Raw genomic sequence first — 58,910 nt, 5'->3', positions numbered from 1 at the left:
TAAACAACAACTCTTACATTAACATGACAATGAATTGAATTAAATAATATATATTTGAATTAATTAAACTAAATAATTTATAAAATAAATTAATTATAATTATTTAGCTCAATAAAATAAGTTAAATAAATAAAAATATATTATAAATATGTCATGTAAAAATTATAACACTTTTAAAAACCATTAATCAAAATACATAAAACAAAAAAATTAATACAAGTAAAAAAAATAATTCATTTATTTCCGTCAAATCAAATAATTAACTAGTTATAATTAATGTGGTCAAATATAATATTAAATAATTTTATATTTATCTTAATCAAATCAAATAAATAATTAATTATAACACTTTTAAAAATTATTAATCAAAATACATAAAATGAAAAAGTTAATATAAATCAAAATAAAATTAATTCATTTATTTTAGTCAAATCAAATAATTAATATAATTGATTAATTATAGTTAACGTGGTCGAGAAAATTATTTAATAATTTTATATTGATTTCAATCAAATTAAATAAATTAAAAAAACCTTCAAAATATGTCATGTCAATTATGCTATTAATTAAAAAAAATTGATTTTAATAATATATAATAAATAATTTATAGATAGATAATAAATTATATTCAGCTGATATCTACAAGAGAAATGGAATTTAGTGGCGGTTTTTATAGGGATTAGCGGCGGTTTTAAACCGCCGCAAAACGAATTACCAAGGCTTCGAGAAACAGGACAAGGGGGAAGGCTGTCAACGACGACACCGGGATAGATGGTTGGAGAGGCCACCGACGACGTCACGGACGTGCACGGAGGAAGGAGAAGACTTGGATGACCGCTTTCACTTTACCTTTGTGCGCGAGAGCTACACGGCGGAGGGAGGAGACTAGTGACGGGGAAGAACGACGACACAGACGTGGCGGCTAGAACTAACGGAGGAAATAGTCACAAGGGCGGGAGAAAGAGACTAGTGATTAGCGCCTTTGCTCTGCTGGGGTTTGTACGAAAAGGATGAAGGTCAATGGCGCCGAAATATTTTGGTTAGGATATTTTAATGAAACAAACCCTACCGCTCCCCGCTCCTTGCTCCCCCATCCCCCCAAGGTTATTTGCTATTGTTGGGGCCAAAAACAGCTACCAAATCAGATCAATTGAAATAGAGCCTAATTATGCAACAAAAACCTAGCAACTCAGTCGATTTGCAGCGTTTTAAAAAAATGTCGGCAATTTTTCGCTGCTAAATCCCATTTCTCTTGAAATAGATCAACATTATATACATATATTGTCAAATCAATTTGTTTAATAAGTTGTTTTTAGAAGTAATATATTAAGTAAAGAGATTGAAATTTAAATATTTAAATCGAAAGAAGAAACATTTATATTTTTTCAAAGATAAGACTATTTTAACTTTATTTTATAATATTAGGTAAAAGAAATTTGGCAATAATATAAAATACCAACATTTAATTACCTTAACAAGACCCAAATTATTATTGTCATCATAATAAAAATATCATATTAGGTTTATTATATATATATATAAGAGAGAGAGAAGTCAATTTATTTAATTGTTTGATAAAAAATTTAATACATTCATCAAATCAACAAAATATTTATGAGTAGATAATGAAAGGATCTATCAATCGCAAGAATGACAAAAAAATTCATCCACAATAAAAAATTATTGAATTTGTAAAAATTAAGACAGAATTTTTAACAGAAGAATTTGTCCATAGTAAAAGCAACCAATTTTATAAAATTTAAAGATAAAATTGTAAAAGAATCATTATAATATGAGTAGTACTTCTTCTTTTTAACTAATTCAATTTATTTAATAAGTTGTTTTTAGAAATAATATGTTTAATTAAAAAAATTGCTGTCTAAATATTTAAATCAAAATAAAAAAATTAATTTTTTTCAAAAATAAGAATTATTTAATTTTATTTATACATATTATGTAAGAAACCTGCCGGTAATAATGTGAGACAGCGACATTTAATTATCTTAACAAGACCCAATTTATTATTGTCATTATAATAAAAATATTATATTGGGTTTAATTTTTTTTTCAAGAGCCTATAAATAGACTGATCAATAAGCTTGATTATTCATATTCTTTCAAGAAAACAAGAAAACACAAATTGATTTTGACAAAATGGCACCTAATAGTGCGTCAAAGTTTTTCTTTTGCATTCTTTTCGTGGCTTTATTTTTTATTTCAGGTAGCAAAATTATTTTACCTTTCTTTATAATTCATTTTATAATGAGTAAAAAAAATTGGAAGCAAGATTTTAATTATAAAAGTTACGATATTATATTATTATAAAATTTTTTATTTTAAGTATTTAAACAATTAAATACAGATACATAAATGATTATACTTAACTAAATGAATATAATAAATATATTTAAATATTATATCAATCTATCAATTTTGTTAATTGTTGCAGATGCAAACAGTGTCAATAGGAGGTTGGAAATTTGCGATAAAAGAATATCATGTGATACTGGATTTTGTCACGTTGTATGCATCATATTTAATCATTATCAACGTTGGGACTGTAATCCTACAAGTGGTTGCTGCTGCCATAGTAGTTAACTCCACTGCTCTTCCCCTTAAGTTTGTTCATATATATATATATATATATATATATATATATATATATATATATATATATATATATATATATATATATATATATATATATATATTGAATGAAGACATCTTTTTATATACTTCATGATAAAAATAAACAAGTGGAGGATTAATAAAGTTTTTTATTTTAATATGATATATGATTAATTATTATAAAATTAAATTTTATTACTCTTTTTGTCCAAAATAAAGTTTTATTTTTAAATTTAACTTTATCTAAAATAATTAGTTCACTCTTTTATTAGAGATTTTATTAAATGAAAAAACAGAATATAATTTGAATACAAAATTACTTGAATAAAATAAATAAGATAAAACTCTATTTAGTTATTTGAGTGAATTTATATTTGATAATTAGTTTAATTTTTAAATCCTTAAGATAATCTCTAACATTGAATCTGTACATTAAAATAGTCATAAGTTTTAATTGTATTATATTATGATGTATTGGTCTCCAAAATTGAATTTTAAGCACTATACTAAACTCTAGACTTTAATTTTAATTTTGAACTTACCCGTCAGCAATCAAATGTGAAAGAATTTGCATTTTTGTAAAATTTTATATTTTATATATTTTCGTAAATAAAAAAACAAAGATAAAAAATACTAAAAACACTTGTTATAAAACAAAGAAAAAGAAAACATATTTTCTAACACACACAGCATTATAATAGCAAATAAAGGTAAAATTTTAAGGATATTTTCAGATAAGTGAACGTCTTTTCTTTTGTTATTATTATCTTTTTGATAAACAATATAAGTATCTTTTATTTAAATAAATAAATAAATATATATAAATCAATACTAAATAATATACCAAAATTTAGTTGATGATGGTTTTTGAATTCTCCTTTTTTTATGAATTTTTTTATTTGTTCTCTTTTTCTTGAATTCAAATTTATAGGTCTCTTTTTTATTTTCATGCATTAAAATTTTAAAATATCATTTTTTAAATTTTTACTAAATGATTTCTCTAGATTGTTTTTTAGCTTTTTTTTATATAAGTTTTCTCAGCCTCCTCTCTTTTTAGTTTTTTCTTTTGTTTTTTTGTACTTTTCTAATTTTCTAAGAACTCTTTTTGCATTATTAATTTTTTCAAGTTCTTTTCTCTTATCACTTTTTTAATACAAATTTATTTTGATATTTAAAGAGAAATTAAAATATAGTTCAATCAACACAAACTAAAAAATCTTTTGTACATACTTCAATTAACATTTTTAAAGTAATAGCAAATGCTACCATATTTTTAATATCTGTCTGGGTCCGCTTCTTCTTAAAAAAAATCTTATCTCTAATGTTGCTTATGTTTTTCTTTTCTTATTTTTTTATCAGATATTGATGTAAAAAAATATAAAATTACTTTTGTGATTTTTATGATTTTATTTTTTGATAATAATAATAATAATAATAATAATAATAATAATAATAATAATATGTAATTATCCGGATATTTTAAGTTTTAATAGATTCCCTCTTTTACATTTTTATTTATAAAAAATAAAAAGACAAAGAAGTTTATCTAAATTTGAAGAACGTATTGAGTACTATTAAAAATACATGATTGATACTATCCTGGTGCAGTTTGAAAGAAATATAAATATATAACAGATGACTGAAAATTTTTAAAAGTGAAATATAATGGGTATCGAATTGGTACAGTTATCCCATGATATATAAAATTAATATAATAATATGTATGATTAGATAATAAAATGCAATGGGTATCGATTTAATGCGATTGCCCCACATAATAGTACTTTCTAAATATAGTTGTCTCGTAATGAAGATAAAACGTGATGTGATAAAAACTATTAAACAAAATGGGTAGTAAGATAACCTTCGAATAAAAAAACAATAGATACTATTTGAATTCCGTTGTCCCAAAACGATAGTAGATACCAATTGGGTATGGTCACTCCACAAGGGTAGAAAAATAAGATGTGTACGAATCGGGTATGGTTGTCCCACAAGAAATTAAACAAATAAGATGGTTGGGTTTGGTTGCCAATAAAAATTGAAAAACAAGATGGGTACCAATCGATTATGGGTACATGACAGAATAGGCTATTTACGGGTACCAGTTGAATATGATTGTCCCATAAAAAAACATGTATGGTACCAGTCGAGAATGGTCTACAAAAATAAAAAATTGATGATTAATGAGTTAGTATCAATGCAATGGTTGCGTGATAGAATAGGTTGTTCATGTTTAAAATAAATTATTTTTGAGTATTGATTAGATATGATTACCGAACAAAATCAAAATTATATGGTTAAAATCAATAACATGCCTAAGACAATATGTGATGATGGTGTGATGATGAGTTTTGAAAATATAACTCAATATTTTTAACAGATTTTTTTTTTTAAATATCATGTATGATTGTTGTTATTACTGTTTTTTTTTTACACATTTTTATTGTCGCATTCAAAGAAAAATGAACTTAGAACATTTCTTTTCTTTTTCTCCTGCAGCTTATTTTGTGAAAGAAACATATAATCTTTATTGTCTTTTCTTTTAAAGAAGTGCAAATCTTATGACATATGGTGATTATCCTTTTTTTCGTAAAATTAGCAGATATTTCATATTTCAATATCAAAATAAATACATTGAAGCAAAAAATGTGGTATTAATGAGATAAATGATAAAAAAATCGTAGAAGTAAAGATTAAAAAAAAAGAACATTCGAATCATTTATAACAAAATCTTAAAAATGTTGATTGACATTGCGGTTTAAATTCCATAAAAAAGGTACAATCCTCCCTTACTGCTTTATATATTGTAAATTCACTTTTTTTTAATAAATTTTCTATCAACTTAGCAAGGAGAAAATGCACTTTATTGAAAAAGGTAAGGTTGGTTTTTTCTTCGACTAAATTCCTAAAGTGGTCATGAGCTTGATGTCGTGTACCAAAATCGTTTCTGAAATTTTAATTGCATCAATTACGTCTCTAAGATTGAAAAATTGTACCATATTAGTCCCTGACCCGTTTTCTGTTAATGCCGCGCTGACATGACTTGATGACGTAAAACCTTTGATGACACGTATCACCTCATGGTTTGGCCACGTATAACGGTATAATGACGTGTTGGTCAACGACACGTGGCATATTGATGTGGATAGTTATGCCACATGTCACAATGTTATTTGTCCACGTGTCATCCACTATGTCATTATTACATATGCACCAAATTGATCCTTTATTTTACATCAAATGACTCATTTTAGTCCCTGAAATTGAATGTTGTGCATCAAATTAGTCCCTTCATCAGTTTGTTATTTTTTTATAAATTCAAATTTTTTAATATCTTTGAATACACTAATTTTATTTTTATTTTTTCACAAGTTATTTAAATACAAGTGCTTTTATAAAATGTTTAAAAATTTTAGTTTTAATTATATAGTTTTTTTTCTTCGATGTTTTATTAAAAGGATTATATGAGATATTGATATTGATTTAGTAAAGAGTGTAAGTTAAAAGTATAATAATATTTCTTAATACAAATTTTTTAATATTTAACACCTTAATAAATATTTTAAGAATACTTGATAAGGCATTTGTTAACTGATATAAAATCATTATTCCCATCCATTTTAGGAATGTTTGATTCCCCATATAATTGACTTCTCACTAAATTAATAAGATAGATTCATACTGACGATTATAATAATTCATTTTATTTATAACTTAGCTTGGCCTTTTCATATATTACACTATTAATTAATATAAGCATTTATTGTAACTATGGCTTGAACAGTATTAAAATAGATACAAATAAACACAAGAGTCAATAATAAACTTTTGGATTTAGTTAACATGTGCTCTAATGATACAGGTTAAAATTGTTAATTAAAAACTTTATTAGAAAAAATTGTATAATAAAAAATATAATTATAATTAGTGTATAAAAAAATATTGAGAATTTTAAATTTACAAAAAAAATGACAACAAAATGATAAAATGACTAATTTAGTGCAGGGCATTCAATTTTAGGAACTAAAATGAGTCATTTGATGCAAAGTAATGGACCAATTTAGTACATATGTAATAATGACATAGTAAATGACACACGAACAAATAATATTATGACATGTGGCATAATCCAACACGTGGCAAATAGCATTGTGACACGTGGCATAACCAGTCACGTCAGCATGCCACGTGTCACTGACCAACACGTTATCATACCGTTACATGTGGCCAAATCATGAGGTGCCATGTGTCATCAAAGATCCACGTCATTGAACCATGTCAGTGTATCATTAACGAAAAATGGGTCAGAAACTCTTATATGGTACAATTTTTTCAATCTCAGAAACGTAATTAGTGCAATTGAAATCTCAGAGACAATTTTAGTGCAACGCGCAATCTCACGGATCACTTTGGAAAATTAGTCTTTCTACCTCTCTAATAAAGCAAGAGACGATGACATCACCAGCAACATCAGGATCACTTTGAAAAATTAGTCTTTCTACCTCTCTAATAAAGCAAGAGACGATGACATCACCAGCAACATCAGCATAAAAGAAAAGGGCTCGCATTACACGTTTTACATAGTATTCTGATCATTGACTTGAAGCCTTGAATTTATAGATTTGAAGGTATAGTACAAAAGAGCATTGACTCTAGATTACTTATTTGACATTTAACTATTGACAACTGATTTTTATGTCTTGTATAAACCTAATTCCACTTTCTTAGACTTGTTTATTAAGGTTGCGTAAAGCACTATTACAAAGCAAAGAGGGCTGAATGCTATTACACAAAACAATAAAAAATATCAAAGATGGACGAATACTTAATTACTGCTGAATAGAACATGTTTCCAAAGCATAAATGACAACAAATAAAAAATCAAACCGTGAAAAAAACTTCTAATCATAGAAATTCATAACGCCTTTGATAAAGAGAACGTGTAGTCGTGTAGGTGACAAACGAAAGTAAAGCACAATAAAAGAGGTTGATCTTTTGGAAAATTTCCTTCAGGAAAATACATATGTTATGGGAACAATTGGAAACCATGATTAATAGGAGCATCATTAAAGTTATAATCATCTGAAAGTGCATGCAAGCTACTATAATAACTTAATAAAGTTATATTAGAGCAAAAATCTACACATGCCAAAATAATCATGTCATCTGATATTAAACAAATATACCAATAAGGTTTTATATGTTTTTTCCAATTACGAAAAAATAAAGAAAGAAAGTAAAAGTTGTTATAAAGATAGTCCTTTCCACCTTCAAGAATGATTACTCGGCTAAAGTTATGACTGTAAAACAGCTGATCTAGATCCCACTCGTAATGACCTGCTAAAGGCACAATGTAAAAAATGAGATGTAGAATTCTTCTGGAATACTCTCAGTAAATAGAGAACACAAAACAAAAGAGAGGAAAAGCATGGAAAATTTTCTTACGTGCAATCTTGTAGAAAGCAATTAACTCTCATGGTCTTTCAGTTTGAACTGGTTTAAAATCTAAGTGCCAAATCAAATTATTGTTAGTAACCAAAGCTTGGTTCCTTATCATCAATGTTTTATGTAGCTCAGTAATCACAAATAATTGAGATTCAAGTAATTTCATCCTTGTCAAGTCTTTATAGCAACCTGTCTTTTTCTCACAATAAAAAATCTTTACAAAGACATAATTCCAGTAGTTACTTATAATATCCCTTGAAGGCATATCTCAAGATTCACAATGAACCATTAATATTCCAAATCAAGTATTAAATTTTTCATAATTCTTCCTAGTACCATCATCATTCATAAAGACAAAGAAATAGTTTTCTATCACATCATGCAAAGGAAAATTTCTCCTTAAGGACATGAGTTCTTTGGTAACATTATTTAGTTAAGCACTCCCTTTTTACTTTTCTTTCTTTCTAAGTAAAGATTCATAATTACTAAAATAATGATCACAAATATCACAAATAATCAATAAGTAACAATAGTTGACTATTTATCCATATAGGAAATATTTTCCAGGAATCTATTGAGTCATGGGTTTTTATAATTATGCACAATTTTATGTTTAACTATTGGAAAAGATTAATAAGGTCAAATAATTAAGTGTATGTGAGGCTAAGTAAAATAGTTAAATCGCAAATGAATATAGTAAAACACACATATTAAGCATCTTATTCTTCAGTTCTTTCCAAAAATTTATTGTTTCCTTTTGACAAGATATCAAACAAAATAAGATTATCAAATCAGGGGAAAAACCATATATTAAGAAGTCAAACTTATTCTGAGTTAAAAAAGTACAAATGGAACTCATTTATGAAAATTTTGATCCTATACTTTACTCTCTAACCAAGTATATGCAAGCATATTTTATGCAACATATTGGATTCTATTTGCGCTTAATCTTTACCACAAGATGGCTTATGATCAATAAAACCCAACAAAGAGTTATATACAAAATTATAAGAAATTTTTACATGAGAGAATATGATATAGTCCAACATAGAGAAACAAATACACATTAATGACCAAAAAATAATGCTAAAAATGGATGTTTCTAGGAAAAAATGCATGAAAGGTTGAATACCTGATAGCCTCTAAGAGCTCCTTAGCAATTATAGCTGATTATTTTCCAATAATCCTTGTTCAACACCCTTTTTGCAAAATCTGTTGCAACAACCGTTAAAGAAAGCCAAGGAGCTTTATCAAAACCTGGATCTTCCTTCAAGACATCTCGATTGTTTTACTCATTCAACCTCTAATATGCAAAAACTTCCAACATTTAGCACTGATAGTTTTATCTTTTGTCAATAAATTCGAGTACATGGATGGTAGCCAACATCACTACTTTGCATTATCATGTTACTGACTTAAAAAAATATCCAAACCCATTTCTGTTGTATACTCAAAAATACAGACAACACTTGATCTACTCCAAAGGCAGCACCAACCACATATCTATCATCTTCTAATAGATGGTAATTTCAGGTAATTTGAGCTTCACAGACTAGAGCACATAAGTTGGAAATTTAGGGTTTTGAAGATAAGCTTGTTAGAAACAAGAGACTAAACTAAAGAAAGGATTTGTGTATTATTCAATATGATAAAAAGTACAATGTACAAGGGGTATATATAGGTGCCAGAAGAATCAAAGTAATAAAAGTATAGAATCCTACAATTAATATACAGATATGCTATATAAATATAAATGATACTAACTGATATAAAATGATTCTAATAATTCTCTAATGATTCTTTAACATCCACCCCTCAAAGATTAGGCTCAAGAGGAGTAGGCTCAATGCGACTATCTGTAATTCCGGCTCGAGCAAGAAGATCTGAAGCATATTTAGCTTGAGAGAGATAAATGCCATCGTCGGTGGATATGAATTCTAGACCAAGAAAATAGCTGAAAGAACCAAGATCTTTCTTCTCAAAAGTATGCTGAAGGGACGCCTGAAGATTAAAAATACCATCAGTGTCATCTCAGTAATGATCATGTCATCAACATACAGAAGTAGAAGAACAACTCCACGTTCACTTTTATGAATAAAGAGAGAATTCTCATTAGGACTGCAAGTGAAACCAAGAATGCATATGGTAGTGCTGAACTTGTCAAACCATTCATGAGGAGCTTGCTTAAGCCCATAGAGTGCCTTGCGAAGGAGACAAACTTTGCCAGAAGGACAAGGATAACCCGAAGGGGGTTTCATATAGACCTGCTGTTTCAAATCTCCATTAAGAAATGCATTCTTCACATCCATCTGACTGAGATACCATTTTCTGACCGCAGTAATGGCAAGAAGAGCTCGAACAGATGTGAGACGAGCAACATGAGCAAAAGTCTCTTCATAGTCAATACCATATTCTTACGTACAACCCTGAGCAACCAATCATGCCTTATAACGGTCAATAGAACCATCAGAGCGAGTCTTGATCTTATATACCCATCTGCTTTTCACAACTTCTTGATTAGAAGGAGAATTAACTAAGTCCCAAGTGTGTGCTTTTTCAAGTGCCTGTATTTCTTCTTGCATTGCTTGTTGCCAATTTGGATTTGTGGAGGCTTCTCTGAATGACTTAGGTTCATATTGATGAAGAATAGTAGAAAAAAATGATAATCAAGAAGATGAGGAGGTGAATTTCTCACCATGGAGCAGCGAGTGAAAGGAGGAGGTATGACGGTAGGAGTAAGAGCGTCGTCCGGTCTAGAATCATCAGGAGTTGGAGAAGGAGGAAGAACAGGAGGTTGTGGAGGGTGACTCGAGATAGAACCTGCAAAATCATCACTAGGAAAAAGGTCAACATTGGGGTTAGTGAAAAAAGGTGACTGAGTAGGAGGAATAGACTCAAAGGAGGAGAACCGAGAAAACATGTGATGCTCCCAAAAGACAACATGACAAGATATACGAATACGTTTAGAGAGAGGATCCCAACAATGATAACCCTTGTGTTCAGTGCCATAACTAAGAAAACAACACATATGAGCCTGAGGTTCAAGTTTACTATGTTCATGAGGCTAAAGAAGAACAAGACAAACACAACCAAAAACTTGAAGAGAACTATAATCTGGAGAGGTACGATAAAGACGCTTAAAAGGAGTAACATTACCAAGAATAGAATAAGGGAGCCTATTGATAACATGAACGACAGTAAGAACAGCTTCACCCCAAGTACGCTCAGGACACGAAGAAGAAAGAAGCATTGCATGAACAGAGTCAAGAATGTGACGGTGTTTGCGTTCAGTTTGGCCATTTTGTTAAGACGCACCAGGGCAAGAAAACTCAGACAAGGTACCCTGTTCTGCAAGAAAGTTTAAGAGTTTGGAATCACGGTATTCCATAGCATTATCACGGTGAAAAACCTTAATGACCTTGGAAAACTGAGTTTTAATCATAGTGGCAAAGTTAATATAAATCTGAGGTAACTCATGGCTATTGGTCATCAAATAAACCCAAGTAAAGCATGAATAATCATCAATGAAAACAACAAAGTATCGAGCTCCTCCCATAGAAGCAGTGGGAGCGAGACCCCAGACAACAGAGTGAATGAGATCAAAAGGAAAGCAAGCAAGAGAGGAATTATTGTGAAAAGATAAAGTAAGTTGTTTGGCAGTTTGACAAGAAATGCAATCAAAAAATTCATTAGGAACCTGACCCAAAACACCTTGAGACACAAGAGGACGCAATTTTCCTAAGGAGCTGTGGGCAAGACGTTGATGCCATAAGTGAAGGGTATATGGAGAAGAAGCAACGCATAGATTTGGTACAGGAGGAATATGAAGATTCTCAACTTCAAACAACCTTCCAACCTTACGTCTAGTCCCGATGACTTGTCCCGTTCGACGATCCTGTACACGACAACCAGAGATAGAGAAAGTAACATCAAAACCCAGATCAACAAGATGACCAACAGAAATAAGATTAAAGTTTAAGTTGGGAATGAAATAAGTATCAGGGAGATTAAGAGTCTTCTAGGAGATAGAACCCTTGTGTGTTGTGTGCAAGAGGGAACCATTAGCAGTATTGACAGAAGGGCCATTTGTAGTTGTAGACAGAGACAAGAAGAGATTACGCAATGGAGACATGTAATTAAAGCATCCCGAGTCAAAATACCATTTAGAATTATCTGGAGGAGTCGAAAGAGCAGCAGAGGTATTACCAGAAAGGGAGAGAAGACGCTGAAGAAGAGATGCAATATCCGATAGAGAGACAGGAGACGGGTTGAGAGGAGCAAAAGTAGTAGATTCAGGAGTAGCATCAACCGCAGAAGCAGGCACAGGACGTGGTGGGCGAGTAGGACAGGTAGTAATCAAATGTCCCGAGAGCTTGCAATAATGGCAGAACAATTGTGAACAATGGTAGCTAATATGACCTTTCTGGTGGCATGTGCGACATTCAACAGAGGGACAGACGAAGAAGAGGTGCCCAAAACGGTTATAATTTCAACAGAATTTATCATTTCTGTGTGTGGTAGTAAAAATAACTAACTTGTCCATAATAACAGATACAAAGATCACAGAGAGGAGAGAAAAACTGCAACATGGGAGCCGAAAACAAGAAAAAGGAGAGCAAAATCGAAAAGAGCTCACCAAAAAACCTAAGGGAGGGTCCCACTATATGCTACGTCAGCAAAAAGGAAGACATGTGGTGGCTTCGGAATGGAGGAAGGAGACACGCTGGCGCTGAGATGGAGGTGCGGGTCAACGGTGTGGGTCGGACCGGGTTGCACACGGGCAAGTTTCTACGGAGCAACACGTGGAGGCTTGCGGAGCGTTCGATCTGTACCAAAGATCTAACGGTTGCTAAAACTTTTGGGTAGAGAACAATGGGTGTGGCCAGGGATGTTCTGGCGGCGCTGGCGGCGCGTTCTGCTGTCTCAGATAGTGTGGCAGAGCTCTTTGTAAACTTGAGAAAGAGACGAAGACAATGAGATAGTGTAGGGCAAAAATAGAGGTCGGAAAGGAGAGCAAAAAGAGGACGAAAGAGGCTGCCTGGAGAAGGAAAAGAACCCAGAACTTTATGAACAAAAATTCATTGAAGCGGTGACCGGCTTTGTGGTGGAGTGTGAGGGAGCGTCCGGCGGAGATAGGCGACGAGTGGGGCGGCATTGGAAAGGCTGCAACGAGGAGAAGGCAAGGGTAGTAGCGGTGACGAACCAAAGCGTCAGGAAGGAGCCGAAAATGGATGACAAAGTACTACCAATGAAACAAGATAAAGCTAATGAGCTAGAAACCAATTGTTTTTGAAAAAAAATAACCTAAACTCTTGATACCATGTTAGAAAGAAGAAACTAAACTAGAGAAAGGATTTGTGTATTATTCAGTATGATAAAAAGTACAATGTACAAGGGGTATATATAGATGCCAGAAGAATCAAAGTAATAAAAGAATAAAATCCTACAATTAATATACAGATATGCTATATAAATATACGATACTAATTGATCTAAAATGATTCTAATAATTCTCTAATGATTCTCTAACAAAACCAAACTATAAAAACTTGGAGTTATTTTTTGAAAGATTTGAGCATATTGCGGACAGAGCAAATTGGACTTGTTTGAAGTTCTCTAATTAGATATCCAAAATACTAAACAGAGAAAGAGAATAACTTCAATTACCTTTAAAGGCAGGCGAAGAGAGGTGGAGCAGAATGGAGCATAAAAGAGGAGGTCATAGCAGCAACAAAACACAGGGACGAGTGCGGCGTTCTTCCTCATCGACGAGCAAAAGAACAAGCATAAGCAGAGACGACCACGGAACACCAAAGCAGCTGAAATACAGCTGTACAAGCAGAGAGAGAGTTACAGGAAGAAGCTTGAGGATGGCAGCAATAGCCACTTGCGAGTGAAGTAAAAAATTGAGAAGATCCATTCTCTTTAGATTGAGGGTAGTAAGAAAGTAAATTTGCGTGATGGCAGTAGCTCGAAGGATGGGTAGTAATGGATACATAGAATATCTCAACTCTAATTCTACTCATTTTTAATATGCTACTCATTTTTAATATGCTGGTATTTGATTTTATTCGTAATTATTAAAAAAATATAATATTATTATATAACTTAATAATAATTTAAAATAAAATTAATTTTTATATAAAAAATATTAAATTATTATCAATAATATTAAAAAATAAAAAATAATTAAAATATTTTTTATTTAATATTTATTAATTATTATAATAATTCATAAATATTATACAAAATAAGTTATAATATTTTTAATTAATTTTCTTTGATTATTAAATATTTTCGATTATTAACGGAGCGCAGCCAAACATTTCTTTTAAATGATAATGCATGATTGAATGGAGGTACAAAAATCTTTGACCGATAATAAAATAAAATTAAATCATCTTAATAAATGGTAGATAATATTAAGGTTCGTTTGAATATGTTCATAAATTATTTTTTTTAATTTATGAAAAGGTATAGTATTAATATGTGGTATAATTTTTAAAATTAAATTTCAGCTTTTTAAAAAGTTATTTTAGTGTTTATAAAGAAATTTAAAAAAATAGCTTCTCTTAAGATAAAAAGCTTTTTATTACTTTTTTCTTAAAATAACCACTTTTAGAACTAAAAAACCAAATACAAAATAACTTATTTATAAATTACTTTTAATATAAATATTTATTATTTAAACTATTTTTTTAAAATAAATTTAATTAAACTGTTTATCCAAATTAAACCTAAATCACTACACCAGAATCAAAGTACTTCCAAGTAACTCTTTCTATATACAAATGAAACAAATGCATTTAAAATGAGGAATAAACAAATGACATCAAGATTTTAAATTTACAAATAAAATAGTTTTTAAAAAATCACTAGTGCAGCATCAAATTTATTGGATTATAACAGCTTTAGGATTGTTTTTTCCATAAGACTAAACTCAAGAAATTGATTAATTAATAGAATAAATGCATATTGACGTTTTATAGGCGTCATCATAACTAAATGCTAATTAAAGTGAAACAACACTTCTAATTTATTTATTTCTGTCTAAAAGACTATATATATATATATATATATATATATATATATATATATATATATATATATATAATTAAACTAAATAATATATATAATAAATTAACTATAATTATTTAGCTCAATAAAATAAGTTAAATAAATAAAAATATCTTATAAATATGTCATATAAAAATTATAATACTTTTAAAAATCATTAATTAAAATATATAAAAAAATTAATGTAAATTAAAAAAAATTAATTAATTTGTTTCAGCCAATTCAAATAATTAATTAACTATAATTAATGTGGTCAAATATAATATTAAATAATTTTATATTTATCTTAATCAAATCAAACAAATAATTAATTGTAACACTTTTAAAAATTATTAATCAAAATACATAAGATGAAAAAATGAATACAAACTAAAATAAAATCAATTAATTTATTTAATTCAAATCAAATAATTAATATAATTAATTAATTATAGTTAATATGGTCAAATAAAATATTTAATAATTTCATATTTATTTCAATAAAATTAAATAAATTAAAAACACCTTCAAAATATGTCATGTCAATTATGTTATTAATTAAAAAAATTAATTTTAATAATATATAATAAATAATTTATAGATAGATAATAAATTATATTCATCTTATCAACAATATATATATATATATATATATATATATATATATATATATTGTTAAATCAATTTATTTAACAAGTTGTTTGTAGAAGTAACGTATTATTATATTAATTAAAGGAATTAAAATTTAAATATTTAAATAAAAAAAGAAACATTTATATTTTTTCAAAGATAAGAACTATTTTAACTTTATTTTATAATATTAGGTGAAAAAAATCTGCCAATAATATAAATTAAAATACCAACATTTAATTACCTTAACAAGACCCAAACTGTTATTTTCATCATAATAAAAATATTATATTATATTATATATATATATATATATATATATATATATAAACCTAATATAATATTTTTATTGTTTGATAAAAAATTTAATATATTCATCAAATCAACAAAATATTTATGAGTAAATAACAAAAGGATCTATCAATTGTAAGAGTAACAGAAAAACTCACCCACAGTTAAAAATGATTGAATTTGTAAAAACCAAGGCAGAAAAGAATTTATTCATAATAAAAACAACCATATTTATAAAAATTAAGAATAAAATTGTAAGAGAATCATTATAATGTGAGTAGTATTTCTTTTTTTTAATTAAATCAATTTATTTAATAAGTTGTTTTTAGAAATAATATATTTAATTAAAAAAATGAAGTCTAAATATTTAAATCAAAATAAAAAAATTAATTTTTCTCCAAAAATAAGAATTATTAAATTTTATTTTATACATATTAAGTAAGAAATCTGCCGATAATAATGTGAGATAGCGGGAATTAATTATCTTAACAAGGCCCAATTTATTATTGTCATTATAATAACAAAATCATATTGGGCTTAATTTTTTTTTTCCAAAAGCCTATAAATAGACTGATCAATAGGCTTGATTATTCATATTCTTTCTAGATGGCTACTAATAGTGCATCAAACTTTTTCTTTTGTATTTTTTTCATGGCTTTATTTTTTGTTTCAGGTAACGAAATTTATCTTACTTTTTTTTCATAATTCATTTTGTAATGAGTAAAAATGCTTGGAAGCAACTTTTTAATTATAAAAGTGATGATATTATATTATAAAATTTTTTATTTTAAGTATTTAAACAATTAAATAAAAATACATAAATGATTATACTTAACTAAATGAATATAAAATATATTTAAATATTATATTAATCTATCGGTTTTGTTAATTATTGCAGACGCAAGCAGCAGTGTTAATAGGAGGTTGGATCATTGCAATAAAGATATATCATGTGATAGTGGACATTGTCGAATTGTATGTATCATACTTGATCACTTTCAACGTTGGGAGTGTAATTCCACAAGTGGTTGCTGCTGCCATAGTGATGGTTAATTCAAGTGCTCTTCTTCTTATGTTTGTTCACATATATTTATGTTGAATGAACACATCTTTTTATGTATTTCCTGATAAAAATAAACAAGTGGAGGATCATCAAATCTAAAAAAAAAAGTGAAATATAAAATAATAAAAACAAACACAATAAAAATTTATCCAATATTCAAATGCATTACCTTCAAACTCTTCCAAAATGTTAATTTTTACCTAATTTTTTAATTATTTTCTTTATCTTATTCTAAGGCGTCAGCTATTGTAATGAGCATATAATTAAATTTATCCATTCTTTAACTAAGAAGGATTACAACATTTTAAATATCTTTTGTTAAAATATTTGAGATCAACACAAATTTAAGATAATATTTGACTAAAAAAACTAATATATTAGACTAAATAATGTATCCATTTAATAATTATATTTTCTTTCAAAATATTACAGTTGCCTACAATGATGACAAATTTATTAGTCCAAAGTAATGTACAATATTTTTTTCTATTTTAAGATAAATAATAAAATTTTTACTAAAAGAAAATATGATACAATTTATACTTATTCTTTATGCATAAGCATTATTGTATATAATTACTCATGATCTCTATAAAAGGAAGGTAAGCCAAAAAGATGAAGAAAAAGACACACAACAATTTTCGTCGATGAAATTTCATCACTCAATTTTCTAAATTAAAAATAAAATTAAGCACATAAGAAATATAATTTAAACATTGAAAAACTTAACATATGAAAAGTTATGATAAATTAACTTTTATGAGATAAAAATGATAAAATTTAAGATAAAAATTGTAAAAGCTTAAATAAATAAGAACAAAATAAAGAAATAGAAGATATAGAGTGGAATAACGAATAATAATAGTTTATAGTTTATAGAAAAATCATAGAGTAGAAATGATCCATCATAGAAAAAAAAATTTTATCAAAGAGAAGAGCAACTAGTGAAAAAAAATGAGATTCTCTTTTACCATATATGACTTTTTACAATGAATAAATTATGAAATAAAGAAATAGCTAAAATAAAAAAAAGAATAAAATTATATTTTTTTTAATAAACTAAAAAATATTCACGACCATATAATTGATGGTAGACATATAACTATTAGACAATGAATTTTAAAAAAAAATATTAATAAAAATATTAGATTTGATATTAAAATAATAGAAGAAATATAAAACATGAATAAAAATCTAAAATTTAAAATCAAAATGCTTAATATAAAAGAAGAAAATAAAGAGAAACTTTTAGTAAATAACGACTCTAACTTTAACATAACAATGAATTGAATTAAATAATATATATATTTAATTAATTAAACTAAATAATTTATATAATAAATTAATTATAATCATTTAGCTCAATAAAATAAGTTAAATAAATAAAAATATCTTATAAATGTGTCATGTAATTAAAAATTATAACACTTTTAGAAATTATTAATTAAAATACATAAAACAAAAAAATTAATACAAATTAAAAAAATTAATTCATTTATTTCAGTCAAATCAAATAATTAATTAGTTATAATTAATATAGTCAAATATAATATTAAATAATTTTATATTATCTTAATCAAATCAAACAACTGATTAATTATAAAATTTTTAAAAATCATTAATCAAAACACATAAGACGAAAAAATTAATACAAATTAAATAAAATTAATTCATTTATTTCAGTCAAATCAAATAATTAATGCAATTGATTAATTATAGTTAATGTGGTCGAAATTTTTTTTAATAATTTTATCTTTATTATAATCAAATTAAATAAATTAAAAAACACCTTCAAAATATGTCATGTCAATTATGCTATTAATTAAAAAAGATTTTAATAATATATAATACATAATTTATAGATAGATAATAAATTATATTCATATGATATTTACAAGAAAAACGGGATTCAGCGGCGGTTTTAAATCGCCGCAAAACGAATTATTGGCGCTTCGAGAAACAGGGCAAGGGGAAAAGCTGTCGAGGACGACACCGAGACAGATGGTTGGGGCGGGAGCCGTCGACGTCATGGAAGTACACGGAGGAAGGAGAAAACTTGGACGACCCCTTTCACTTTATCTTCGCGTGCCGGAGCTACATGGTGGAGGGAGGAGACCAGTGACGCGGAAGAATGACGACACAGACGTGGCGACTAGAATTGACCAAGGGAAGAGTCATGACGGCAGGAAAGAAGACCAGTGATTGACCCTTTACTCTGCTGAGGTACGCGCGAAAAGGGTGAAAATTAATGACGTCGAAATATTTTGGTTGGGGTATTTTAATGCAACAAATCCCGTCCCCTCCTCAAGGTTATTTGCTATGATTGGGGTCCAAAATAGCCACAAAATTGGATCAATTGGAACGGAGCCTGATTATGCAACAAAAATCGCAGTAACTTGGTCGATTTGCAGCGTTTTGAAAAAACGCCGACAATTTTCCGCTGCTAAATCCCATTTCTCTTGTAGTGGATCAACAATATATACATATATTGTCAAATCAATTTGTTTAATAAGTTGATTTTAGAAGTAATATATTAATTAAAGATATTAAAATTTAAATATTTAAATCAAAAGAAGAAACATTTATATTTTTCAAAGATAAAAACTTTTTTAATTTTATTTTATAATAATAGGTAAAAAAATATGCTAATAATATAAAATACCAACATTTAATTACCTTAACAAAGACCCAAATTATTATTGTCATCATAATAAAAATATCATATTAGGTTTATTATATATATATATATATATATATATATATATATATAAAAGAGAGAGGGAGAAGGTCAATTAATTTAATTGTTTGGTAAAAAATTTAATACATTCATTAAATCAACAAAATATTTATGATTAGATAACAAAAGGATCTATCAACCGTAAGAGTGACAGAAAAATTCATTCACAGTAAAAAATTATTGAATTCATAAAAACTAAGACAGTTTTTAGCAGAAGATTTTGCTCATAGTAAAAGGAATCAGTTTTATAAAATTTAAGAATAAAATTGTAAAAGAATCATTATAATGTGAGTAGTCTAAATCAATTTATTTAATAAGTTATTTTTAGAAATAATATGTTTAATTAAAAAAATTGTAGTCTAAATATTCAAATCAAAATAAAAAAAATTATTTTTTTCCAAAAATAAGAATTATTTAATTTTATTTTATACATTTTAAAGTAAAAAATTACCAATAATAATGTGAGATAGGGGCATTATTTAATTATCTAAACAAGATCCAATTTATTATCGTCATTATAATAACAATATCATATTGGGTTTAAATTTTTTTTCAAGAGCCTATAAATAGACTTGATCAATAGGCTTGATTATTCATATTCTTTCAAGAAAACAAGTAAACACAAATTGATTTTGACAAAATGACTACTAACAATGCGTCAAAAATTTTTTTTGGCATTCTTTTCGTGGCTTTATTTTTTATTTTAGGTAGCAAAATTTATCTTACTTTTTTTATAATTCATTTTATAATGAGTAAAAATACTTGGAAGCAACTTTTTAATTATAAAAGTTACGATATTATATTATAAAATTTTTTATTTTAAATATTTAAACAATTAAATACAGATACATAAATGATTATACTTAACTAAATGAATATAAAATATATTTAAATATTATATTAATCTTTCAATTTTGTTAATTATTGTATACGCAAGCAGTGTCATCAATAGAAGGTTGGATGTTTGCGATAAAACAATATCATGTGATACTGAATTTTGTCACGTTGTATGTATTGTACTTAATCACTTTCAATGTTGGGAGTGTAATCCCCACAAGTGATTGCTGCGGCCATAGTGATGGTTAACTCAAGTGCTCTTCCTCTTATATTTGTTTATATATATTTATTTTGAATGAACACATCTTCTTATATACTTCCTGATAAAAATAAACAAGTGGAGGCTCAATAAAATAAAAAATTATTAAAGTTTTTTACTTTAACATGATATATGATTAATTATTAAAAAATTAAATTCTATTACTCCTTTGTCTAAAATAAATTTTTATTTTTAAATTTAATTTTATCTAAAATAATTATTAATTCACTCTTTTATTAGAGATTTTATTAAATGGAAAGACAGAATATAATTTGAATAAAAAATTACTCGAATAAAATAAATAAAATAAGACTCTATTTGATTGTTTGAATGAATTTGTATTTGATAATTAGTTTAATTTTTAAATCCTTAAGATAATCTCTAAAATTGAATCTATCCACTAAAATAGTCATAAGTTTTAATTGTATTATATTATGATCTATTGGTCTCCAAAATTGAATTTTAAACACTATACTAAACTCTAGACTTTAATTTCAATTTTGAACTTACCCGACCCGTCAGCATTCAAAATGTGAAAGAATTTGCATTTTTGTAAAATTTTATATTTTATATATTTTCATAAATAAAAAAGAAAAAAATAAAAAATATTAAGAACACTTATTATAGAATAAAGAAAAAGAAAACACATCTTTTAACACACACAGTATTATAATAGCAAATAGAGACAGAATTTTAAGGATATTTTTAGATAAGTGAACGTTTTCTCTTTTGTTATTATTATCTTTTTAATAAACAATATAAATATCTTTTATTTAAATAAATAAATAAATATAAGTTAATACTAAATAATATACCAAAATTTAGTTGATGATGGTTTTTGAATTCTCCTTTTTTTTATGAATTTTTTCGTCTGTTCTCTTTTTCTTGGATTCAAATTTATAGGTCTCTTTTTTTTATTTCCATGTATTAAAATTTTAAAATATCATTTTTAAAATTTTTACTAAATAATTTCTCTAGATTTTTTTTAACTTTTTTTATATAAATTTTCTCAGCTTCCTCTCTTTTTTCTTTTGTTTTTTTGTACTTTTCTAATTTTTTAAGAACTCTTTTTGCATTATTATTTTTTTAAAGTTGTTTTCTCTTATCACTTTTTTTTAATACAGGCTTATTTTGATATTTATAGAGAAATTAAAATATAGTTCAATCAACACAAACTAAAAAATCTTTTGTACATATTTCAGTTAACATTTTTAAAGTAACAGCATACGCTACTATATTTTTAAGATTTGTCTGCGTCCGCTTCTTCTTAAAAAAGATCTTATCTCTAATGTTGCTTATGTTTTTCTTTTCTTATTTTTTTATTAGATATTGATGTAAAAGATATAAAATTACTTTTGTGATTTTTATGATTTTTTATTTTTTGAGATAATAATAATAATAATAATAATAATAATAATGTGTAATTATCTGGACCATTTTAAGTTTTAATAGATTCCCTCTTTTACATTTTTATTTATAAAAAATAAAAAGGCAAAGAAGTTTATCTAAATTTGTTCTTGAAGAACGTATTGAGTACTATTAAAAATACAAGATTGATACTGTCCTAGTGCAGTTTGAAAGAAATATAAATATATAACAGATGATTGAAAATTTTTAAAAGTGAAATATAATGGGTACCGGATCAGTACAGTTATCCCATGATATATAAAATTAATATGTATGATTAGATAATAAAATGCCATGGGTATCGATTTAATGTGATTGCCCCACGTAATAGTACTTTCTAAATATAGTTGCCTCATAATGAAGATAAAATGTGATATGATAAAAACTGTTAAGCAAGATGGGTAGCAAGATAACTTTCGAATTAAAAAATAATAGGTATTGTTTGAATTCAGTTGTCCCAAAATGACAGTAGATACCAATCGGATATGATCACTCCACAAGGAAAGAAAAAACAAGATGTGTACCAATCGGGTATGGTTGTCCCACAAGAAATTGAACAAATAAGATGGGTACTAGTTGGGTTTGGTTGCCCATAAAAAATTGAAAAACAAGATGGGTACCAGTCGATTATGGGTACCTGAGAGAATAGCCTATTTGCGGGTACCAGTTGGATATGATTGTCTCATAAAAAACAAATCCGATACCAGTCGAGAATGGTTATTCTACAAAAGTAAAAATTTGATGACTGATGAGTTAGTATCAATATAATGGTTGCGTGATAGAATAGGCTGTTCATGTTTAAAATGAATTATTTTTGAGTATCAATTAGATATGATTACCTAACAAAATCAAAATTATATGGATAAAATCAATAACATGCCTAAGGCAAGATGTGATGATGGTGTGATGATGAGTTTTGAAAATATAACTCAATATTTTTAACAGATTTTTTTTAAAAAAAAAACATATCATGTATGATTGTTGTTATTACTATTTTTTTTACACATTTTTATTATCGCATTCAAAGAAAAATGAACTTAGTCTTTTCTTTTTCTCTTACAGCGTTGGTGGACAAAATTGTGATCACATCAATGTAGTACTCTTTGTTATTGTATGGAATCATTATTATGGCTCTTGGCTATGTGTGGACACAACTCCGTTCAACTTAACCAGCAAGTGTACTGGGTCATCCAAGTATTACCTTACGTGAGTAAGGGTCGATCCCACAGAGATTGTTGGTATGAAGCAAGCTATGGTCACCTTGTAAATCTCAGTTAGGCAGATTAAATGGTTATGTGTTTCGAAAATTAATAATAAATAGAAAATAAAAAGGGATAGAAATACTTATGTAAATCAATAGTGGAAATTTCAGATAGGCGTGTGGAGATGCTAGAATCCTTTCGAATTTCTACTTTCTTATTGCTTTCATCCAATCCTTCTTACTCCTTTCCATGGCAAGCTGTATGTAGGGCATCACCATCATCAATGGCTACTTTTAATCCTCTCGGGAAAATGGTCCTATGCGCTGTCACTGCAAGGCTAGTCGTCTGGAGGCATCACCCTTGTTGATAGCTACATCTCATCCTCTCAGTGAAAATGGTCCAAATGCTCTGTCACAGCACGGCTAATCATCTGTCGGTTCTCAATCAGGTTGGAGTAGAATCCCTTGATTCTTTTACGTTTGTCATCACGCCCAGCCTTCAGGAGTTTGAAGTTCGTCACAGTCATTCAATACCGGAATCCTAGCTACTAGGGTTTACATGAGTAAGTAATTGATGCATAAATCCACTTCCGGGGCCCACTTGGTGTATGCTTGGGCTGAGCTTGATCTATCCACGAGCTGAGGCGTCTTTTGGAGTTGAACTCCAAGTTATAACGTGTTTTGGGCGTTCAACTCCGGATCATGACGTGTTTCTGACGTTTAACTCCAGACAGCAGCATGTACTTGGCGTTCAACGCCAAGTTACATCATCAATTTCCGAATAAAGTATGGACTATTATATATTGCTGGAAAGTTCTGGATGTCTACTTTCCAACGCCGTTAAAAGCGCGCCATTTGGAGTTCTGTAGCTCCAAAAAATCCATTTTGAGTGCAGGGAGGTCAGATTCCAACAGCATCAGCAGTCCTTTTGTCAGCCTTTTTCAGAGTTTTGCTCAAGTCCCTCAATTTCAGCCAAAAATTACCTGAAATTACAAAAAAACACACAAACTCATAGTAAAGTCCAGAAATGTGAATTTAACATAAAAACTAATGAAAACATCCCTAAAAGTAGCTTGAACTTACTAAAAACTACCTAAAAATAATGCCAAAAAGCATATAAATTATCCGCTCATCAAGCGTATTTTGTGAAAGAAACATATAATCTTTATTGTCTTTTCTTTTAAAGAAGTGCAAAATCTTATGACATATGGTGATTATCCATTTTTTTGTAAAATTAGCAGATGTTTCATATTTCAGTATCAAAATAAATACATTGAAGCAAACAAATGTGGTATTAATGAGATAAATGATAAAAAAGAATTGTAGAGGTAAAGATTTAAAAAAAATGAACATTTGAATCATTTATAACCAAATCTTAAAAATGTTGATTGACATTGCGGTTTAAATTCCATAAAAAAGTACAATCCTTCTTTACTGCTATATGTATTGTAAGTCCACTTTTTTTAATTTTTAATTTAATTTTCTGTCAACTTAGCAAGGGAAAAATGCACTTTATTGAAAAAGGTAAGGTTGGTTTCTTCCTTGACTAAATTCCTAAAGTGGTCTCTTGAGTTTGATGCTGTGTATCAAAATCGTTCCTAAAATTCTAATTCCATCAATTACGTTTCTGGGATTGAAAAAATTGCACCATATTAGTCCCTGACCCATTTTTCGTTAATGATGCGCTGACATGACTTGATGACGTAAAACCTTTGGTGACATGTATCATCTCATGGTTTGGCCACATATAACGGTATAATGACGTATTGGTCAACGACATGTGGCATGCTATTATAAATTCAAAATTTTTAATATCTTTGAATACACTAATTTTAATTTTATTTTTTCACAAGTTATTTAAATACAAGTGCTTTTATAAAATATTTTGAAAATTTTAGTTTTAATTATATAATTTTTTTTCTTCGATGTTTTATTAAAAGGATTATATGAGATATTGATATTGATTTAGTAAAGAGTGTAAGTTAAGAGTATAATAATATTTTTTAATACAAACTTTTTAATATTTAACACCTTAATAAATATTTTAAGAATACTTGATAAGGCATTTGTTATAAATAAGGCAAGTTATGGCTATTTTTGACTTATTTTCTTTGGTTACCAAACATTTTCGTATAAATTCATTATTCCCATCCGTTTTAAGAATGTTTGATTCCCCATATAGTTGACTTCTCATTAAATTAATAAGATAGATTTATACTGTCGATTATAATAATTCATTTTATTTATAACTTAGCTTGGCCTTTTCATATATTACACTATTAATTAATATAAGCATTTATTGTAAATATGACTTGAACAGTATTAAAATAGATACAAATAAACACAAGAGTCAATAATAAACTTTTGGATTTAGCTAACATGTGCTCTAATGATACAAGTTAAAATTATTAATTAAAAAATTTATTATAAAAAATTGTATAATAAAAAATATAATTATAATTAGTGTAATCAAAAAATATTGAGAATTTTAAATTTACAAAAGAAAATGACAACAAAATGATGAAATTGACTAATTTGGTGCACGACATTCAATTTTAGGGACTAAAATGAGTCATTTGATGCAAAGTAAAGGGACCAATTTAGTGCATATGTAATAATGACATAGTAAATGACACATGGACAAATAACATTGTAACACGTGGCATAATTCGACACGTGGCAAACAGCATTGTGACACGTGACATAACCATTCACGTCAGCATGCCACGTGTCGCTGACCGACACGTTATCATACCGTTACACGTGGCAAAATCATGAGTTGACATGTGTTACCAAAGATCCACGTTATCGAGTCATGTCAGCATGTCATTAACGAAAAATGGACCAGAAACTCTCATATGGTGTAATTTTTCCAATCTCAAAAACGTAATTAGGACAATTGAAATCTCAGAGACAATTTTAGTGTAGAGCGCAATCTCACTATCTTTTTGGAGAATTAGTCTTTCTACCTCTCTAATAAAGCAAGAGACGATGACATCACCAGCAACATCAGTATAAAAGAAAAGGGCTCGCATTACACGTTTTACATAGTATTTTGATCATTGACTTGAAGTCTTGAATCTATAAATTTAAAGGTATAGTACAAAAGAATCATTGACTTGAAGTCTTGAATCTATAGATTTAAAGGTATAGTACAAAAGAACATTGACTCTAGATTACTTATTTGACATTTAACTGTTGACAACTGATTCTTATGTCTTGTATAAACCTAATTCCACTTTTTTAGACTTGCTTATTAAGGTTGCGTAAAGCACTATTACAAAGCAAAGAGGGCTGAATGCTACTACACAAAACAATAAAAAATATCAAAGATGGACGAATACTTAATTACTGCTGAACAGAACATGTTTCCAAAGTATAAATGACAACAAATGAAAAATCAAACCTTGAAAAAAGTTTCTAATCATAGAAATTCATAACCCCTTTGATAAAGAGAACGTGTAGGTGTCAAAGGAAAGTAAAGCACAATAAAAGAGGTTGATCTTTTGAAAAATTTCCTTCAGGAAAATACATATGTTAAGGGGAACAATTGGAAAACCATGATATAGGAGCATTATTAAAGTTATAATCATCTGAAAGTGTAGGCAAGCTACACTAATATCTTAATAAAGTTATATTAGAGCAAAAATTTACAGGTGCCAAAATAATCATGTCATCTGATATTAAACAAATATACCCAATAAGGTTTCATATGTTTTTTCCAATTATGAAAAAATAAAGAAAGTAAAAGTGGTTATAAAGATAGTCCTTTCCGCCTTCAAGAATGATTACTCAGCTAAAGTTATTATTGTAAAACAGCTGATCTAGATTCCACTTGCAATGACCTGCTAAAGACACAATGTAAAAAATGAGATGTAGAATTCTTCTGAAATACTCTCAATAAATAGAGAACACAAAACAAAAGAGAGGAAAAGCATGCAAAATTTCCTTACGTGCAATCTTGTAGTAAGTAATTAACTCTCCTGGTCTTTCAGTTTGAACTGGTTTAAAATCTAAGTGCCAAATCAAATTATTGTTAGTAACCAAAGCCTGGTTCACTACTAGAAAACTAGTTATTACAGACGGATATTTCCGACAGATTTTATCCCACTGAAATACAGAGGGAATTTCAGGGGAATTTTTTGTCGGAAAACAAAAAAATGGATTAGCATAAATTATAGATGGAAAAGAGAATCCGTCGATAAATTCATCGGAAAAATTAATTTTTTTTAGTGAGAAATGGTTACAGACAGAAAATCCGTTTGTAATTTAAATTTTCCGTCAGAAACATTGAGAACCCTAATCCCTTAAACTCTTGGAACACCATTCACACTCCATTCATACTCTGCATAACCATTCGCCCTCATCCCTTAAACTCTTCGCCGCTGCAGCCACCGCAGTCTCTGTCGCTGCTGCAGCCACGCAGCCCCGCATCAGCCATCGCAGCTCCCCGCAACCCCACAGCCTTCTCCTCTGTTCGAGCGCTCTCCTTCTCTCTTGGTGTCGCCGTTGTGTTTCTGCCACTGCCCTTCCTCCTCGCTTTCATTCACGAGTCATGACCGTTCCTTCACTCCTCCATTGGAAGTAGATCTGAAGAGCCACGAACCGAGGTGTGGCATGTTCCTCCATCATTGAGTTCCTTGCTGTCGTCGACAATCACATTGTGCCCCTCCTTCCACACCTCCTCCACATGCCATTTTCCCTTTATTTCTGAGGTAAGATTTGAGATTTTTTTCCTATTTCTTAGTTTTTATTTTTTATTTTTGTTCTTGGTGTTTCTTCTGATGAGTTTTCTTATTGTGTTGTTATTGTTATGTTCAACATTTTTTTTGAGGGATTTTGCTCAATGTTAAGGTTCATTTAGTGTTGTAACATTTATGATTAGTGAAAAAATAGATTAAAAACTGAATAAAGTGTTGGTGAGACATCTCCAGACAAGAAATTAAAAGAATTAAAGCTTACTGAAGATCAATCATATGTTTAACTGTTAGTTGTTTATGAAACTACCATAAGCTATTAAGTTTTTTAGGCCAATTGAGATGCTATAATATTTTTTATCATGCATCTGTTATAAATAAAGTGGAATTCTTCTGTTGAAAAACTGCATGCTTTGAATTTTAGAGACTCTTTTTTCTTCAATTGATTTATATTTCTTTCCTTTACTGATTCGTTTTGTTTCTCAATTGGATTGAGGAGTTATGTAACAAAAAAATAATCTAAGGTGGTTGTTGATGATGTTGAAATTTAGTAGTCCTATATATATTTTTCAGCTTTTGATTTTTGTAATTCTCAATGTAGGGGACCAATGTGGTTCTGATTTGATGTAAATGTGAGTCTATGTTTTTGTTCTTTTATTTCTCAAATCACAGTCAATGATTTTGATAAACTAATTCTGTGTAATCTCTGGTATGTAAGTAGAAGACTGATACATTGATACCTAAATATACTTTTCATTTTTCATTAATATGTTGCGTGCAAGAGAGTCAGGCAAAGGAGTCTTAACTGCTCCCTTCAGGCCGCTCAAAACAAATCGTCTAGGCGTTATCCTCACATTTGCTGTATACAAGAAAGAACTTCCATGTTATAGTATGGCAAATAATTACTTGAAGAACATATTAGGAAATGAAGGACTCATTTAGGATCATTTTTTATTGTTTGGATTTCTAGTTTTCTTCTAAACCAAAAAGGAAAAAGAATTTACATCCAAGGTTTATCATAGAAGTATTTAGTTTTCTAAACTGAAACAATAACCTTTCACAATTTGGATATGGCTATGCAGTTTGACTCTCCCCTGAACATTAAACATGCAAGTATTCTAATCTCTGGCCATTTCATTTTGGTTACTTGAATATTTCAATCTTTTCTTGTTTCATGAATTATCTAATCATACTAATCTATAGGCTGATATTTGATTATTGGCAATCGCAGTCATGGTAGCTAAATCTATACTAGTATTCTAATCTCTGGCCATTTCATTTTGGTTGGTTGAATATTTCAATCTTTTCTTGTTTCATAACTTATCTAATCACACTATTCTATAGGCTGATATTTGATATTTGGGAATCACAGTTATGGTAGCTAAATCTATACTAGACTGATTTGCTGTGTTTTTGTAGCTATATTTATTTGAACTAAGAACAACATACTTACTAAGTTAATATTATTGTCATGAAAGCCAATGAAACTTTGTTTTGTCTTCTTTTTTCCATGTGATTTCATACGTCTCGCTCTAATGTTTGCAGGAGAAGTCAAGGTTTCGCTTTAAAGGCTTCTATGGGGTCTTAAACACTTGTTAGCTTATTCCCAAAACTATTTATGTTCCAACATTGATACTTTTTCAATTCTCTTTCTCTCCCTATTCTTTCATCTGCATGAGTTGATACCTTATGGAGTATAGAGAATTAAATAGTATAACTTTGTGGACATCAGAATGCTTAACTGTTAGTGATTGTTCACGTTTGATGTTTTCGATATATGGCTACCAAATTTGAAGTTATTCACTTGTTCATCTACAGGAAGACCGGGAAAACATGTTGCGTGCAAGAGAGTCAGGCAAAGGAGTCTTAACTGCTCTCTTCAGGCTGCTCAAAACAAATTGTCTAGGCGTTATCCTCACATTTGCTGTATACAAGAAAGAACTTCCATAAAATGCAACCCCAGATGAAAGGATTCAAGCAACTGATGGGTGTGTACTTAAATTTTTTGTACATTCAATGTGTTTGAACACTTACAAGTCTTATTCTTTTTCAATGAAACAATTCCAGTTTTATAAAACTTGAAGGGGTTCCCTTGGATTAGTGAAACACTTAACATAGTTTACCTCATTCGAGTTCGGTAATTAAGAGTTTCGAAGCAACTTTTTCACTGGGGACTGGATCATGAATTTGAGAGCACAATTCATACTGCATTTGACTTGCTAGAGAAGCTTTCTAATGTTTTCTATTAATTCCTGTGAAGGTATGTTGGAGGGGTCTTTGACATTGAGTCATTAGTGGAAAAATTACTTCAGCAACTTGCTAGCAAGCAGTCAGTCATTGTTAATGTTTATGATACTACAAATCATACCGATCCTATCGCCATGTATGGTTCAGATGTATTAGGTGATGAATTCTACCATGTCAGCACTCTCAACTTTGGAGATCCCTTCAGGAAGCATGAGATGCACTGCAGGTAACATATGTTGCCAAATGCCAAATGAGTTTTATATGTTATATCTTATACGACGTGGTTTAATGCCATTTGGTTTAAAATATTAGACAAATTATTCTTTATTTAAAATATTAGTTTTTGATTTGATTTGGCTTGGTTTGACCATAGAAGATTCAGTTTGACTAGGAGAGATTCACATTGTTTTTGGTTATCCATTTGTGTTTTTTCTCGAATTCTTTTTGCTGGAAACTTGGATCGAGGACTGGAATTTGTTAGACCTATTTAATTAATGGAATTTGTTCTGAACTTTTGATTGAGGGATCTATCCAATATATTGGTGCATTTTTGAAGATTACAGAAATTTTAACTGTGGATTTGTTTAGTGTCGAACAATGTTATTTGAAGGATATCAAGTGCTTTGGAAGAACTAATTATTCCTGTAATTAGTAGATGATAAAAGAAGCCTAAGCTTGAACTTCATCCATTCACTGATTGTTGATTTTAATTGTTTGAATTCAATTTTTATGTTTTCTTTTTTAAAGAAAAATTTGTTTCCAAACTACTGCTTTTGCATTGGTGATTTCATTTTGTACCTAGTTTTTTTTTATCAGACTATATAAATAATAAATAAATTAATTGGTACCATTCTACATGTAATGTTCATGATGAATTAGTAGCTACTAGCTAGAAACGTGTTAAACATGCTTTTTAACAGTGACTTGATTTTGCTAAACCTTGACATTGTCTTTTTGGATGTCCTGATTATCTGATTTTAATTTCTTTTTCCATTGAAATACTGTCATAAGATCAAAGATCAAGGTGTTATCACTTGGTTTATGCTAGGGAGTATAAACTACTAATTTATGTGCCTTTCGGGGTTAAAAAAACTTCCGTTGTGCCATTTCTGGAATTGAGCATTTCATTTGAGATAATCTGGAGAGATCTTGTGTGTTGGAGAGTATCGAAAAAAATCAACTCATTGAAAAGTTTTAGCATGATTGAAGGAAAGCTTAGTAATTGAGATAAGACTAATAATTCCATACAATCTACCTCCTGGAATGTGTATGAAAGATCCTTATTTGTTCTTGACTTGCTTAATACCTGGTCCTAATAACCCTAAAGCTAACATTGATGTATTCTTGGGACCCTTGATTGACGAATTAAATGAGTTGTGGAATCCTGGTGTTTTGACGTATGATATTGTAGAAAAGAAGAATTTCGTCTTAAAGGCAGCATTGATGTGGACTATCAATGATTTCCCAGCTTATGGGATGTTGTCTGGGTGGATGACACAAGGAAGATTGTCATGTCCTATTTGCATGGAGGATACCAAGTCTTTTACACTATCACATGGAGGCAAGGCATCATGGTTTGATTGTCATCGGAGGTTTTTGCCGACAAACCACCCTTATAGGCGCAATAAGAATGACTTCAGGAAGAATAAAATAGAAAGTGAAGAGGCTCCTACCAGATTAAGTGGTTTGGAGATTTGGCAAAGGGTTAAAGGACTTGGGAAGATATCAGATAATGGAAAGTGGATCAAATCGCGAGAGTATGGTATTACTCACAATTGGACTAAGCAAAGTGTGTTTTGGGAGTTACCTTATTGGAAGGATAACCTGGTTCGTCACTGTCTTGAGGTAATGCACATAGAGAAGAATGTGCTTGATAACATAATGAATACTGTTATGGACACTGATAGAACTAAAGACAATGAAAAGGCTAGGTTAGACCTGGCTGAACTGTGCAAGCGTCCAGATTTACATTTGTGGCATGTCGGTGATAATTGTTGGTCCAAACCTAAGGCAGCTTATACTTTAACTTCTGAACAACAACAAGACATGTATAGGTGGGTGCAACAACTTAGATTTCCAGATGGTTATGCATCTAACCTTGCTAGATGTGTAAGTCTTTCCCAGGGGAGGTTTATTGGTATGAAGAGCCATGATTGTCACATTTTTATGTAGTGCTTGCTTCCAACTGCATTCAGAGAACTACTGATGAGCGGATAATTTATACGCTTTTTGGCATTGTTTTTATATAGTTTTTAGTAAGTTTAAGCTACTTTTAGGGATGTTTTCACTAGTTTTTATGATAAATTCATATTTCTGGACTTTACTATGAGTTTGTGTGTTTTTCTATGATTTCAGGTAAATTCTGACTGAAATTGAGGGATTTGAGCAAAACTCTGAAGAAGGCTGACAAAAGGACTACTGATGCTGTTGGAATCTGACCTCCCTGCACTCGAAATGGATTTTCTGGAGCTACAGAACTCCAATTGGCGCGCTCTCAACGGCGTTGGAAAGTAGACATCCAGGGCCTTCCAGCAATATATAATAGTCCATACTTTATTCGAAGAATGATGACGTAACTTGGCGTTGAACGCCAAGTACACGCTGCTGTCTGGAGTTAAACGCCAGAAAAACGTCATTATCCGGAGTTGAACGCCCAAAACACGTCATAACTCAGAGTTCAACTCCAAGAGATGCCTCAGCTCGTGAATTAATCAAGCTCAGCCCAAGCATACACCAAGTGGGCCCCGGAAGTGGATTTATGCATCAATTACTTACTCATGTAAACCCTAGGAGCTAGTTTATTATAAATAGAACATTTATCTATTGTATTAGATATCTTTTGACCACTTTAAGTCTTTAATCATTCCGTCACTTGATCATGGAGAGGGCTGGCCATTCGGCCATGCCTGAACCTCTTTTGCTTATGTATTTTCAACGGTGGAGTTTCTGCACACCATAGATTAAGGGTGTGGAGCTCTGCTGTACCTCAAGTATTAATGAAATTCTACTTTCTTTTATTCAAATCTCTCTTATTCTTATTCCAAGATATTCATTCGTACCCAAGAACATGATGAATGTGATGAGTTAGATTACCCTCATTATCATTCTCACTTATGAACGCGCGTGATTGACAACCACTTCCGTTCTACATGAAACAGAGCTTGAATGCGTATCTCTTAGATTCCCCAACAGAATCTTCGTGGTATAAGCTAGATAGATGGCGGCATTTATGAGGATCCGGAAAGTCTCACCTTGTCTGTGGTATTCCGAGTAGGATCCTGGGAATCCGGAAAGTCTCACCTTGTCTGTGGTATTCCGAGTAGGATTCCGGTAATGAATGACTGTGACGTGCTTCAAACTTGTAACTTGCTGGGCGTTAGTGACAGACGCAAAAGAGGGATTCTATTCCAGTAGGAGCGGGAACCAACCGGTGATTAGCCGTACTGTGACAGAGTGCGTGAGCATTAGTTTTCACTGCGAGGATGGGATGTAGCCATCAGCCATGGGTGATGCCTCCAGACGATTAGCCGTGCGACTGACAACCGCATAGGATCATTTTCCCGAGAGAAAGAAAGTAGCCACAGTTGATGGTGAACCCCTATACAAAGCTTGCCATGGAAAGGAGTAAGAAGGATTGAGTAGAAGCAGTAGGAGAGCAGGCGTCCTTGAGCCATGCAGCATCTCCATTCGCTTATCTGAAATTCCCACTACTGAATCTGCATAAGTTTTCTATCCCTTTTATTATTCCTTTTTATTTATTATTTATTCCAATAATCACAATTCCCCTTTAATCTGCCTAACTGAGATTTACAAGGTGACCATAGCTTGCTTCATACCAACAATCTCTGTGGGATCGACCCTTACTCACGTAAGGTTTATTACTTGGACGACCTAGTACACTTGCTGGTTAGTTGAACGGAGTTGTGTCCACTCGTGCCAATTTCTAAAATCCAATTACAATGAATATGATCACAATTTCGTCCACCAAGTTTTTGGCGCCGTTGCCGGGGATTGTTCGAGTATGGACAACTGACAGTTCAACTTGTTGCTCAGATTAGGTAATTTTCTTTTCAAAAATCTTTTTCAAAAATTTTTCTTTTATTTTTCGTTTTTCCAAAAATATTTTCGAAAAAATAATAAAAATACAAAAAAAATTAGAAAATCATAAAAATAAAAAATATTTTGTGTTCTTGTTTGAGTTTTGTGTTAATTTTTAAGTTTGGTGTCAATTGCATGCTTTTAAAATTTTTCTTGCATTTTTCGAAAATCTCATGCATTCATAGTGTTCTTCATGATCTTCAAGTTGTTCTTGATAAATCTTCTTGTTTGATCTTGATGATTTCTTGTTTTGTGTCTTTTCTTGTTTTTCTTGTGCACTTTTGCATTCATATTTTCCATGCATTAAAGATTTCTAAGTTTGGTGTCTTGCATGTTTTCTTTGCATCAAAAATTTTTCAAAATAATGTTCTTGATGTTCATCATGATCTTCAAAGTGTTCTTGGTGTTCATCTTGACATTCATAGCATTCTTGCATGCATTCATTGTTTTGATCTAAAAATTTCATGCATTGAGTATTTTTGTTGTTTTTCTCTCTCATAATTCAAAATTCAAAAATAAAAAAAATATCTTTTCCTTATTTTCCTCCAAATTTTCGAAATTTTGGGTTGACTTGGTCAAAAATTTTTAAAATTAGTTGTTTCTTACAAGTCAAGTCAAAATTTCAATTTTAAAAATCTTACCTTTTCAAAATCTTTTTCAAAAAATCATATCTTTTTCATTTTTTTTTATTTTATTTTCGAAATTTTTTTTAAATTTATTTTCAAAATCTTTTTCTTATCTTTTTATCAAATTTTTGAAAATTAAGCTAACAATTAATGTGATTGGTTCAAAAATTTGAAGTTTGTTACTTTCTTGTTAAGAAAGGTTCAATCTTTAAATTCTAGAATCTTATCTTGTAGTTTCTTGTTAGTTAAGTAATTTTTAAAATTAAATCTTTTTCAAATATCTTTTTCAAATATATCTTTTTATCTTTTATCTTATCTTTTTCAAAAATTTTATCTTTTTCAAAATTTGATTTCAAAATATCTTATCTAACTTCTTATCTTCTTATCTTTTTCAAAATTTGATTTCAAATCTTTTTCAAATCAGCTAACTAACTTTTTGTTTGTTTCTTATCTTTTTCAAAACCACCTAAACTACCTATCCCTCTCTAATTTTCGAAAATTCTCTCTCTCTTTTTCAAAAATTCTTTTTAATTATTTTAAATTTTAATTTTAAACTTATTTTATTTTTAATTTTCGAAAATTACTAACCCTTTTTCAAAATTATTTTCGAAATCTCCCTTCTCTCCTCTTCTTCTATTTAATTATTTAATTACTAACACTTCTCTTCACCTCTCTTCAATCTAAGAATCCGAATCCCCTTCTTCTTTCTTCTACCCCTTTCTTCTTCTACTAACATAAAGGAATCTCTATACTGTGACATAGAGGATTCCTCTTTCTTTTCTTGTTTTCTTCTCTTTCATATGAGCAGGAACAGGGATAAAGGCACTCTTGTTGAAGTTGATCCAGAACCTGAAAGGACTCTGAAGAGAAAATTAAAAGAAGCTAAATTACAACAATCCAGAAATAACCTTTCAGAAATTTTCGAACAAGAGAAGGAGATGGCAGCCGAAAATAATAATAATAATAATAATGCAAGGAGAATGCTTGGTGACTTCACAAAGCCAACGTCCAAGTTTGATGGAAGAAGCATCTCCATTCCTGCCATTGGAGCCAATAACTTTGAGCTTAAGCCTCAACTAGTTGCTTTAATGCAACAAAACTGCAAGTTTTATGGACTTCCATCTGAAGATCCTTATCAGTTTTTAACTGAGTTCTTGCAGATCTGTGAGACTGTAAAGACCAATGGAGTTGATCCTGAAGTCTACAGACTCATGCTTTTCCCTTTTGCTGTAAGAGACAGAGCTAGAACATGGTTGGATTCACAACCTAAGGACAGCCTGGACTCTTGGGATAAGCTGGTCACTGCCTTCTTGGATAAATTCTTTCCTTCTCAAAAGCTGAGCAAGCTGAGAGTGGATGTTCAAACCTTCAAACAAAAAGATGGTGAATCCCTCTATGAAGCTTGGGAAAGATATAAGCAGCTGACCAAAAGATGTCCATCTGACATGTTTTCAGAGTGGACCATACTGGATATATTCTATTATGGTCTCTCTGAATTTTTGAAAATGTCATTGGACCATTCTGCAGGTGGATCTATTCACCTGAAGAAAACGCCTGAAGAGGCTCAAGAACTCATTGACATGGTTGCAAACAACCAGTTCATGTATACCTCTGAGAGGAATTCTGTGAATAATGGGATACCTCAGAAGAAAGGAGTTCTTGAAATTGATGCTCTGAATGCCATATTGGCTCAGAACAAAATGTTGACTCATCAAGTCAACATGATCTCTCAAAATCTGAATGGATTGCAACATGCATCCAACAGTACTAGAGAGGCAGCTTCTGAAGAAGCTTATGATCCTGAGAACCCTGCCATGGCAGAGGTTAATTACATGGGTGAACCATATGGAAATACCTATAACCCATCATGGAGAAATCATCCAAATTTCTCCTGGAAGGATCAACAAAAGCCTCAACAAGGCTTTAACAATGGTGGACGCAATAGGCTGAACAATAGTAAGCCATATCCATCATCTTCTCAGCAACAGACAGAGAACTCTGAACAAAACACTTCTAATTTAGCCAATATTGTCTCTGATCTATCAAAGGTCACTTTCAGTTTCATGAATGAAACAAGATCCTCCATTAGAAATCTGGAGGCACAAGTGGGCCAGCTGAGTAAAAAAGTCATTGAAACTCCTCCCAGTGTTCTCCCAAGCAATACAGAAGAAAATCCAAAAGGAGAATGCAAGGCCATTGATTTAATCAAAGTGGCCGAATACACTCAGGAGGAGGAGGACGAAAATCTTGGTGAGGAAGACCTCCTGGGACGTCCTTCAAGCAAGAAGGAGTTTCCTATTAAGGATCCAGAGGAATCTGAGGCTCATCCAGAGACCATAGAGATTCCATTAAATCTCCTTCTGCCATTCATGAGCTCTGAAGAATATTCATCCTCTGAAGAGGATGAAGATGTGACTGGAGAGCAAGTTGCTCAATACTTAGGAGCTATCATGAAGCTGAATGCCAAGCTGTTTGGTAATGAGACTTGGGAAAATGAACCTCCCTTGCTCATTAGTGAACTGGATACTTGGATTCAGAAAACTCTACCTCAAAAGAAACAAGATCCTGGCAAGTTCTTAATACCTTGCACCATTGGCACCATGAGCTTTGAAAAAGCTCTATGTGATCTTGGGTCAGGGATAAATCTGATGCCACTCTCTGTAATGGAGAAGCTGAGAATCATTGAGGTACAACCTGCCTTGTTCTCATTACAATTGGCAGATAAGTCAATGAGACAAGCTTATGGAATAGTAGAGGACGTGCTAGTAAAGGTTGAAGGCCTTTACATCCCTGCTGATTTCATAATCCTAGACACTAGGAAGGAAGATGATGAATCCATCATCCTAGGAAGACCTTTCCTAGCCACAGCAGAAGCTGTGATAGATGTCAACAGAGGAGAGTTAGTCCTTCAATTGAATGGGGACTACCTTGTGTTTAATGCACATGGCCATCCCTCTGTGACAGAAGAGAGTAAGTATGAAGAGCTTTTCTCAGTTCAAGGTCAAGAAGAGCCCACACAGTCAAACTCTAAGTTTGGTGTTGTGAGGCCACAACCAAACTCTAAGTTTGGTGTTCAAATTCCATATCCAAACTCTAAGTTTGGTGTGGAGACAACACACTAAATTGATCTGATCATCTTGTGGCTCCATGAGAGCCACTGTCAAGCTATTGACATTAAAGAAGCGCTTGTTGGGAGGCAACCCAATTTTATTTATCTAATTTTATTTTATTTTTTTTCTTTGTTATTTTTGTGTTTAATTAGGTACATGATCATGAGGAGTCACGAAAAAATCAAAAAAATTAAAAACAGAGTCAAAAACAGAAGAAAAAAATTTTTCACCCTGGAGGACGCACGGGCTGGCGTTCAACGCCCAAAACAGGCAACAACCTGGCGTTAAACGCCAGGATGGTGCACAGAGAGGACAAACTGGCGCTGAACGCCAGGAACAAGCATGAAACTGGCGTTCAATGCCAGAAACATGCATCACATGGGCGTTGAACGCCCAGAACATGCACCAATGGGCGTTTGAACGCCAGAATGATGCATGAAGGCATTTTTCATGCCTATATAGTGAAGGAATGGTATTTCTTTTCACCTCAGGATCTGTGGACCCCACAGGATCCTCACCTCAGGATCTGTGGACCCCACAGGATCCCCACCTACCTCGCCCTCTCTCTTTCCATTCATGGTCATCCCTTCTGTTTTTCATTCACCACCTACATCTATCCACTCTTCCCCATACACCCCACCTACCTTTACAATTCAACTTCTCTTTCCCACCCACTCCTACCCATATAGCCGAATCCATCTCCCCTCACTCACCTCCATCTTCTTCTTCTTCTTCTCTTCTTTCTTTTCTTTCTCGAGGGCGAGCAATATTTTAAGTTTGGTGTGGTAAAAGCATAGCTTTTTTTGCTTTTCCATTACCATTAATGGCACCTAAGGCCAGAGAAACCTCAAAGGGAAGACAAAAGCTTCCACCTCTGAGTCTTGGGAGATGAAAAATATAAGCCGTCATAGCTCAGTGGTATAACATGTGGCTGCAAATCAAGAGATCCCTGAGATACCTCAGGGAATAAGTTATCCTCCACACAAATATTGGAAGCAACTAAGGGTAGAAACACCAAAATCACTGAGGATCAAGCAACAGAGGCAAGGAAGAGACATATAAGAGCTCAAAAAGCACCATTGGACCTTCAAGAAGGCGCCACCCTCACTCAGGTGGATTCATTCCTTGTTCTTTATTTCTTTCTGTTTTCGGTTTTTAATATTGTGTTTATCTATGTTTTGTGTCTTTATTTCATGATCATTAGTATGTAACCATGCCTTAAAACTATGAATAAAATCCATTAATCCTTCACTTCTCTTAAATGAAAAATGTTTTAATTCAAAAGAACAAGAAGTACATGAATTTCGAATTTATCCTTGAATTTAATTTAATTATATTGATGTGGTGGCAATAATTTTTGTTTTCTGAATGAATGCTTGAACAGTGCATATTTTTGATCTTGTTGTTTATGAGTGTTAAAACTGTTGGCTCTTGAAAGAATGATGAACAAAGAGAAATGTTATTGATGAACTGAAAAATTCATGAATTGATTCTTGAAGCAAGAAAAAGCAGTGAAAAAGGAAGCTTGCGAAAAAAAATGGCGAAAAAAAATAGATAGAAAAAGAAAAAGCAAGCAGAAAAAGCCAATAGCCCTTAAAACCAAAAGGCAAGGGTAGCAAGGATCCAAGGCCTTGAGCATCAATGGATAGGAGGGCCCAAGGAAGTTAAGTCCAGGCCTAAGCGGCTAAATCAAGCTGTCCCTAACCATGTGCTTGTGTCATGAAGGTCCAAGTGAAAAGCTTGAGACTGAGTGGTTAAAGTCGTGATCCAAAAGAGTGTGCTTAAGAGCTCTGGACACCACTAACTGGGGACTTTAGCAAAGCTGAGTCACAATCTGAAAAGGTTCACCCAGTTATGTGTCTGTGGGATTTGTGTATCCGGTGGTAATACTGGAAGACAAAGTGCTTAGGGCTACGGCCAAGACTCATAAGTAGCTGTGTTCAAGAATCAACATGCTTAACTAGGAGAGTCAATAACACTATCCGAAATTCTAAGTTCCTAGAGAAGCCAATCACTCTGAACTACAAAGGAAAAAGTGAGATGCCAAAACTGTTCAGAAGCAAAAAGCTACAAGTCCCGCTCATCTAATTAAATTAATATTCATTGATATTTTGGACTTTATAGTATATTCTCTTCTTTTATCCTATTTGATTTTCAGTTGCTTGGGGACAAGCAACAATTTAAGTTTGGTGTTGTGATGAGCGGATAATTTATACGCTTTTTGGCATTGTTTTTATATAGTTTTTAGTAAATTTAAGCTACTTTTAGGGATGTTTTCACTAGTTTTTATGATAAATTCACATTTCTGGACTTTACTATGAGTTTGTGTGTTTTTCTGTGATTTCAGGTAAATTCTGACTGAAATTGAGGGATTTGAGCAAAACTCTGAAGAAGGCTGACAAAAGGACTGCTGATGCTGTTGGAATCTGACCTCCCTGCACTCGAAATGGATTTTCTGGAGCTACAGAACTCCAATTGGCGCGCTCTCAACGGCGTTGGAAAGTAGACATCCAGGGCTTTCCAGCAATATATAATAGTCCATACTTTATTCGAAGAATGACGACGTAACTTGGCGTTGAACGCCAAGTACACGCTGCTGTCTGGAGTTAAACGCCAGAAAAACGTCATTATCCGGAGTTGAACGCCCAAAACACGTCATAACTCAGAGTTCAACTCCAAGAGATGCCTCAGCTCGTGAATTAATCAATCTCAGCCCAAGCATACACCAAGTGGGCCCCGGAAGTGGATTTATGCATCAATTACTTACTCATGTAAACCCTAGGAGCTAGTTTATTATAAATAGAACATTTATCTATTGTATTAGATATCTTTTGACCACTTTAAGTCTTTAATCATTCGGTCACTTGATCATGGAGAGGGCTGGCCATTTGGCCATGCCTGAACCTCTTTTGCTTATGTATTTTCAACGGTGGAGTTTCTGCACACCATAGATTAAGGGTGTGAGCTCTGCTGTACCTTAAGTATTAATGAAATTCTACTTTCTTTTATTCAAATCTCTCTTATTCTTATTCCAAGATATTCATTCGTACCCAAGAACATGATGAATGTGATGAGTTAGATTACCCTCATTATCATTCTCACTTATGAACGCGCGTGATTGACAACCACTTCCGTTCTACATGAAACAGAGCTTGAATGCGTATCTCTTAGATTCCCCAACAGAATCTTCGTGGTATAGGCTAGATAGATGGCGGCATTTATGAGGATCCGGAAAGTCTCACCTTGTCTGTGGTATTTCGAGTAGGATCCTGGGAATCCGGAAAGTCTCACCTTGTCTGTGGTATTCCGAGTAGGATTCCGGTAATGAATGACTGTGACGTGCTTCAAACTTGTAACCTGCTGGGCGTTAGTGACAGACGCAAAAGAGGGATTCTATTCCAGTAGGAGCGGGAACCAACCGGTGATTAGCCGTACTGTGACAGAGTGCGTGAGCATTAGTTTTCACTGCGAGGATGGGATGTAGCCATCAGCCATGGGTGATGCCTCCAGACGATTAGCCGTGCGACTGACAACCGCATAGGATCATTTTCCCGAGAGGAAGAAAGTAGCCACAGTTGATGGTGAACCCTTATACAAAGCTTGCCATGGAAAGGAGTAAGAAGGATTGAGTAGAAGCAGTAGGAGAGCAGGCGTCCTTGAGCCATGCAGCATCTCCATTCGCTTATCTGAAATTCCCACTACTGAATCTGCATAAGTTTTCTATCCCTTTTATTATTCCTTTTTATTTATTATTTATTCCAATAATCACAATTCCCCTTTAATCTGCCTAACTGAGATTTACAAGGTGACCATAGCTTGCTTCATACCAACAATCTTTGTGGGATCGACCCTTACTCACGTAAGGTTTATTACTTGGACGACCCATTACACTTGCGGGTTAGTTGAACGGAGTTGTGTCCACTCGTGCCAATTTCTAAAATCCAATTACAATGAATATGATCACAATTTCGTCCACCAACTACCTACAAATATATGGAAGCCTCTTACCGAGTTAAGCCAGTTTTTCAAAGACTTGTGTTCAACCACTCTCAAGGTTCATGATTTAGAGGTTATGGAGCAGAATATTCCCATTATCCTTTGCAAGTTAGAAAGGATATTTCCCCCGGGATTCTTTAATGTGATGGAGTATTTGCCAATTCATCTAGCATATGAGGCACGTGTGTGTGGACCTGTCCAATATAGGTGGATGTATCCGTTTGAACGGGTGATAGGAGCATTCAAGCGAACAGTGAAAAATAGAGCAAGGGTTGAAGGTTCGATTTGTGAGGCTTTCTTGGCAAAGGAGACTTCAAGTTTTGTATCAAAATGATATCTTATCAAAATGATTCTCTTTTTTGTATCCCAGTTATTCCTAATATACTTATAATATTTTTACTCATATTCTGCAGATAGTTTGTTCTTCGCATAGAAGAGAATATAGGTGAGCTGGTGCAATGCATTGTGCTTTTTTACAGAATATACTTCATGCACATATAATCTTATTCAAAAGAAATTAAGAAAGCATGTGAAGCTAGCCAGGGATGCATATGTAATTGGTAACTAAGTGCAATTATATATAAGAAACTTGCTTAAATTTCCTGTTGTTTGCTATTGCCATATATTTGTCTTCTACAAAGAATTGAGCCTCCACTTTCTATGTCTAGTTGAATGTCTATAGTGTCTTTATGCATTTGAAGTTGGCACTATCTCCTTTAAACTTTTGATACTACACGATATTACAGTCTGCGGATTGTGTGAGTGCATGAATCTTGGAAACTGATTTGAAGAATGCACATATACTCTTTGATTGGCTCTTAGTTATAAACTCCTTTCCTTCATAATTCTTGTTAAAATCTCTTATTAAGTAAAAGCGTATTTTGCTTGTTAGACAAATATGCCAACATTGTATTCTATCAACCTTTTGAGTTTTGTGCATAATAGTCTTTTAATATATATGTAGGTCATGGATCCTCGGGTCAAGGGTAAAGGTGTCAAGGGTCATAGAAGTTCTCGCACCACTGCCGCAGCCGCTATTTCAACCACCTCCACCTCTTCTGGGACTTCGGTTGTGCCAGATTTTCAGTCAGAATTACTTAGCCAGCAACCGTATTTGATGGTACCTAATCCAGGCTACACGGGTCTTCCTCCACCAAGTTGGCCTACTCCAGGATGTATGGGTCCCCCTCCTCCACCCCCTCCTCCAATTTTGATTCCTCCTCTGCTTCGCAATTCCAGTCTATTAGTTGATTCAGAGACACCTGGAAGCTCTAGTACATCTCTTCCATCAGAGACTGCATCGGTTCCTAATATTGTCACAAAAGAAAGATTGGTTCCTGATGGAAAAACAAGGTAAAATTTGGATCTCTCCATAATTAAAATAGCAGCTTCTAGTGGATTTCCCATACTGCATTACCTATTTCTCTTATTACTCTTCTACACAATTTTTACATACTGCATTACCTATTCCTCTTATTACTCTTTCAGCAAGCAATACTAGTCACTCTTCTTCTTTTACTACTCCTAATCTAAATGTGTTTACTACTATATTTTAATTTCAAATTAAAGTGCTAATGACTTAAAACTATTTTTTTTAGTTTCCTAACTTGTCAATTCTTTATGAAATTATCAGTTGGTTACCTTTCCCTCCTGGTTCTCAGAAGATTACAGAGATCATCAAAAAACGATATGATAAATCGTACAAAAAGTTTGGAGATGTCCCTCTTCCGACAAAGAAGCTTTGGTTTAAGGAGTGGAAGGTAAAAGTGTTGGATTGAATAAAATTATTTTGGATTGAATATTGTTCATGTGATTTGAATCTTATAAGTAGCAACTTGATGAGTATGTGCAGAGCCACTTTCTTATTGATGATGATGATGATGAGTTTTTCTGGAGGGCTTTCAAGTATAGGACAAGTAAGCGATTTAGCCAAATGATGTCAGATATCCGTGAGGGTGTGGATACAACCCACGAATGGCTAATTCCTGCTTACAAAAAGGTATTGGAAAGGTATTGGGAAACAGATGAGAAATGGAAAAATATAAGGAAAGAAGCAAGAGAGAATCGAGCGTCACTCTTAGGTGGTTCTGTCCATTGCGGTGGTTCTATTCCATTGAGCTCAACTATAGAGAGGATGGTAATATAATTTAAGTGGCTTTAGATCTTATTTAATAGACATCTATTTATGTAAAATTTTTCTTATTTTGTATTTCATGTGGAACAGAAGAAGCAGTTGGGCCGTACACCAACCCACGAGGAGGTCTTCAAAGAAACCCACACACTTAAAAGTGACAAGTCTAAATGGGTGAACAAGCACTCTCAAGACACTCATGTGAGATATAGTACAAATACTCCTCCTATGTCAAAATTATTAACTAATTTCTAGCTGTCTGGCATTAACATTACTGTATTTAGTGGTCCTAACTGTGTTCAACATTATTATTATTATTATTCAGCTTTGTGCTTTGTGATTTTATAGTTGGTTTCTTTTCTTCCAAGTTTCTATAGTCTAAGCCATTTGACACATCTCCTTAGAGATAATACAGTTCACCAATCTTAATCTTGTGTAGAAAGCATGTGAAGCATGCATTATTCTCTTGGAATATGGTAATCTAGTAGCTTAATGTTTCCAAAGGTGCACATGAGGAGGAAAAATCTTGGTTTCTAGCTTGGTTGAATATACCATATATCCGAAGGAAACCAAATTCAATTTGGTTGTTGTACTAAACTCAAGAATATTTATTAAGAACGCTGTTTATAATTAGAGCTGAATATAATGCATCAACTGTTAATTACCTTGAAATGTTTGCAGCTTGCAGGGGTGTTTACAAGAACTAATAATCTGTTGGCATATACCCAATTTTCCTTGAATTAATGAAAGTTAAGAATCATGTTCTTCCAAAAGGAAATTCAGTTCATTAAGTACTTCCACGGCATTGTCAGTTGTTAAAATACTTTAAATAAGAGTTGGCTTGGCTGATCAAGATCCAGGAATGTCACAAGTAGCGTTTCTTTTACTAGTAAATCATCATTAGAGGGTCACTAATGTTGTACTTAAACCATAGTAGCATGTCCCAATTATTGGAGTTTTCTATTGTTTGAATTTAAATATATACAATTTGAAAAGTTTTGTGCAAACTCTAAAAGTTTTCTATTAAGTAATATGCATGGCTATTTGTCTTAATAATAATAATATAATTGATATAATCATTGTGCAACAGGAGAAATTTATAAAAAAGTTGGCAGAAGTTCAGGCTCAACATGCCGAGGCTCAAGCACAGGGAATGGAGCTACAACCAATTGATGAAGACTTGATTTGGGAGGAAGTGTGTGGTGGGCAAAAGAAGAATCGAGTTTACGGAAAATGGTCATTCTTTTCTAGCTCTATCAAGTCTGGAACCACTTCTGCCAATTCTGTATCTGGAAGAGCACCAAGAAATCAAAATTCTGTTCCTGATTTGCGAGAACAGATTCATAATCTCAATGAAGAGCTTTTTCAGCGTGTTACTCAACAAATAGATGAGCGTATTAGTAAGTTGTTAGATACACGCTTGGCTCCTTTGGAAAAGACTCAAAAGATATTAGAAAAGTTGGAACGGGCAATTGGAAAGGCCAAAAAGGAAAAGCTGAAACAGAAGAGATGGAATGAGGCTTATGTTAGCTATTATGAGAAGGTTAGAGCGTCAAGTAGTTCTAGTGCAGTTCCACTACCACCGCCACCGCCGCCACCCTCAATGAGGCTTATGTTAGCTATGATGAGGATGAAGATGACACTGAAGACTATAGCTGATAGTTTTAGTATGGTTGAACAATATACTAGGAATTATAGTTGATGATCAATACATTTTGTTTATGTTTTGAATTATATTGACTTTGCTTGTTTATAATACTTTTCTTTTAGTTTGATAATACGATGAATTTGTTTATGTTTTGAAATATTATAAATATTCAAATATAAATTAGATAAAAATTTGTATTAAATTTATATTTATTTTGTATGAAAATAATTTTATTTTGTAATTAGAAAAAGTAAAAAAAATTCTATTTTACCTTACAGACGGATTTTCTGTCTGTAATCATGATTTTCCAAAGTTTAAATTACAGACGAAAAATCCGTTTGTAATTACAGAGAGAAAATCCGTCTGAAAATCCGTCTGTAATTACAGACGAAAAATCCGTCTGAAAATCTGTCTGTAATTACAGACGGAAAATCCGTCTGTAATTACAGACGGAAAATCCGTCTGTAAGTTTGTCGCCTTCAGGAAATGGAGGGAGGGTTTACAGAGGGAAAATCCGTCGGTAATTTTTCGACGGAAAAAAAATCCGTCGATAAATAATTTCCGACGGGGCTTTTACAGTGGGACAAAATCCGTCGGTAATTTCGTCGGTAACCAAAAATCCGTCTGTAATAAAGACTAAATCTGTCTGTAAATCTGTCTGTATTTATCCATTTTCTAGTTTTGGTTCCTTATCATCAATATTTTATGTAGCTCAGTAATCACAAATAATTGAGATTCAAGTAATTTCATTCTTGTCAAGTCTTTATAGCAACCTGTCTTTTCTCACAATAAAAAATCTTTACAAAGACATAATTCCAATAGTTTCTGATAATATCCCTTGAAGGCATATCTCAAGATTCACAATGAACCACTAATATTCCAAATCAAATATTAAAATTTTCATAATTCTTTCTAGTACCATCATCAGTCATAAAAACAAAGAAATAGTTTTCTATCACATCATGCAAAGGAAAATTTCTCCTTAAGGACATGAGTTCTTTGGTAACAACATTCAGTTAAGCACTCCCTTTTTTCTTTCCTTTCTTTCTAAGTAAAGATCCATAATTACTAAAATAATGATCACAAATATCACAAACAATCAATAAATAACAATAGTTGACTACTTATCCATATAGGAAATATTAGAAATATTTCCCAGGAGTCTATTGAGTCATGGGTTTTCATAACTATGCACAATTCTATGTTTAACTATTGGAAAAGATTAGTAAGGTCAAATAATTAAGTTTATGTGAGGCTAAGTAAAATAGTCAAATCGCAAATGAATATAGTAAAGCACGCATATCACTATATTAGGCATCTTATTCTTCAGTTCTTTCCAAAAATTTATTATTTCCTTTTGACAAGATATCAAACAGGATAAAATTATCAAATCAGGGGAAAAAACCATATATTAGGAAGTCAAACTTATTCTAAGTTAAAAAAGTATAAATGTAACTCATTTATGAAAATTTCGATCCTATACTTTACTCTCTAACCAAGTATATGCAAGCATATTTTATGCAATATATTGGATTCTATTTGCGCTTAATCTTTACCACAAGATGGCTTATGATTAATAAAACCCAACACAAAGTTATATACAAAATTATAAGAAATTTTTACATGAGAGAATATGATATAGTCCAACATAGAGAAACAAATACACATTACATGACCAAAAATATAATGCTAAAAATGGAGGTTTCTACAATAATTATAATTTTCATGAAAAAAATGCATGAAAGGTTGAATACCTGATAGCCTCTAAGAGCTGCTTAGCTATTATAGCTGATTATTTTTTGATAATCCTTGTTCAACAACTTTTTTGCAAAATCTGTTGCAACAACAGTTAAAGAAAGCCAAGGAGCTTTATCAAAACCTGAATCTTCCTTCAGGACATCTCGATTGTTTTACTCATTCAACCTCTAATCTGCAAAAACTTCCAACATTTAGCACCGATAGTTTTATCTTTTGTCAATAAATCCGAATACATAGATGGTAGCCAACATCACTGCTTCGCATCATCATGTTACTGACTTAAAAAATATCCAAACCCCATTTCAGCTGTATACTCAAATAGAGACAACACTTGATCTACTCCAAAGGCAGCACCAACCACATATCTATCATTTTCTAATATATGGTAATTTCAGGTAATTTGAGCTTCACAGGCTAGGGCACATAAGTTGGAAATTTAGGGTTTTGAAAATAAACCAAAACTATACAAACTTGGAGTTATTTTTTGAAAGATATGAGCATATTGCAGACAGAGCAAATTGGACATATCTGAAGTTCTCAAATTAGATATCCAAAATACTAAACAGTGAAAGAGAATAACTTCAGTAACCTCTAAAGGCAGGCGAAGAGAGGTGGAGCAGAACGAAGCATAAAAGAGGAGGTCATAGCAGCAACAAAGCATAGGAACGAGTACAGCGTTCTTCCTCGTCGACGAGCAAAAGAACAAGCATAAGCAGAGACCACCACGGAACACCATGTTGGAATTTTCTCAGTCTAAAGAATATCTATGTTAAATCATTAACTGGATGCGGAAGCGTACCTAAATTTATAAATATGAATCATACCATCGGAAAAGTTTGGATCTTGTGGTTATTTGGATCTTTTTCAACCAAAGTCTTCTGTTAGGGGGATGAATTGCAACTCTTTTGATGGAGAAAGAGCAACAAAGACGACTTTGGTATCACTTGTTGGGGACCGAAACCTGAAGGCCTAATTATATTTGAACATGACACCCATTAAATTCTAAAACCCAAATAAAATAATATCTAAAGTCTAAAAGATAATATATCTAAAATCTAAAATATAATTATCTAAAAAACAAAAGATAATATCTAGTTTTATTCTCATTTAATTACAAATCAAAAATAATAATGACTTATTCAATTTAGTATTTATAACCATAAATGAGGAGGAAGTTTCATGGTGCTTACGGTTAAAAATCAACATGGTTTGTTGAACATATGTGTCTAAGAAAGAAGTGTGACACGTGGGATTTGATTTCTTTGTATGTGTGTAAGCTACAAACGCTGTTTTGGTACCGTTCTTTTTATTGTAAAACTAATTATTTATTAATATTTTGATTAATTTTTGGATAACAATATATTTTTGGAATTGGGCTGGACCAAAATGTTTTTGAACTTCTAACTTGGACTGGATAACAATTGTTAATGCAGCAATTAATTGGCCAGTGGCAGACCCTTAAATGAAGCTTAGATTCACGATAAATTAGTCTTTAACCTATCGGATTAGGAGATACTATGAAAAAAAAAAACAATAGTTAATGGTTTTTTAGACTCTTTTTGAAATTTGGTTGAAAACGTTTTCCTACTCCAATGGGTAGAAACAAATTAATCAACCATGATATAGACATGTCTTACACAAATATAAATATATAATACATATACTTTCTAAATTTCGTAATTTGAATGAATAATTTACTAAAGATTAAACAATACATTATTTTTCATATTTTTATTATAACAACAATTAGGTAATTAAGAACACTTAAAAAATAAAAAAGTATAATTATAATTTGTAAAATTATATATTTTATTTATGAAAATATATTATTTAAGAGATATTTATTAATTTATGTAATATTACTCGTCTCATTTACAATAAAAATAATATAGGTATACACATATCTTTTTTATAAGTTAGATTGATAATTATAATTTGTAAATAAATAAATTATATATTTTATTTATGAAAATATATTATTTAAGAGATATTTATTAATTTATGTAATATTACTTGTCTCATTTACAATAAAAACAATATAGGTATACACATATTTTTTTTATAAGTTAGATTGTTTGTATGTATATCAAGTGCAAACCTGATACGTATTAAATTAGTTTGAAAAAGTATATTAATGTTTGCGATAATAATAATAATTTTTTTATTGTAAAATTATTAAAACTTAAAATTTGAATGAACTATAATAAAGAATATTAAATATTATTATTATTATTATTATTATTATTATTATTATTATTATTATTATTGTTGTTGTTGTTGTTGTTGTTCGATTGTTCGGGTACCGGACGGTTCGGGTGGAATAGGTGGAATTGGAAACGCTTCGGTCACGGTCACGGTCGTGCTTGGATCTGGTTTACCGGGTAGTCGAGCTCTCATTGTGGAAGGAGGGGGTGTCACCTGCAAAGTGCAGGTCCTTCCCCATTTATACTGTGTCAGAGGTGGGTCCTGAGGGGATGGACCCACTTTCCTCGAAGCTTCCTTACAGCTGTGTTGGGGGGCTGGTGCGGACGCGTGTCCAGACATCATGGCGGGTGCGGAGTACCCGACCGCTCGGGTCGGAGTCTCAAGGGGTCGGGTTGACCCGTATATATTTTTGGGCCAGGCCGTAACAGTCCCAACGCGCCCGCAATCAGCCGCATGGGCTGTTGGCGGCGGGTTCCCTTTATTCCTGGTCGCTAGGTCGGCCGTTCGTGTGGGGACGCGCCATTCGCGTGCGTGCCCGTTCGTTATTCGGGGCGCTCATTCGTCGCCTCATTTCTCGCGCGGGGCATTGAATGCTCATAATGGATTGAAAACCCCATAGGCAAAGACTATTTTGCCCCCAGACCTTTCGCGCTTTCTCTAAGGCAGTTTTAAACAGTTTCGCATATTCTTCTTCCATTCTTGTTTCTCCTATCCATTTTCGCTCCTCTTTTTTCTTGCATTCCCCATCGTCCAAGGGCTCTTTTAAGCATTCTCGCATGTTTCGCTTCTTGCCAAACTTCTCCACTAATCCAGGTAATTTCCGTCTTCCTTCTGCCTCAATGGTTTTCTGCATGCTTGTTATAGGTGTCTGTTGCTTTTTATTTCTGTGGGTAGTAGCTTTTTTTTTGTTTTGAGTATGGTGTGCCAAGGGGGTTACCATTCTGGACTTGGTTTTAATTTGTCTCCCCCTAGCTATGCTTAGTTTGGGTTGTAGGATAGGTGGTATGTGGGTTTTTCCGGGCTCCCGACCTCATGGACTAATCGAGCGGTACCCCTACTGTAGGTATGCCTCGTGTTGTCGGCCGGGCTTCCACTTTCGCTCTGGGTTACAACCCGTATGCCTGGGTTGTTTCCGACCTCAGGGACTCCCCCAACCAGATGGGCGAGGAGGAACTCACGGAATTGCATCAGGCGGAGTACCTGTGTGGGGGTACCGACGATGAGGCTAATTACGACGTGTATGTTCCTGTTCCTCACGAGCGGTTGTATGAGATAAACTTCAACGCCCCCCGGGTTGCCGACTAGATCTGGTTTTACAAGGCCATGTTCACTCAAGTAGGGGTTCGCATCCCTTTCTCTCCCTTCCAGATGGGCCTTCTTAACCGGATCTCGGTAGCACCATCACAGCTGCATCTGAACAGTTGGGCTTCAATCCGCTGCTTCGAGATGGTGTGCGAGGACTTGGAGCTGCCGATCTCTGTCGACGTCTTCCTATACTTCTTTAATCTTACGAACCCTTCGAAGGAAGGGAAACATAAAAAGGGGTTCATGTCCTTCCGGTTTGCCTAGGGCCGGAGGATTTTCGGCTTGTTTGAGGACTCTTATCATGGGTTCAAGGACAAGTATTTTAAAGTTCGGCCGGTTAAGGGTCGTCACCCTTTTTGGTTGTCGTTGGAAAGGGAGCGCCTCATCCCGACGTACTGGAGTTTCGGGGCGGGGTCCAATCCCTTCATCAAGGTTACCTACAAAGGGATGTCGGCTGTGGACCGCAAGGTAGCCGACATACTGTGGGCCATTTTTGGGAGGAATAATGTGAATCCCCACCTCCTTATGGGTAACCGCGAGGCCGCCCGAGATTATATTTGTGAGTTGTCTTTGTCGTGTCGTCGTTTCCATGATTGTTTATTCTTGCCATTGTACTAATTGCTAACTTGTTCGTTCCTTGTTTGTAGTGGGACTTTCTGCCGAAGTGACCGGCATGGAGAACTTGTTCCAAACTTTTCTTCAGGAGGATGACGCCGAAGAGGCCGGGGGACAATCGGCGGCGGTCCCTGAGGGTGAGGCGGCCCAGACGGCACCCACACCTCCCGACGTCCCCGTGATCACAAGTGTTGCCACTCCGACGTCCGCGCCCCAAATTCCTCAGGAAGTGGCCATTCCAGGGCACTCGTCTTCTTCACGTTGGGAGGAGGAGGAAGAGCTGTCTGTCATTCCCACCCCCAAGAGACAGAGGTCGTAGTCTAGTCCCGAGGGGGTCCTTACTGTCATGGAAAGAAACTTTGATGCCGGGGCGTTCATAGATGCTCAGTTGCTCCCTGGCACGGAGGAATATTTCCATGGTACCGATGACGATTGGATTTTTGACGGTTTAGAATTTCGCAAATAAAATCTCGTTGTAAAGTATAGTTTCTAAACCAAACAATAATCCTTTCATACAAAAAGTTGTTTGTCACTAGTACAAACCCCTAAAATTTATAAACCGAAGTATTCAAACCTCGGGTCGTTCTCCCTAGGAATTACAATAAAGTGTCTTGTTATTGGTTGTGAGTTATTTTGGGGTTTTGATATGAAGCATGAAAAGTAAATGGCAATGAAAGTAAACTAACTATAAAAGGCTCTTGGCGAGGTATGAAAATTAGAAGTCCTATCCTAGTTATCCTTCTCAATTGTGATGATAATTGTTCATTACTCCCACTTAGTTAACCTCTAACCATGGAGGAAGGTCAAGTGGGTGAATCAATTTGATTTCTCAAGTCCTAATCAACTCCCTAAGGAATGACTAGCTTTAGAGGCATTCAAATTAATTAGCAACTTCTAATTATCGATCAACAAAGGAATTAGATAACTCAAAAGTCACTAATTACTCTACCTAGGCCAAGAGGAGCAAAATCTAACTAATAGCTATAAGAGACATTTTAACAAACACATAGAGTGCAATAAAAGTAAACAACATAATTTGCAAGAATTTAAGAGAGATCTAACTATAAAGGCAAGAGATCAACAATAGAAAAGCAAGAAGAACAATTATTATGAATTACCTCTTATTGAATTGAAAGAAAATAGGAGAAAGAAAAGTAGATCTACAACAAAACACAAGAACAACATAAAGGGAATTACAATAAAAGAATCTAACAACAAAGGATTGAAATGTAGAAGTAGAAGAAAGCAAAGATTAAAATCTAGATCTAAGAACTAAACCTAATCCTAATTCTAGAGGGAAGTGAGAGCTTCTCTCTCTAAAACTCTAAACTATCTTCTAACTCCCAAAACTAAACTATCTAATTCATCTCCCTTCAAAAGTGATGCCTTCCCCTTAATCCTTCATCCTTTTATTCCTTTCCCTTAGCAATTTGGCGCCAAAAATGGGTTCAGAAACCCTCTCAAACCGCCAGGCACGTGTTGTATTAGTGAGGTCATGTGCCATCATCGGCGCGTGCGCGTACGGTACGCGTGCGCGCCCTTGCCTGTTTCGCAATGTGCGCGCGAGCGCCTTGTGCGCGTGCGCGTGCATGGCTGACTTTGCTTCTTTGACTTTTTATGCTTCTCTCCACTTGTATGCTTCCTTCCTTACTTCCTTTGATCCATGCCTAGCCTATTTCATCCTGAGATTACTAACAAACACATCAAGGCATCTTATGGAATCAAAGAGGAAATAGAATTCATCAAAATAAGGCTTAAAAAGCATGTTTTTACACCTAAGCACAAATAAGGGAGAGATAACAAAACCATGCTAATTCCTAGGCTGAATGTGACAAAAGGTTATTAAAATACTCTAAATTCAATACAAAATAAACCGTCAAATTGGGGTTTGTCAACCTCCCCACACTTAAGCCTTAGCATGTCCTCATGCTAAAATAAGAAGGAACTAAGGGTTATGACATTTATTTGGATGCAACTAAACTATGTGAATCCTATCTAAAGGCAACTATCTAAAGCAATTGGAAATGCTTAGTTCAAACAAATCAATTCCCAAGAGAGCACGTTTAAGCACAAGAGCTAGGCAATAGGAATTAAGTCCAAGCCACAATTGTATTGAATTATTAAAAAGAGTAGATGATATGGGCGAACACATGTGATTGAACTTTTGAACCCTCACCGGATGTGTATCCGCTTTATTCACTCAAGTGTTTAAGGGTTAATTCGCTCAATTCTCTTCTAATCATGTTTTCCAAAATTTGATTTTCTTCTAACAATCAACACTTATCCAATGCAAGCATACATTCATCATGAGGTCTTTCATTTAGGTTGTAATGGGGTTAGGGTCAAGGTAGGATCATTTATGGTTAAGTGGACTAGGATTTGAATCTTTGATTCGCATAGACTTTCCCACTAGCCTACATAATGACCTATACAATTAAGTGCTAATCTAACTACCCATTCTTCACTTTTTTCTTACATACTCATGCATTTTTATTTGGTTCATAACACTTATGCATTGATTCCTTTTTATTGACTTCACTTTGGGGCATTTTGTCCCTTCTTTATTGTATTATTTTTTTTCTTTTCCATCATCATTTTTTTTCATTTTTTTCTTTTCTTTTCATCATTTTTTTTCTTTTCTTTATATATTTTTTTTCTTTTTCTTCTTTCAAACTAAATACAAGAACATCAATGCATAAGGTCTCTACATTTAATTAATACATGAATATGTGCCCAATTCCTAAACATAAAAGTGTGCTACCCCTTTTATCCTACCCAATGTTCCCAAGCCTCACCAACTTGAATAATAAACACTCTCACTAGCCGAGACTAATCAAAGATCCAAACAAGGACTTTTCATTGGTTTTCCGCCTTGGGCTTGCAATGTGCTAAAATAAGAACAAGTTGGTTAAGCATAGGCTCAAAATTGGCTAACAATGGAGAATAAAAGGTTGGCTATTTGGATAAGTGAGCTAATGAAATGATGGCCTCAATCATATAAATGCATAAATACAAGAAATAAATGGATATATAGAATCAAGAAAATCAAGGATCATAATCATAGAAAGAGAGCAATTTCACACAAGAAATGGAAAATAAGTGGTTATAAAATGCAACCACATCAATAGGCTCAAGTCTCACAAGCTTGTGTTCTTAGTTCAATACATGCTTCACAAAGTATGAAATTCAAGCAAGTTTCACCAAAAAATTTTTCCTTTCAATCAATTGGGTCAATGCTCTATATTCAAACCCCTTGGAAAATTTCAATGTTTGACTAAGCATTGTTGTGATTGAAAAATTCAAAGATTTTCTTAGCTCACCCTTCCCTTTTTCACTCAAAATCAATTTCTTATGCAAAAAGGGTGACTAAGTATTTGCAATTCAAAGTGTGATTTCTAATCACAACCACAACTAGAAATAAAGATAAACAAAAAAATGTATAAAGAAAAATCCAACTAAAAGTACGGAATCTATCATCAAAAACATCTAAAAATATCCAAACATCAAAATATCTAAAATCCGAAATAAGCAATAAAAGTATCCAAAGCAACTAGAAATGCATCAAAATATATACAAAAATGTGCAAAATAAGATAACTAGGCCGAAAAGTTCACCGGTTCCCAAATAATGCTACCGGTGCCCTCCCCACACTTAAAACCAAGCATCGTCCTCGATGCTAAACCGGAGGATCAGTGGGAGGTACAACGATAGGCTCTGGCTCTGGCTGTGGGACCAGCTCCTCATGAGGCTGTGATGGCTCTGTAGTGTCATGGGCATCCTGCTGAACTGGCGCCTCCGCATCCTCCTCCTGATGATCCAGCTCATCGGAGGCTGGAGAATCGGGGAGTGGAGGTAGCTCAGCGCCCAAAGAGATAAGAGCCTGGTCCATCCGATCCAAACGGCATCTGACATGGCGTCGCTCTCGCTCTAAGAACCGGAAAAGACGCTGGACCAGGAGATAAGTAGGCTCAGGTGCTGCTAGAGGATCTGTAGATGAGGAGGGAGCAGCTGTGGAGGATGATGGGGCAGCTGTAGGGGCTGATGGTGAAGGTGTCCCTACGACAGCTCTAGCCCGAGAGCGGCGTCTAGCAGGTGGTCTCTCGTGCACCCAACCACCCCAGGGGATAGTAACCTCCCTGTCATCGGCATCAGGGGGTGGTGGTCGCACATCATCGTCCAGCCATGGGACCTCAGCTAGGGCCGCCATACTCGTGACCAAGGTAGGAAATGGAAGTAGGCCACGAATATGCGCCCGCCACATGCACTGTCTAATAAGTCTAGGGAAAGAGACATCTTTCCCCTCGATGACGCAACCAATCAGCAGGAGCATCTCCATGGGGATCTCAGAAAAGTGGGTGGTAGGCAGGACGTAGTGGGCGAAGATCATCTGCCAAGTCCTAGCCTCCCTAGTCAAATGAGTAAACAACATCCCCTTAGGCTTGGTGTTGCCCGCATCCATAACCCATGTAGCGTCCGGTATCCCAATCACGCGCCGAAGCGCCTCATAATCAAAAGTCATGGTATGGATGGCTATCTCAGCCTGCTGATGGGCACACATGTCATCCGGAATATGCCGACACTGTAATGCCTCCCCAATGGTGGTCTCAGTGATCATGATCTCCCTACCCCGCACCTGAACCGAATCCAATGTCGGACGGAAGAAGTTGCAGTAGAATTCCTTCACCCACGATATATTGATATCACCCAACTCTCGGTCAACAAAGTCAATACCTAACTCGAGGATCCGACCGGTAATGGACCGTCTCACATCATTAGGTAGGAGCAACTTCTTCTCAGTATTCAGCTTAATTGTCCGATATCTAGAAAACCGAAGCTCATAGTAGAGATTGGGGAATTTGTCTGGATTGGTAGAAGGCAACTGCTGATTTTCTTTTTCCTCATCACTCAATGGATTCTTGGCATAATGTTTGTAGATGGAAGGAATGGAGGGGGTAGAGTGTTTTCTCTTCTTAGAAGCAGTGGCTATGGCTTTGCCTTTATCTGACATCCTGAAAAATGTGATAGAATATATAAAGCACTTAGCATGTAACAAAGAAGGCATGTTCAGGATATCCTTGGCTAAAAGCAATCATGATGTTGCAAGTAACATGCAAAAGTGAACAAGGAACATAAGTGAACAAATGAACCACGAATGCAATCCTTATTAAGGGCAACAATTCTTATTCAAAAGGCAATAACATCATCATATTGTAAAAGAATTTTTTTTTAACAAATGGTGAAAGAATTTTTTTTAACAAATGGGAGGTAAATGGTTAAAGAAATTAGTAAGTTAGAAAAGTAGGTTAGTGATATGATGATAATTATGCGCAAATAATAGAGAAGTTGTGGTTCATGCTCACAGTAAATGATGCAAATCCGGGAAGTCAAAAGAAGACAGAAATTTGCCCAAACTTGAAATAAAGACCAAAGTTGACTAATATTCTTGGAAATTGGGCAGCATTCCGTCTTAAAATCGGACGTTCCCGGATAGCAAAACAGCACAAATAGCATGCTTACAACATCAAATGAGCACAGCAGTGGTTGTATGACATTCAGTCAACAAGAAGGGCATAAAAACAGTCCAAAATCAGCATACAACATTCAGATAAACAGACAGCAAGTAAGCACATACGGAGCACTTATCAGGCCTAGAATCCTCTATCCAGCCCTAGCTACCTAACCGCAAGTATATCTATCTAACCTAACATACAAAATTTGAATTCAAACTAACTAACATGCAATAGACTAACTAACAGAAATTGATGATCAAAAGAAAAAAACAGAAAAATAGAAGTTGAGTAGGAACCTGGGGGCAGAAGGGAACTAGGAATGGAAAGGAAATTGGGGAGTAGGGCCACAGAATCGGAAATCGCGCCGCCGTCAACGGTGGCGGTTATGGCAGAAGAGCGGCGGCGAGAGTTGCTGCGGCGGCCGAGATGAAATGGATGGGTGAGAGGGAGAGAGAGGTTGATGGTGAACAATGGCGGCCGCGGTGGTGATGAGGGAGGGAGAGTCGCCGGCAGTGATGATGGTGGCAGCGGAGAAGGTGGCGCGGTGGAGGTTTGGCCGGGAGGAGGAAGAGAGAGTGAGTGGCTGAGAGAGAGAAGGAAGTGAATGAGTGGTGTTGGTTGAGAGAGTGTGTGAGTTGGCCGGATGTGGTGGTTGACGGCGTAGCAGAGGTGGTTATGGGGGAAGAGAAGAGGGAGAAGAAAATGGAGGTTGGGGAAGGAGAGTGCGCGACTGCGCAGTGTGTGTCGTGCATTAGGGTTATCCCTATTTTTAAATCGACGCGCACGCGCACTTCACGCGTCCGCGTCCATTGAGAAAACTTGGGACCTACGCGTGTGCGTACAGCGCGCTTAAGTGTGTGTTGAGCAAAATGGGAAGGGACGCGTGCGCGTACAGTGTGCGCACGCGTGCACGGAGTTGGGCTAGGGGCTTAGAGTTGGCCCAACTCAGGCCTAACTCTCTGGAGAATGGCCTGGGAGTCGCGCCACCAGATCTGCGCGCACGCGGCATGTACGCGTCCGTGTGTATTGAAAAGAATGGAGATCCACGCGTGAGCGTATGATGCGCTCTAGCATGGGATGGCAGAATAGGCAAGGGCGCGTGCGCGTACGGTGCGTGCACGCGTACATGAGATTGAGCCTGAGGCTTAGAATGGGCTTGAGGCACGCCCAACTCTCGGGTCCTTGGCCTAGTTTGGTGGCAGCACGCAAGGACGCGCGCGCGGTAAGTGCGCGTCCGCGTACATAGACGAGTTGTGATACATTGCGCACTAGCGTGATGCGTGCGCTCGCGCAGATCGAGTTGGGCCTGGGGCTTAAGGCTAGCCCATAAATGGCTCAACTCTCTGGGGTTTGGCTCAATTATTGCAGCAGCAAATCGGCGCGGACGCGGCAAGTGCGCGTCCACGC

The 58,910-nt window shown here is 33.2% G+C and overlaps 1 protein-coding gene across 4 annotated transcripts; it reads left to right on the top strand.

Moving 5' to 3' along the window:
• Nucleotides 1-27,862: 27,862 nt before the first annotated feature.
• Nucleotides 27,863-46,235, top strand: LOC112789691 (uncharacterized). 4 transcript variants are annotated; one of them, XM_029296286.2, is made up of 8 exons: nucleotides 27,875-28,272; nucleotides 30,073-30,242; nucleotides 30,515-30,727; nucleotides 43,296-43,684; nucleotides 43,965-44,091; nucleotides 44,184-44,468; nucleotides 44,556-44,663; nucleotides 45,553-46,235. In XM_029296286.2, exons 4-8 carry the CDS (start codon nucleotides 43,299-43,301, stop codon nucleotides 46,162-46,164), a joined length of 1,518 nt encoding a protein of 505 aa, XP_029152119.1. In that variant the 5' UTR covers nucleotides 27,875-28,272; nucleotides 30,073-30,242; nucleotides 30,515-30,727; nucleotides 43,296-43,298; the 3' UTR covers nucleotides 46,165-46,235. The 4 variants fall into 4 exon arrangements, 2 of the variants coding, with proteins under 2 accessions (XP_029152119.1, XP_029152121.1); XM_029296288.2 differs by lacking the exons at nucleotides 27,875-28,272; nucleotides 30,073-30,242; nucleotides 30,515-30,727 and adding an exon at nucleotides 40,683-42,776; XR_011879563.1 differs by lacking the exons at nucleotides 43,296-43,684; nucleotides 43,965-44,091; nucleotides 44,184-44,468; nucleotides 44,556-44,663; nucleotides 45,553-46,235 and adding exons at nucleotides 29,800-29,848; nucleotides 32,857-33,524 and having other exon boundaries at nucleotides 27,883-28,272.
• Nucleotides 46,236-58,910: the final 12,675 nt, after the last annotated feature.

The sequence above is a fragment of the Arachis hypogaea genome, chromosome 3, assembly GCF_003086295.3.
Source record: "Arachis hypogaea cultivar Tifrunner chromosome 3, arahy.Tifrunner.gnm2.J5K5, whole genome shotgun sequence".
Taxonomy (NCBI): Eukaryota; Viridiplantae; Streptophyta; class Magnoliopsida; order Fabales; family Fabaceae; genus Arachis; species Arachis hypogaea.
Note: the sequence above shows the minus strand (reverse complement) of the source record. Positions and strands in the feature narration are given on the sequence as shown.

Bases quoted from the DNA above. Each gene is read 5' to 3' on its own strand.
- LOC112789691 (XM_029296286.2), top strand. From the start codon at position 43,299: ATGGATCCTCGGGTCAAGGGTAAAGGTGTCAAGGGTCATAGAAGTTCT. The intron at 44,092-44,183 runs GTAAAAGTGTTG...GAGTATGTGCAG, and splicing joins TTTGGTTTAAGGAGTGGAAG to AGCCACTTTCTTATTGATGA. The intron at 44,469-44,555 runs GTAATATAATTT...CATGTGGAACAG, and splicing joins GCTCAACTATAGAGAGGATG to AAGAAGCAGTTGGGCCGTAC.